Source organism: Rhinolophus sinicus, chromosome 7 (assembly GCF_057876585.1).
Source record: "Rhinolophus sinicus isolate RSI-liver-muscle chromosome 7, RSI-T2T, whole genome shotgun sequence".
NCBI lineage: Eukaryota > Metazoa > Chordata > Mammalia > Chiroptera > Rhinolophidae > Rhinolophus > Rhinolophus sinicus.
In genome coordinates, this window is record NC_142507.1 from 7,650,680 (window position 1) to 7,722,768 (window position 72,089).

A 72,089-nucleotide genomic window follows, 5' to 3' on the forward strand; every position below is an offset into this window, starting at 1 on the left:
ACGTAGGTTTTCTTTTCTTCGTGTGTGTGTGTGTGTGTGTGTGTGTGTGTGTGTGTGTGCACGCTTTGTATTACAATATGAAAATCTTAAGGTATCAGGCTGTCAGGGAAAAATAATCACAACAGAGCTACTTCTCCTTGAAATTCACTTGAAGAAAGACCTTGCTAGGTAGGTGTATTAGCTAAGGTTTTAGAGGTACAAATTAAAACTGATTTATGGCAGCCTTTCAACATGAAAAGAGACTGGGAAACTTCATAGTTTGATTTCATAGTATCTGCAGAATCTCTGTGTACCCTGAGTATTTGATAAGCATATTTTACTTAGGTGAGTATATCACAGAAACAATGCTAGAGAGAGTCAGATGTTCCTACAAAATCCAGTTGATTAAAGGTTTGAACACTGGCGCTGATCTGTTTGAAAACAATGAAGTGTCATTGTTTTCATTTAATCAAGGATACAAGAGTGCCATCTAGTGCTTAAGTTGCATGAACTGCAGACACATGGCCCCTAGAAACGTAGTAAATGATGGAGCAGGCATGTAACAGACTCATACGCGGTATCAGAAAACAGGACAACTTCTCATTTTTATATGATTTCCTTATAGAGTATATAATCTGTGTGGCATACTTAAGGGATTTTTGATCAGATGGATTGTTATGTCCCCGTGCATTCCTGTAAGTTTTTCTGAGATTTGTTTGTGTATCTTAATAAAACACCATTAACATCTGGTCAAATCTGGGCAAACTGCAGGTAAGACACCAATAACAGGAAAAAGAAATTTCTATAGTAAATCATCACAATAATGACTAATTATGTGAGGTGCTCACTCCATGTCGACCTGCTGTGCTCTTTACTCCATTATCTCCAATACTCAGGAATTCTATAAGTGAAGTGTCATATCTATTTCACAGATGTAATTACAGCATAAAGAGAGTACGTGTGCAATGCTGCCTTGCTGCTAAGTGTGGGACACACTACGCTCAGTGCCGTCCTCAGACGAGACACTGGGCTGGATCACATACTACCGGACTCTATAGTGTTTCAAGGAGGCCAACCATCAAACTGAAGCGTAACAATGACCACGGACTGAAAGCAACGAAATATGACATTCGCCTACTTGTGACCTAATAACTAAACCACCTCAAATGCCTCTGTCATACAATTGTAGCTATAACAGGACTAATATAAAAATCAGATAATCAGGTTATCTACATATATGTTTTGCTCGTGAAAGGATATTCATTACTTAAAAAAAAAAATACTGCATTAATGAAGAATAAAAGTATTGGTATAGCTCTTTCACTCTAGACCAGAGTTTCTCAGCACTGGGCTTTTATGTCAGGAACTGTGCTTTGCATGCGGGAGGAATATGGTCCCAAGCACACGTGCCCAGGATCAGTGATGAAATTAGTGTGGTGTTCCTTGAGGGGGGCCTTCTGCTAATAGATCTCACCTCCTTAATTTTATAGAGACTCATTCCAAAATAATGTTGAAAATAATGGACTCTTCCAGGCAGTGGGGGCAGAGCAAATGTGAAAAAGAGCAAGCCTCTATTGTATTGTGTTTAATGTCTAAAGGGAGTGGAATAATGCTTCTTTTCAAAGTTTAAGTGTTACCTCACCACAGAAAATAATTGCAAAATTGTATCTCTGTCAGTTACAGGCTCTGGTAGAACCTTTTCTGCAAAGGCCTGTTCCAGAGAGTCTTCCATTTGCAAAAGCTAATCATTGTACATGGTGAGAGGACTAGAGCCTTCCCGTAATTTTGTGGTTTATCTTTTCTTTATTAAGTGTATTGGGGTGACACTGGTTAATTATACAGGTTTCAAGTGTACAATTCTATAACATATCATCTATGTACTGTACTGTGTGCTCACCAGTTTTGTGGCTTATCTTAATTTGGTTTTAGAAAATTGATACCTAATTCTATGTGGGACATTTTAATGAACTGACAACAAAAAATAAACAACTAGTTCCTTACCACCTCAACATAAGCAGTTCTCTCTCTCTCTCTCTTTCCATATATGTGTGTGTGTGTGTGTGTGTGTGTGTGTGTGTGTGTGTATAATGTAGTAGAAAAGCTAATAGAACAAAAGGGTTGAAGAATGAGCTAAGATAATCTAAATTGAGATGGTAAAAGTATGGAAGCTAAATGGCATAGTAAGGAGAGCTTGACTGATATTTCAGAGTTAATTTTAGTATAAATTAAAATTTCACATTATTTTTAACTAGTTGTAGGACTATGTGAAAGGCTTCATAAATATATTTTTGAAAAATGAAAAGATGAATAACTGACAAACTGTTAGAGTCTCTCTTTCCTTCTATAGAAAGAAAAAGATTAGATACACTCTTCACATCACTCAAGAAACTTACAAAGAGTACGTGAACTAAAAAGCTTAGCAGTTTAGTGTGTTCATTGATTCTATTTTTTAGATTCTGCATATAAGTGAGATCATATAGTATTTGTCTTTCTCTGTCTGACTTATTTCACTTGGTGTAATGTCCTCTAGGTCCATCTATATCGTTGCAAATGGTAAGATTTCATTCTTCTTTAAGGTCGAGTAATACTCCATTGTACAAATGTACCACAGTTTCTTAATCTAGTCATCTACTGATGGGCATTTCGGTTGTTTCCATGTCTTGGCTATTGTGAATAGTGCTGCAATAAACATAGGGGTGCACAAATTTTTTCGAATTAGTGTTTCGGATTTCTCTGGATACCTAGGAGTGGAATTGCTGGGTCACAAGGTAGTTTCATTTCCAGTTGATTTCCATACTGATTTCCATAGTGGCTGCACCAATCTGCAATCCCACCAGCAGTGCACGAGGGATTGAGATATAGAGAAAAAAATGAGGGTTGCTAGATGGGAGTGGGGAAGGGGATGAGGGAGAAGGTGAGGAGATTAGAAAACACAATCGGTAACCACAAAATTGCCACAGGGATACGAAAGTCAGTTTGGGGAATATAATCAATAATGTAGTAAAGATTTTGTAGGGTATTCGATGGACACTTGTCTTATAATGGATGGTGTAGATGCCTGATAATTGCGCTGTAGACCGGAAGCTGAAGCTGAACAATAATGAATGTCAACTATTATTATATATATGTCACAAGAAGTGGAGTACAGCATAAGGAATAGAGACAGTGGAAATGTAATGTCTCTGTGCGATGTCAGAGGGGTAGTAGATTGGGGAAGAGGGTTATCACCTTGTGAGGGATGTAAATGATAAATGTTTATTATGTTGTTTTGTACACCGGAAACTAATATATATATATTTTAAGTTTAGCAGTAGTTTATTTGTAATGATCAAATAAGATCCGTTTTATGTAAATTCTATCATATCCCCATTAAAATATATGTAAGTGTACAAAAAGACAACAACTGGTAATACCACTGCAAGAAAATATTAAGCCATAACCAGGGCAAGATTTCAACTAAATGCCTAAACATTCCTCTTCACTTTTTCCAAATTATTTTAACAATACTTACTAAACACGTGGCTCAATATTTCTATTTGCAGATTCCTTTACCAGTGTCACTTTTGGTTTTTGCATTTGATATTCCCTCGGTAATGTCAACAACAGTTGTTACAAAATTCAGTACGTACTCTTTAGCAGCTAGAAATTATACGATCTTTGGATTTTCTTTGAATAAAGTAACTCATAATTCTTTTACATTTGCATCTGTGACTTTTCTTCATCTTCGTGAATAACAAAAGCAGGCACAAAGGAAATGGAATGCATTGCATGCAGAATTAACTTGGTGGGCAGATGTAATTTTGCCTGCAAACACTGACTCAATCAATGTTACACTATAGGAAAAGAATTACATGATGCAAAGATATGTTATCAAGTCCTAGGAAGCTATGTATAAATCCAGAACTATTAAGTTTAATAAAATTTCTCCAAGTAATACAAGAATGCTTCCTAAGGAAGCAACCAAAGGAACAAGGCTTACATAAGTCGACTTTACTGATGCCTTATGATTTATATACAGGTGACAAGCTGTCTGATATTTATTCTTTGTTCAATTTTGGGGGGTAAAAATCATATCTACGCAAAAAATCGTATCTAAGCAAAAAAAAAAAAAAAGTACCAAGCACTCAAATAATAAAATAGGTATGGATGAATTTTATACAAACTTTTAAATGCACAAGGGTGAACCAACTATCAAGAGGAACATTGTGGAGTATTCTTTTAGAAAATGAAGTTACTTCTGTCAAGTAAAAATTCACCTCATTTCAACTGCTTTGTATGTTCATGTTCTGGCATGCTGGGTTTTCTTCAAGAGAAGCACTAATTTACTTTGTAGTGTGGAGAAACTTTCTATTAGTATTTACAAGCTCAATGCTGCCTTGTCCTGTGAAACATGTTATTAACTGTTAATCCACACAACACCCCTTGTTAAATAGGTCATTATTATTATCTTCACTTTCCAGCTGAAGAAACACACCAAGAGAGGTCATGGAATGAGTCAAGGCCAGGATTAGCAATGAAAAGCACCCAGTTGTCAGTGCTTTCCTTGGTCCACCCGGCCACGCTAAATAGGTGAGATGGCTTGCCTGGATAGCCACAGAGAATGGGAGCGGACCCAGAACTTGCATAACCAAACTCCTAATAAAGACAGCCTGTGTAGTCCTTGCCTCTGGACCTCATACAAGTTACCCTAAATTTGAATTGGTGGGGCTCTCACTAATATGCTTGACCTAGATCCTGAACGCTTTGCCCTTACTATTCGTCACCTCATGTTACCATCCCTACTGAAACCCTATGAGTTTACCTGTGGTTTGCTCTACGCTGAACCCATTTCTAAGGAAAGAAAGGTAAATAGTGTTAAGGGGATTTTACAACCTAGGGTGATATTTCTGGAGGGACTGGAATATGTGTTCATTTTCTTGAAAAAAAATGGACCAAATGTATAACCTATGTGCGTTGTTTTTTTTAAATCTAAATGTTTGAGAAAAAAAATAAATGCACATGCAGTAAAAATTATCTTAAATTCTACACAGTGCCTAGTGTATAGGCAATAGATACAGTATAAGTATATTTTATGGTATATTGATAGAAAATGAAGCCATGAATTTTATAAACAATTCAACTTTCAACTGTTAAGATGCCTTCCGTGGTAGCATACACTTTAAACTTAAAAAGAAGTATGATCAAGAAAATAGAAAAGAGCTCTTAAAACCATCTAATAGCAAACAAAAATATTGGGCTTTGTTAGAATTATGTAGCTCTTACAGTTTTTGATATGAGGAGGGTTACCAATAATATTAATCAAAAACATTTTATTCTAATTAATTTACTATCTCACTGGGAAATAGGCATTTGATCAAAGTAGCATAAAAAAGTTCACCAATTGGTAAAACATCCTATAAATATTATATAATACTTAATATATTTCATGCAATTGATGAAATTTGTAAAAAATATTTGTTTTGTATAATGAAATATGGTCCTAGTTATTTTATCTTTAATTTGAATGAAATGGAAAAACATTCCCCAGAGGGAAAATAATGATAAAATATATCAAAGTTTACAGGAAAAAGAAACAGACATTTAGATTATCCCATTATCTACTAAAATAATTGAGTTATTAAAATTTTTCACTAAAAACAAAACAAAACAAAACAAAAACCTGGCTCTAATGGCTTCACAATTGAATTCTTCCACACATTTAAGAAAAAATAATAATTCCACAGAACATTCAAAAGAGAAAAACATGGAAAAATCCCAGTTCGCCTTATAGGGTGATCATAGCCTTTACCCTAAAATTTACAAAGAATGTTATGAAAAAGGAAAATTACAGACACTTTCTCTCAAGAACATAGTTGAAAATGTGAGTAAATAAAATCATAAAACAGATAATATTAGGTTGGTACAAAAGTTATTGTGGTTTAACAGGTTAAAAATAATCGAAAAAAACCACAATTACTTTTGCACCAACTTAATACAACATTAAGTAGGGTTTATTTTAGTTCTGTAAGGGAAATTTAAGATTCAGAAAGCAATCACTCTAATTCATCACATTGAGCAAGAAAAAAAGGGAAAATAACATAATTATCACAGTAGATGCAGGAAAAGCTTCTTATAAAATTCAATATTCTTTCATGATAAACACTTTTAGCAAACTAGGAATAGAGGACAATCTTCTTAATTATATTAAGGATATCTACAAAAATCTATAGCAAACATTATATTTAATAAAGATATAACAAAAATTTCCTATCAAGACTGGGAACAACACAACGGGATTTATAGATGATGCAATACAGAATTGTATACCTGAAATCTATGTAATTTCACTAACAGTTGTCACCCCAATAAACATAAAAAAAAAAAAAGACTGGGAACAAGATAAAAAGTCTAATACAATTATTTCTACTCAACTTTGTACTGGGTGCCCTAGCCTATGCAATAATATTATTTAAAAAAAATAAAAATCTTAAGTTTGGAAAGGAATAAATGAGTGGATATTGTCTGAAAATGACATGATGCAAAAGTATTTGCAATGCGTGCAGACAAAAGATGCGAAAGCATTTGTTTAGAATCAGTAAGTACATGTAGCATGACTGCTAGATAAAAACAATCAGAAAATAAAAATTTTAAAACAAAGCACTCATTTTAGCATCAAGCATATCCAATTCCTAGATATGCATCTAATAATAAATTGTGTAAAATATTTGTACATAAAATTATGAAATATTACTGAGAAAAATTAAAGAGCTAAGTAAAAAAAGAATTTCCTTAAGATTGTAAACATATCATTTCTTTCCCCAAATTACATCTAGATTCAATGCAATCCCAATTAAAGACACAGCGTTATTTTCATAGACATTGATAAGTGTATTTTAAAATCCGTATGGAAATGCAAAAATGTCAACATGAGGCGAAGCAATCTTAAATTACAACAAAGTCAGAATATTTACATCCCCAGATAGCTAAACTTAAAAAAACAATCACAATAATTAAGAATTTGTGATAATGACACAGGAATAGGAAAAAAACCTACTAACGATGTACAGTAGAGTCCAGAAACAGAGTCACACTATGTACAGCCATCAACTTAATGATAGTGGATTGCAGTGGGGAAAAAGGTTAATTAATCTTAATTCTCTCATCCTCAATACACCCAAATTGATTCCAGATGGAGTGCAAATCTGAATGTAAACTGTAAAACAATACATGTTTTAGATGATAATACACATATTCAATATTCATAAAGATGAATATCAGTATTCGTAAGGATGAATACCTTTAGACTATACAGCAAAGATTTGCAAAGAGGAAACAAAAAGCACATGCGTTAGGAAATATACATATATTACATACAAAAAACCAACAGAATATATAGAAAATTTCAAGAAAAAGAAATGATCGATGACCCAGTAGAAAAAAGTAGGCAAAACAATTAGACAGGCATTTCACAAAAATGATATCCAAATGGTTAATAAACACATATAAAAGTGATCTATACCATTAGCCATCAAGTACCTACAAATTAAAACCATGACGTGACACACATATATAAGATATATATGAGGAAAACTATACATTTCTGATGAATGAAATCAAATACAGACCAAATAAATGGAGAGATATTCTATGTTCATGGATAGGAGGATTCAGTATTGCCCAGATGTCAGTTCTTCCCAACTTGATCTATAGATTCAATGCAATGCCAGTCAAAATCTCAGCAGCTTATTTTGTGGATATTGAAAACCTGAGTCTAAAGTGCAGAGGGAGAAGCAAAAGACTCAAAATAGCCAAAATAATATTGAAGGAGAAGAACAAAGTCAGGAGACTCATACTAACTGACTCACTGTAAAGCAACAGTAATCAACACAATGTAATGTTGGCCAAAAAAGGGGGGGCAGTATATCAATGGAATAGAGTAGTTAGCCCAAAATACTGATTTTTGATCAAAGGAGCAAAGGAAATACAATGGAGCAAAGATAGTCTTTTCAATAAATGTTGCTGGAAAAACTAGACACACATATGTTGATCAATGATGAATCGAGACTCATCAAAAAAATGAAACTAGACACAGACCTGACTCCCTTCACAAAAAATTAACTTAAACTGGTTCTAAGACCTAAATGTAAAACGCAAAACTATGAAACTCCTACAAGATAACATAGAACAAACCCTGGATGACCTTGAGTATGGCGATAACTTTTTAGATACAAGAGCAGAGGCACAATCAATGAAAGAAATAATTGATAAGCTGGACTTCATTAAAATTAAAACTTCTTTGAAAAACAACTGTGAAGGGAATATTTTTTGTGTACAAAAAATTAAGAGTATCATTATTCGATGCAGTGAAAACCTATAAAATACCCAAATATCCATGAATAGAAGAATGTAGATAATTTTAGAATATTGATACAATGAAATAGTGCATGACAACAGATATAACAAGTAAGCTACTTCAGCTTGCAACAACATCAAAAGGCTTATAGATGTAGCACTGGGTGAAAGAAGCCAGGCAAAAAAGTACTATGTGATTGCATCTATATAAATGTCCCCAGCAAGCAAAAATCATCTGTGCGATGGAAGTCAAAACAGTTATTCTCTTAAGGGGTGTGGGGAAAGTGAAGCTAAGACAGTACAAGGAAAGCTGCTAGTAATAGCGTACATCTTGATCTGGGTGGTGGGCACAAGAGTGTGACTAGTATATAAAAATAATTAAGCTGAACACTTAAGATTTTATATACATATAAATAGATTTGTTAGGCATTGTACCTCAATAGAAAAATTAAAGAAAACGCAGAGATTACTTCAACGACAAAGGGCATACAACATTTTCTCCTTTTCGTCATTGTACAATGACTCTAAATTCAAGTAACAAATCCAAACTAAGTAGATCAAGGTGAAGCTAAGAGGAAGAACCATTGCTTGATGCTTCGATCAAAATTCAACAATGTCTATTACTTGCCAACAGCTACTTTCTTGTGAATCGGCCATTACTGATAGATGCCAATTGTTTTCAGATGAGATTAACAAGTCTTTCCACAGGTAGATGCTGCTTTTCTTAAATCCAGGCACGGCTTCACAAAAAATTCCCAAGTCATACAGGAGATCAACTCAGCCAACATACCACCACTGTTAAAAATAAAAATAAATAATAAACAAATCCAAAGTACACGTTTCTCTTGCCCAATTCAAAGTGTTCAGGTTATCTACAGTGAGGCCTCAGTGAGTTTTATTCCTTTCTTCATTCAAAACATCGGAGGGGCCTTCCTGCCAGCTGGTTGCAGCAGAAGCCAAACGCAGAAATGAAACAGCAAGCTATTTGAAAGCCACCAGTGCTGCCTCCCACTGAAACAGCCTGCCCTGTTATCAAATGTCATCCTGTCCCTCATTCCAGCACGCCCCCCTCCCCCTCGCCTTGGTTGGCAACCTAGCATTTCACTTCGGGCAACCTATCCCATCATAATAATAAAATAAACCAAGTTTTCTGAATCTACTTCCGAGATGCAGGCACAGACATTCTTGAGCTTTGCACACTGTTGCCCATGTCCTGACCTAACTTTACGATGGTCACTCTAATTATTGATGATTTCCTGGCTAATCGGTGTCGTTGGGGCCCCTCCCTAGACAATGCCATGCCGAAGCACGTTTAGCCACAGTCCCCTAACCCCTACCCCATTCCTTTACCAAAGTGGGACGAAAGACAAGCAAATCGGGTCCTCTGGGGCATCATTGCTGCCCACTGCTCTGAGCACCCTGGGACCTGGGTCACAGGCCCCATGACAGCTTCATTCTCATGAGTTAAAGAAGTTCTATTTGCGCCTAAGAGAATCACATTCACTCATTTTTTTTTTTTTTTCGGTTGGAATTAGAGCATCAGCAACTTCCCTTTTCCTTCAGTTTAGTATTTGATATTGTTGAGGCATAATATATAAGCAAGACCTGCTCGGGCCCATATATTGTCTGTGTCTATCAAAAACACAGACAATAAATAAACACACTAATGCAAAACATTTAACGCAAAAAATAAATATAATTTTATATTATATTAGCAATGTACGACCTCTTAGCACTGAGCAGGATATAAATCGCATGATGAAAGAAATATATAGATGCAGACCCGAGGACTAAAAGAGATCCTTGCTGAAGATCACAGCACTGTTTGGCTGGTACTAAGTACGCAATCTGCCCGTGTGTTGTTAGTGTGTAATAGTGTGTTCTTAGTGTGTCATAGTGTGTTCTTAGTGTGTAATAGAGGTAGACAGAGAAACAAATGGAGTAATTTTCTAGATTCCGGAAAAAAATCATCAGTAGAAAATTCCCAAAAATACTTTACGAACGAGGGACCGCAGTAACAATTCTTGAGACAATTGAATCGGCCCACCCTTCTTTTCCAGCATGGGGTTTAGTAGAACATATGTCATTTATATGTATGTATTACATATGTACATGTGTTGCATACATTCAGCCCTCCATGTCCGTAGTTCCGCATCCACAGATTCCCCCAACCACGGATGGATAATATTTGAACAGAAAAAACACTACAGTGTTGCTGACACGTGCTACGTGGTCAGGCCTACGATGGTGGCGTCTGCACTGAATGTGTACAGATTTATTTTTCTTGCCACCATTCCCTAAACAAGACAGTATAACAACTACTTACATAGCATTTACATTGTATTAGGTATCACAAGTAATCTAGAGATGGTTTAAAATACCCAGGAGGATGTGTGGAGGTCACGTGCAAATGCTGCCCTTTGCCTTTCAAAGAAAATACACTGCCCACCACTTTTGTGCAGGTGTTAGGAGACAATGACAGGGCTGGAAGGGCATTCCAAGTGACACTTATCAGGAGCTGGGTTTCCAAAACCAGCCCCACACCCCACTAAACTTTTATCACTCTAATGTAACATGTAATTTTCTTTTCTAAAAAGACGTTACATTAAAACCATGCTGCCCTGTAAACTTTTCAACACACGCTCTCCCACAGCTCGACGTTTATTTTAGGACTCCGTACAGTAATCAAGACTCTGTGATGTGTGTGCCAAAGACAACACGGCATCTGTGGAAGGGTTAACACTGCATCGCAGAGACTACACAATGTCCCTCACACTTCCTGTGACAGTTCCCATGGTTAGGAGAACTGACGGTCACCAATTCTAGGAGAACTGATGGTCACCAATTCTAGGAGAACTGACGGTCACCTATTCTAGGAGAACTGACAGTCACCTATTCTAGGAGGACTGACGGTCACCTATTCTAGGAGAACTGATGGTCACCTATTCTAGGAGAACTGACGGTCACCTATTCTAGGAGGACTGATGGTCACCTATTCTAGGAGGACTGACGGTCACCTATTCTAGGAGAACTGACGGTCACCTATTCTTTACTCGCTGTGAAGAACCAGTATGGTTGCCTCTTATTCCTGAAACTGACAGATCAATGAACCCTTCTCAGGCTAAAACCGTAATATACCTCCCTGAAAGGGTAGCCAACCATTGGTTTAATGAATATTGTACTGAATTCTGCTGTTCTGGTTACCCTCTCGGTGAGCTTTCTTTTCTTTCTTTTATGAAGTAAAATACACCTATAGAAAAGATGCCACCACAGTAGGGACAGCTCAAGGAATTAAGTAAGCAATTGTAAGACATGCATTAACTTTCTAAGTTCACACAATGTCTTGGAAGATTTCAAATCAAGCAAGATAACAAAGCAAATAGTGAAACTCAATGCACTGCATATGTCCTCAGAGGATCTATTGAGGGAGCTACAAAGAAGGAGACTGAAACTTTATCAGGGATATCCATATCCTAAAGTTGTGGAAAACTAGCCATAATAGCCAGATTATATGATAATATACAATTGCCTTTCATTGCAAGCTGTATGTGTTATCTATTGCTGTAAATAAACCACCCCAAAACGTGGTGACTTAAAAAGCAATCATTTTATTTGCTTATGATTTGGGCTAGGCCCAGCTTGCTAGTTCCCTGGCTGGTCTGGCCTGCGGTCACTCAGGTGGCTACAATCAGCTGGTAGGTGGGCTGGGGTCTCAGCTGGGAAGGCGCATGCCTGGTCCACGTGGTCTTGTCCTCAAGGGGACAAGCCCAGGCTTCTATGTGGCAATGGTGTTCCCAAGAGCAAGACAGCCTGAGTCCCACTTCAGAACACTTTTCATGTGTCTGCCAGCATCTCATCTGCTAACGTTCATTGGCCCAAGCAAGTCATATGGGCAAGCCCAGTTCAGAGAAAGAGGGACGCCACAGGTGTAGGGTTATCCAGTGGGGGCCATCAGTGCAACAACCCACCAGATAAGCCACCTAAATTCACTAAGGTGGCGTGATTAGGGGGAACCTGGACAAAACTGAGCCATCTACAGAGCAGGTTTAAACCTATGGCTCCACTACTCACTCACTGTGTAACTTCGGAAAGGCCACTCTGCGTGTCTCAGATTCCTCTTAGGTAAAATGACATAGGGATGGAGATAGTGAGGACAAGATGAGACAGTTCTGTGTTAGCACACACAGAAACTATTATCAATTGTATAGTTAATATAATAAAAATAAACTATTAAATTCTTGTGCTTCAGGCTGGAAGTTCCACTGAATTGTCTAATTGTTTTATACATTGTTTACAACTGTAAAATGGACACATTGTCTATACCACCTAAAATACAAATGAGAAATGTAATGTACTATCTTTTTAAAACTTGGGTTATACTGCAAACACCCTATTCAGAGAATTTTATCTTTTCTTATAATATCATCATGGAATAGAAGCCATAATTTTGGTTCAGAGTATGTGCCCTTAAAATTTGCCTCAGGACTGCTCTTGATATAAACACACTACGTTTTACTCGGAGGGCTTTTTATGGAATGTAAATACGCACATCTTTTCAATTTCAACAAGTGAACAGATAACCGTTACCCCATTAAGCCAGTTTACCAAATGGAGCCCCCCCTCCCTGCCGTATTTAACTATCCCTCCAAATTCTTAAACTGTAGTGTGGTAGGTAGGGAGAAGGGTATGCTGCAGTAACAAAAAGACCTGCAAGTTAAATTTTAAATAAGTTAGCTGACGTTTTTCTCAGTGAAAGATGAGAATTTCTGGTTCTGGCTCCAGAAATTCAGCAAAACCCATCCTGAAAAACCAGCCTCCCCTGGTTGTTCCAGAAGCCAACACGTTCAGTCATTGGGAGGGACAGAGAAAGAGTCAGTACGCTGCCAGGGCCTTCTGTTACGTGAGGCAGACGTTGAGCAATTTCCATTTATACCCTACCAGTTAGAACTTAGCCTCATGGCCACACTTGGCCACGCCTAGTGATAAGAGAAGCTGGCGAGTGCAGTCTGGCTGAGTAGCCATTTCCTTGGGAAAAACAGGGGAACACATTGAGGAGAGGCCAGGATTCTTCCCCCTGTGTTAACACAAGAGTGTTGAAACACTTCCTATAAATGGGGTTTAAGTGTATTAGGGCTTTATGAATTTCTCTAGACACGGAACCCCTAAACTATATATTTTTTTAAATTCTGGATTATCAAAAAGTATAGATTCTTAGGTTTGAAAGTAAGAAGCAGCTTGGTGTAAGAATCCCCTCAACGATTTTTCTGCAAGGTGGCGATTCAGGTGTCGAATGGATAATTCCATTGACAGAAAACTCATATTGCAGGATGTCACCCAGTTCAAAAATCCCCATGCCAACAATCCTACACCAAAATCTGCCTCCTCGTAATTTCTATTCATTTATATTAGTTCTGCTCATGGGACAACACAATCTATTCTCTCTTCTCTATGGTATCCTAGGTCTATTTGAAGACCTTTTTTCTCCTTAATCCTCTCTTCCTCACGTTAAATACCCCCTCTAGGTGGAAGAATTTTTGGTACAAATCAGAGGCGGTCTAGGAATCTTTCCATACTCTACTTGGATAAATACACTTTGTGAGAAACAATGCAGCTGTTTGAAAATGTTGAAGCAGTAACATTTCCCCCCAAATTACTAAATATTCATTTTTAAATGATAGTTTATTTCCCAACAGTTGCCTCACTGTTTAAGATAGCGGTGACCCAAGTGTGGTCCCCAGACCAGTAGCGCCAGCAACAACTGGGTACTTTTTGGAAGAGCGGAATGCAAATGCCCGGGTCCAAACTCAAGTTTACCAGATCAGGTTCTCGAGGGCCAGGTCCTGCAATCTCTGCTTTATCACATGTTAAATGGAGAAACATGCGACGGAGGACACAGAGATAATCTCAGTACACTGCCTGGTTTTGATGTAGGGAGACTACTTAACGTACTAGTGATATGGTTTTGTATTCGCCGCAAAATAGTAATGAATTCTTGATTTACTAAGTAAGCCATGCTTTGGTAAATGAGTATGCACTTCAGAATGTCTTGCGTCTTAAGCAATGATGGCAGTAATCACATCTTCCGGATTCAATGAGTGGTCACCAGAGCTTCTGGGAGGTTTCCTGAAGATAATTTCCCTTGCTTGAATTGGTCTGTAAATAGCATGGCTGGAATGAGGGAGCAGAGAGAGAAGCCAGCAGAACGCAGCCCTGGTTTTGATACTCTGCTTTCCCCATTCCCATTTGCTTGGCTTTATTTTCCAATCGGAAATAGTGAGGTCCTCAGTATTTTGTGAAAGACAGAAACCATGTTGATACGACCTACATAATTTACATGGCAGATTCCACTCATGAGTGATGACAGTTTGACTTCAGAAACGATATTATCTTCCTATATTTTCAATTCAGAAAAGCCACCTTTACATGTAACTAAAGACAACAGACTATTGAGAGTGTTAATGGATTATTTTAAGATAATGATTAATTGCATGTATTGATTTAAATAATGATTCATGTGAAGTTTCAGTAAGCCTTGTCTGCTCTGTACCAGGAACTGACTCACGCCATCAGTGAAACCAGAGAACCTTTCTCCCTTTCTCTGTAGACTATAAGTTTGACCGTTGTGTGGTTCTCATTACCTTTCAAACAGATTTGGATGTGTATGAATTTCCAGAGACATGGGAGGTATGAGAAGAGATAATACTGGGCATTGCAACCCAGGAAAATCAGCAGAGAAGAAAGTAGTTTGACCTAAAAGAAAATGAGCAGACCAAGATGAATTTTCCAGAAAACGTTTACTTCATGAATGTTGGGCTTCTGAGTTGAGGCTCATATTTTCACATAATTGCTAGGTTTAGTATGAGTCATTACTAAACATTATAGAGAAGAGAAACCCTACAACACCTGGATTCCAATAAGCACAGTGGTGTGACAGACACCATGTGGTAACTCGTCTTAAAATACATAGAATGGATGGCAGAGTATAAAGGGCATACGCCTCGCTTTTGGATTGACACTGAGCGCGGTTGAGTCCAAAGTCAACCCAAGCATACAACTCGGGATAGTTGAACCTAACCGGTTAGAATTCCAAATTCAACTTTTATTTATAGTACCTCTGACAAGTTCATTGTTCTCTTGGAACGGTGTCCTCATCTGTAAGATGATTATTAAACTGTCTACCGCATGGAGTTTTTGTAAGTAGCAAACGTGATTGTATAAGAACAGCAGAACAGAATCCCTGTGCTACGTTCCCTTCACTTTATCTTCAATCCTAGTTGGCCGCAGTGATGCTATGAGAGATGATCACTATTGGCAAGAAAGAGGTAAACCGTCCACGTGGTAGACTCCCATTTTCCTGCCGTAATGAAGAGATTATTTTCCCTGTATCAGATACAAAGGCAATCAGTCCACTTCCCTGCTCTGTCACAATGGATATCTAGGTGCCCATCTTGGCATCAAGTAGGTCTGAAGGAAATCTTATTGGAACAGTAACAAAATTCGAAGGCTTTCGCTGGACTCCAAATGTCTTCCCGATAAGCTAGATGGTTGCCTTCTGTCCGATACAGTATTACACTTGCACACCCATTCAGATGAGGTGGGGACACATGTCAAGAAACCACATGGCAACAGAGTACAAATCACAATGTAAACTTTCAATGAAGTAGGAGGTCGTGGTGTAGCGGATGTTACAGACTCAGGGGCTGACCTGACAGAAAGAGGGGGCAGTACTGTTCCCAAACATGCATCTTCCTCAAGGACTGGGTACAGTGCCTGGGTGAGCACAGGATAAGGAGAGTGGATGTAGAGACAGAAGTCGCTCTCCAGATATCTGATCAGCCCCTTACCACAGGGCAGACCGCAGGGACCTTCTGACCACAGGCAAAAGTTAGGAGAGCTCACTTGATAGCATTTTGTGCTGAAAGTGTTCACACTTCAGAATTATTATTACTTTGCATTTATGCCCTGACAAAGGCATGAACAAAAATCCATAATTGAGAATAATAAAGAGAACAAAACCCACTTTATAACATCACAGAAAGGAAAATACGTGATTTTTAAACAAAAGAATCCTGCTCTTTTGATTCTGTCTTCCAATAGGGTGGCATACTTTTTACGTCCCTAACAGAACCTGGAAGAGAAGGACACCATTTCTAAGAATTTAATTATTTTAAGTAAAGGCTATAATTTCAATGCATCTGGAAATGCTTCATGCTGATAAAGTGTGGAGAAACAAAGGGAGGTGCTCTTTGTTTTAGAAAGTCCCTAAAAGAGTTTTTGGGTGTACAAAAGAGCCCTTGAAATACTTTGGAGTAGAGACTTAAAAACTTAAATGTTTTTATACCACCTACTTCAACCTCTAGTGTTACAGCATAAAACCAAAGACAAATTGATTTAAGAATAACCCTATAAGGACACACAAGCTCTAAAAATAAGACCACTGGCTGTTTCGGCATATCTCTTAGTTTGTAAGATCTTTCTTCTTAACTTCTGCCTTACCACCATCCAAAGCCCTGTAAGAACCCTTCCCTTACTCTCACCTTCTGAGGTACTTCTTCCAAATGACTCTTTGTTCAGGGAGTTTCACATCAGACTGCATTCCCTACAGGTGGTTGTAAAGAGAGTGTTGGCAAACTCTAGATGAGAGAAAACAATTTTGGAATGGACAGTGGCAGACTAGCAAAGGAGGAGGGAATCTAGGAAGACGCAGACGCCATGACGTGAGGAGTGGGAGCGGAGGCCCAGAAAAAAATTCCCAAGGTTGGAAACAAGCAAAGGCATTTTCCAATCAGCAAGCTAATATTAAATATTTAATACAGAGCTGGCTTGTAACATCAACCGACTCTGTTTACTCTAATGTAAGGGAAAGTTCTGCTATGCACAGCACCTCATGTTATTATAACTAAATTTACTTCCTGGAGAGCACAAATAGATAGTGATTAGGAACAAACGGGGGTCTGTGTCCACACTGATTTTGACCTGGCGCAGAGAGCAAAGAACTGTAGCCACAGGGGGTGAAATTTCCCTCCCAGTTTTACAGAGATATAATTACCATGTAACATTGTGTAAGTTTGAGGTGTGATTTAATGATTTGATACATGTATATACTGGGAAATGATTACCACAATTAGGTTAGTTAACACATCCATCACCTCACATAGTTACCATTATTGTGTGTGGTGATACAATTAAGACCGACTCTCTTAGCAATTCACGTGTATAATATAGTTTTGTTAGCTATAGTCACCATGCTGCTCATTAGATCACCAGATCATATTCATTCTATAATTAGAAATTTACATCCTTTGACCAACATCTCCCCATTCCCTCACCCCCTAATAATAAAACCCACTCGCATCTAGCAACCACCATTCTACTCGGGGAGAGAAATTTTAGAGAGAAAATCAGTAATTCAGCAAAAACAAACAAACAAACAAAAACAGGCATTAAGTGCAAAAGATAATTAAACAAACAAATAAAAAGTTCCCCGATAACCCACAAGGATGTTGAAAGGAATGCTGTATTTTTTAAATTACCAGGATTGTATTCTGTAGCCAATCCATTTCACATATCAAATGAAAGAGTAATTCCAGAAGGTCCCTAAAGTTTTAGGGACACCCAGGCTGTTGACATCTGTGTCACTGCCATAAGTGGGATAACACAAGCAAAGAAAGAAAACTAAATGTTCGCTATTACTGAAAATATCAATCAATACCTATCAAGTGCCAATGTACTTGAGTAGATTAGTGTAGGGAGGAGTACGGTGAAAAATAAGAAAATGAAAGTGAGGAGGTGTATCTGTTTCCTGTTGCTGCTGTAACAAATGACCACAAACTTACTGGCTTAAAGCCCTACAGATTTATAACGTAACAGTTCTAGAGGTGAGAAGTCCAAGACCAGTTTTCCTGGGCGCAAGTCCAGAACTGTGCTCCTCCCGGAGACTCTGGGGCAGAATCTTCTCTCCAGCATTTCAGCAGGCGTTAGAGGCTGCCTGCATCTTTCTGCAGCGGTCTCATCACTGCTTCTGTCATCACCTCTCTTTCTCTGAGCCTGACCTCCAGCTTATAGGGACCATGAGGATTACATGGGCACCTCCTTGATAACCCAGGGTACACGTCCCTTCGCAAGAGCCTTACTCCCATCTCCCAAGTTCCTTTTGCCACGTCATGTAACACATCACAGGCTTTCGGGATTAGGATGCAGACATCGTTGGGTGGCTATTATGCTGCCTCCTCAGAGGTGTCTAAATGATGGCATGAAAGCGACAGGACTGAGTATAAAGGCCCAGACAGAAGCAGCAGGATGTGACGTGGATATCTGTGTGTACCCTGAGCAGGATGAAGGCAATGGAATTCTCGGTGCTAGACTCCTCATGCAGGACGCAGGGGAGAGTGGGAAGTGCATGGACTGGCAAGCATTGCTTTGAGTTTAAATCCTACCACACTCTGGCTTCGTGGTACTGAGCAAACCATGAACCCTCACTGGAAACTCAGAGGGGTGTTTCTTGAGTGCATGCCATGTGCAGCTACTGTCAACATAAGCACTTCACCTGCAGCCTCTCATTTACTCTTCATCACAACCCCACAGGTTGGTCCCATTGTGAAATGATGGAGCTGGAGCTCTAGGCTAATGCCATTGTCCAAAGTTACTGAAAACCAACCTGGTTAATAAATAAACATACTCCTGAAGATTTTTATCATTAAAATAAGGGTATAAGGAATGCCTACCTTATAGGATTGAGGTAAGAATTAGTTATGTTTCAGGAGCACTTTGTAAGCTGTTATAAAATTAAATGGTGATTTAAAAATTACAGTATTTAACTTCTTTGAGGATTAAATGAAGCAACACATGTAAAGTATCCTAGCTGGTGCCTGACACATAGTAAGGACTTAAATTTTTTCCTCGCCCTCATATTTCCGGTGTTCCGGAGTAGCAAACGAAACGATTTCCACTGCTCACTTTTCCTGCCTTTTAGGCATTTGTGTGTTCAGGAGAACATGCAAATGATCAGATCAGTATTTACACCAAATAGGCCAAGAGGTTTACAGTACAGAAATTTATTTACTAAAAATTCCAAGCAATGGAGAAGCACAAATGCCTTAAATTCTGCTTTGTACTTTTGCAACAGCATCATTACGTCCTTAATGGATGAAATAAGCTTTCATGGGTTAGCCGGGGAACTTAGCCTCTTTTGGCAATAATTCATCACCAACATCACATGTATCATTAGTTAGTAATTTACTGTGCCCCCAAAACAGAACCGGTGTTTTGTAAATATTTCATTTAAAAACCACAAAATAACTCTATGAGGTACCATTATCTCTAAATCCATGAGTAACATTCAAGCCAATTGTCTTAATCACCAAGGTTTACTCTCTGACATTTCTCTAGTGAGTTGAAAGCTGCTAAGGAAAAGTGGGCATATCATCATCTCAGGCCCCAAACGCATTAGTTTGGAATTCACTTGTTTTATTCTTCTCATTTGGGCACAGGCAACAGCATTCCTACTTGAGATTACATTTGTGTTTAGTTTTGAATCCTGTAACGTGGATAGAATAATGCAGTTTCCCTTTGAAAAAAAGCACTGGGCAGAAAGGATTTCACAATCAGTTCTTTTGTTTGTTTCTGGTGACATGGGAGTGGTTGTGGTTTGAAGTTTCTGTTTGAGAAAAGAAGGTTTCCAGGGAGGTAGACGAGGAAGAAAGTGTAGAGATTGCTGATAGATCTTGAGGTTCAGAAATGCGGAGCCCACCGCTGAGACTATTTCCACAATTGACACCCTGAGTGCAAATGTTCCGGGTCCAGGAATCAGAAGAAGGTCATGAGAAGAACCACAGAGAACAGTCTCATGGGAGTGGTGAAGAGAACTGAGTCCAGCTCTAGGGACAGAAGATAATTCACCTGGACAGGCTGGTCGCCCTAAACTTCTGTTGTAGAAGCAGCATCTTACCAGTGTGGCACTTAACTATTTGGCCACTCTGGGGGAAACCTTCCCTCTTCTCTGTATGCCTGGGCCCAGGGGGCGCCTCTGGACATCAAATGCGGAAAGGAGGATGGAAACTCTGTACGTACACTGGGGCTGAACTGAGACCTGCTAGGGAACCCTGAGCAGATAGGAGCAGAGCAGACACCAACACTTGTCATCACGTAGGAGATATTGGTTCTTTTGGCCTGGGGCCTCCATTTCCCCTCTCGCATTGACAGGAACCTCATTTGCTTTGGGGGATGACTCATTTGCTGGTTCACTGTCATACTGGGGAAGGTGACATATATATATATATATATATACACACACACTCATATATATGTACACATATATACATATATATATAGAAATATGTATATATATGAGTATTACAGATTGCTATCCCCCATAAACATAGAAAACAATAAAATTGTACCAAAATGAATCCAACAATATATAAAAAGTTTAATATATCATGACTAAGCAAAATTTATCCCAAGGATTCAGGTTGGCCTAATTTTCAAAATCTGTCAATGTAATTCAACATATTAATCATAATGTTTTAAAAAACCAGATGATCATTTTAGTAGATGGAAAAACAGCAGTTAACAAAATTCAACACCCATGTATGATAAAAAATTATCAACAAGCTAGAAATAGAAGGGAGCGTCCTTAACCTGATTAAGGCTATCTATTAAAAAAGCCTTAATGTCATAGGTACTGGTGAAATATTCAACTGTCTTTAATTAGGACAGAGAGCAGGATGTCCGCTCCTCCTGTGTGGGGATTCACACTGGACTGGGGGTACAACGGGAGAAGCCCCGACAATGTGTCCGCACAATCATGTGTTTCTTTTTTTGTAAAATTTGCAAAACTACGGTATTTTAACAATTGGTTCAGAGCACTGTCTTCCCAGTCTGACTTCTGCATCACACATCTTCTTCTGTCAGGTTGTGAGAGAGGGGCTGTATTTTCTAAATGCTCCTAAGGGAAATCTGAGTTGGAAAGACATTTAGTCTGGGTTTAGTGGGACACATGTGAAAGAAACGGAACTGAAGTTTCTCAAAGTTGACAACAATATTAAAATTTTTCCATAAAATTACTGAGAATGATTTGTGAGGCCCAAATAAACTTTTGTAAATTACCGATGATAATGTTTTAAAAATTGATCCACCAGACTAGAAGGAAAATAGAATTGTATATGTTTCTCATGCTGAGAATATTATAAAATAATTGTTATATAAAGAGGTGAACCCACAATGTGATATAGAGATGATGTATTGTAGAAATGTACACTTGAAACCTATATAATTTTACTAAGCAATGTCACCCCCAAAATTTAATAAAGATTTTAAAAAGTACATGCAGTTAAAAGTATAAGAAAAAATATTACAGAGGGATGTTATGCAATTAATTAATAAAATATTAGTTTTTGGATTTTGTAATGTTTGTGGCACTTGTAAGAATTAGGATTTATTTTAATATAATTTTTTCTAAATAAAACATTTACTCTTATATTTAACTTAACAGTCATATTTTTGCATCCTTTATCTTATAGAGGCAACCCAAATAGCATGAACTTCAGGCTCCACAAAGCCTAGGTTTGTCCCTAGCTAGCATTTAAAAATACTCAGTAAATATTGGCTGAATATTTTAATGAATAAATTAATTGTTAGTGTTTCTGTACTATGTACCCAGGACAGTCTATTTCAGGATTTTACATATAGAAGAATTGTATGGAAGCCAATAACTACTGAAAGAACTGGGCTTTTCCTTTTTCCACATTGGTACTTCACAAAGTAACTTTGCTTTCAAAAATTACTTAAGATTTAGGTCAAAGATGAAGTAACCACATTAGAAGCTCTGAAGGAAAAAAAAAATAGAGAAAATATCCAAATGTTTTCCGCTTATGTGGGTGGCAGAGGTAAGGCTAGTGTTCAGATTTTCCTTCTCAGGCTATTATCCAATGGCTAACTTTTGCTTAAAAAAAGAAAAAAATAATAATGTAATAGTTATGAAAGTAACAAAAAATTATCATGGTTTAGTGAAATCTGAATGATTGTTTGAAAAGCTTATTTAAGAAGTAAATGGAAAAGTAAAAAATAAAGATTTTGAATGAATCTAACAATTCTGTCACCATTATTTCTTTTTTTCCTAATCGTTGGTAACAACACCTCCAGCAACTTCCTAGGCTCTGAAATAGACTTGCTTCTGAAGAATGCTTACCCAGATCAGATAAAATGTACTTCCACTTCACTTGTTTGTGGTAAGAACACTTAACATGCGATCTACCCTCTTAGTAACTTTTAAGTACATAACACCTTATTGTTAACTATAGGCATTATCTTACATAGTGGGTCCCTGGAACTTATTTATCTTGTGTCAATGTAACTTTACACCCACTGAATAACTCCTCATATCCTCCGACTCTCCAACTTGATAATCATCATTCTACTATCTACTTCCACACCTCTGACTGTTTTACATGCCTTACATAAGAGGAATCATGCAGTATTTCTTCTTCTGTGACTGACTTTATTTACTTAGCATAATGTCTTCCAGGTCCACCAATAGATGAATGGATAAAGAAAATGTATTCTATACATACAGTAGAATATTACTAAGCCTTTGGTAGAAAGAGACCCTATTATTTGCCACAACATGGATGGACCTGTAAGAATACGTAATTTAAACATTTTTAAAAATCCTTGATGTGGTGAATCACAAGTGGGAGGGATATCACAACCACAGCCGCTCCCCCTGAAGAGCAAAGGGTCCGAGCCCCAGCCTGGGGGACCTCCATGAGGAAGAGGAGTCCCCACAACAAAGGGCTTTAAAAACCAGCAGGGCTTATGTCTGGATGAGCAAAAGGGCTGTAGGAAACCAAGGTGGCATTCTTTCTGAGTTACAGCACAGAGGTAGCAGTTTCAAAAGCACATGGGTCATATGTGAAGGTGATACATTGACTAATTTTAGGGTGTGTGCCAGAGTGGCAGGGATCTGTTGGAACTTTCTCTAGAGGTAGAAGTGCTGGTGGGAGCCATTTCCCCCCTTTTTTCACTTTCCTTCCACCTAGCTGTTCTGATGCTGACAGGCGCTATTTCTGACACTTGCATTAACCTTGCTAACATCATTCACCCCCCCCCCCACCCCGTGTTTCCCTGAGGATCCACCTAGGCTGGTTCCCCTCCAAAAAGGCGCCTGCCCTGCCACACAAGGTGCGTGGCCTTAGTTGGCACTAGCACACAGCAGTATATCTGCAACAGTCAAGGCTGGACCTCACAGCCAGCCTTGTCCATCAGAGGCCTGTCCTGCACACCACCACGCCAGCAGTACTTGCAGTAAAATCCACCAGCCAGCTGCCCCAGGGACTGCCACAGCAGCACACCTGAAACCATTGTGGCTAGGCTTCACAGACAGCTGGGCCAAGGACCAGCCTCCCCTGCCAGTGTACCCTTAGCAGTTGTGGCCAAACCATAAAAGGAGGCCACACTAGTTCATATAGGGAAGACGTCTGAAGCACCTGAATTTAGTGACAAGGGGGGATTGCACCACTGGGTCCCATGGGACACCTTCCAAACAAGGCCACTTTTTCAAGAACAGGAGACGTAGCTGATCTACCTAATACATAGAAACAAACAAGCAAAATGAGAAGACAAAAGCATATGTTCCTAAAAAAGAAAAAGATAGAAGCACAGAAAAGGAACTAAACAAAATGGAGGTAAGCTATCTACTAGATAAAGAGTTCAAAGTAATAAAGATGCTCATCAAACTGTGCAGAAAAAGTGAACAAACTCATTGAGAACTTCAATAAAAAGATTAAAAAAAAACCTGTAAAAAATAATCTATCAGAACTGAAGAATATGACAGCTGAAATGAAAAATATACTAGAGGAAATCAAGAACAGATCAGATGACACAGAAGAATGGATCAATGATCAGACAGACAGGAGAGTAGAAATCACCCAATTGGAAAGCAAAAAAAAAAAAAAAAAAAAAATGAAGACAGCATAAGAAATATCTGGGACAATATCAAGCATATTAACATTAACATTAAAATGACAGGGGTCCCAGAAGGAGAAGAGAGAGAAAAGGGACAGAAAACCTATTTGAAGAAATAATGGCTGAAAAGTTCTCTAATCTTGGGAAGGAAACAGACATCCAAGTCCAGGTAGCAAAGACCCAGACAAGGTGAACCCAAAGTTACCCACAGCAAAATGCATCACAATTAAAATGTCTAAAGATAAAGAGAGAGCCTTAAAAGCAGTAAGAGAAAAACAACTGGTTACATACAAAGGAAACCCCACGAGACTATAAGCTGATTTTTCATCAGAAACTGCAGTCGAGAAGGATGTGGCACAATATATTCAATGTGATAAAAGGAAGAAACCTACAACCAAGAATGTTCTACCCAGCAAGATTACCATTCAGAACTAAAGGAGAGATAGTCTCCCAAACAAACAAAAGCTACAGGAGTTCATCTCCACTATACAGGCATTACAAGGAATGTTAAAGGGACTTCTTTAAGCATAAAAGAAAAGGCCAAAACTAGAGCTAAGAAATATATAGAAAAAAAGAAAAAAAGAAGAATCTCACTAATAAAGGCAAACATATAGTAAAGACAGTAGACTAGCCATTTATAAAGCCAGTATGAAAACAATTAAAATGGCAATAAGTACACACCTATCAATAATTACTTTAAATGTAAATGGATTAAATGCTACATTCAAAAGACATAAGGTGGCTAAATTGATAAAAGAAAAAGAAAAAACCAAGACCTACACGTATGCTGCCTACAAAAGACTCACTTCAGATCTAAAGACACATACAGACTGAAACAGTGAATAGATGGAAAGATATTCCATACAAATGGAAATGAACAGAAAGCTGGGGTAGTAATACTTAGACAAAATAGACTGCAAAACAGACTGTTACAAAATATAAGGGTATGACATTATGATAAAGGGATCAATCCAACAAGAGGATATAACACTTGTAAACATCTATGCATTCAACATGGGAGCACCTAAATACACACAGCAAGTATTGATAGACTTAAAGGAGGAGATTGACAGTAATACAATAATAGTAGGGGACTTAAACACCCCACTTACATCAATGGATAGATCATCTAGACAATATCAACAGGGAAACACTGGCCGTAAGTAACACATGAGACTATATGTACGTAATAGATATATACAGAACACCTCATCCAAAAACAGCAGAATACACTTTTCTTTTTTAATGCACATAAACATTCTACAGGATAGATCACATGTTAGGACACAAAACAAGTCAATAAATTTTACAAGATTGAAATCATATAAAGCCTTGTTTCCAGTCACAATGGTATGAAATTAGAAATCAATTATAAGAGGAAAACTGGAAAAACATGTGGAGGCTGAACAACATGGTACTAAACAACCAATGGGTCAATGAAGAAATTGAAGAGGAAATAAAAAAAAAATTCCTTTAGACAAATAAAAATGGAAACTATATTACAAAGTCTATGAGACACAGCAAAAGTCATTATAAGGGGAAAGTTTATTGCAATACAGGCTTACCTCAAGAAACAAGAAAAATCTTCTTTATTCAATCATCTGTAGAAGGACTCTTTGGTTGTTTCCATGTCTTGACCACTGTAAATAATGATGCAATGAACATCAGTGTACATATATCTTTGTGGATAAACATTTTCAGATTTTTGGGGTAGATCCCCAGGAGATGGATTGCTGGGTCATGTGGTAATTCTATTCTTAAATTTTTGAGGTACCTCCATACTCTTTTCCATAGTGGCTATACTAATTGACATTCCCACCAGCAATGTATGAGAGTTCCTTTTTCTCCACAGCCTCTCCAACAGTGGGTGGGAGTAGTAGAAGACGGAAAAGGGGATGAAAAATATGGTGATGGATGGAGAACTGACTATGGGTGGTGAACACACAATATGGTATATAGATGATGTATTACAGAAATATACACTTGAAACCTATATAATTTTACTAACCATTGTCACCCCAATAAATTTAACAAAAAATAAAGAAAGAAACAAGAAAAATCTCAAGTAATCTAAACTTCCACCTACAGGAACTAGAAAAAGAAGAACAAACAAAACCCAAAGTTAATGGAAGGAAGGAAATAATAAAGACCAGAGCAGAAGTAAATGAAATTGAAGTTTGGAGACCTCACTCTCCCTGATTTCAAACTATGCTACAAACCAATAGTAATCAAAAGAGTATGGTACTGGCACAAAAACAGACACATAGATCAATGGAACAAAATGAGAGCCCAGAAATAAACTCATGCTTATTCAATCAATTAAATTCATGACAAAGAAGGGAAGAATGTACAATGGGAGAAAGTCTTCAATTAATGGTTTTGGAAAAACTGGACAGCTACAGGAAAAATAACTGGACCACTTTCCTATACCATATACAAAAATAAACTCAAAATGGATTAAAGATTTACATGTAAGACCTGAAACCATAAAACTCCTAGAAGAAAACATAGGCAGTAAACTCTGTGACACTTGTCTTAGAAACATTTTTTTGGATGTGTCTCCCTAAGTAATGCCAACAAAATAAAAAGTAAACAAATGGGACTATGTTAAACCAAAAGCTTTTGCACAGCACAGGAAACCATCAACAAAAAGAAAAGGCAATCTACTGAATGGAAGAAGATATTTGCAAATGTTATATTTGATAAGGGGTTAATATCCAAATTATATAAAGAACTTATACAACTCAGCATCAAAAAAATAATAACCCAATTAAAAAGTGGGCAGAAGACCTGAATAGACATATCTCCAAAGAAGACATACAGATGATGAACAGATACTTGAAAAGATGCTCAACATCACTAGTCATCAGGGGAATGCAAGTAAAAATCACAATGAGATATAATTTCACACCTGTTAAAATACATTTCATCAAAAACACAAGAAACAAGCGTTGGCGAGGATGGGGAGAAAAGGGAACCCCCATGCACTGTTGTTGGGACTGTAAATTGGTGCAGCCACTATGGAAAGCAGTACAAAAGTTCCACAAAATATTAAAAACAGATCTACCATACAATTCAGCAAGTTCAGTTCTGGGAATTTTTCTGAAGAAAACAAAAACACTAATTTAAAAGACATATGCACCCCTAAGTTCTCTGCATCATTATTTACGATAGGAACAATATGGAAGCGACCTCAGTATCTATTGATAGACGGATGGATAAAGAAGAGGTGGTACACGTATATAATGGAATATTACTCAGTCATAAGAAAGAATGACATCTTGCCATCTGCGACAACCTGGATAGAACTAGATGGTGTTATGCTGAGTGAAATAAGTCAGAGAAAGACAAATACTGCGTCATTTCACTTATATGTGGAATATAAACAAATGAAATGAACAAAACAAACAAAAAGAACAGACTCATAGATACAGAGAACAAACTGATAGTTGCCAGAGGGTTGGGTTGTGGGGGGGATGGGCAAAAAAGGTGAAGGGGATTAAGAGGCACAAACTTCTAGTTATAACATTAATAAGTCATGGGGATGTAATATACAGCATGGGCAACAGTGTCAATAGTACTGTAGTAACTTTGTACGGTGACAGGTGGTTCCTGGACTTCTCGTGGTGACCACTTCTTCTAAGGTACAGAAATGTCCAATCACTATGCTGTCCACCTGAAACTAATATCATATTGTATGTCAACTGCACTTTAGTTAAAGAGAACTGCACAGTCAAGAATGATAATTTGAAAAACATAAATACAAATCCCTGAATAACATTAACCTATTGACACCCTGAATATCAAGTAAAAATAAATTCAAGAAGCATGCCTTTAGTTCTAAATGATCAGAAACAAAACTAGTTTTATATATAATTACAGATTACATTTTGATATAGCTAGATGTTTCTATTTCTTCCCTTCCTTTTCTACAGTATTACCTGATATTGTCAACCTATGGATATAATTAACTTACTGTCAAAAATATGTACTGAAAAACAAGAGTAAACAAAATAAGGAGGCTAACATATTAGGGATTCTAATTGGATGAAGAAAATAAAAATAGGAATCTTACCTAAGAAACTTTAAGGTAGAATTTTCCTGTCATGAATTAATAAAAGAGACAAACCTAATGAATATTACAGATAATATTTTGTTCAAGTAACAATTCTCATTAACAGCTATAATTGGTTGAGAATATAAAATTTGATCAAAACTTCTTGTTAAATACAATCTGAATTTGGTGTTTTAAAGAAAACAACAAGGCTACCCCTTTAAAAATATATTTCATAAATATTATAAAAGCTCAAAGTGAAAGTAGAAACTTTCATTTAATATGTAAGACTTTATTTGGGGCATAATGTTTAAGCTCTGACTATTTAAAATGACTAAGTGAAAAGAAGAATTTATGAAAACTCATACATCCATGGACTCTCTTTTTTAAAAAATTCATTTAAGAAATGTATCTAGTGTGAACTGCAGTTTCTAATTTGACATTACGGAAACATAATGGACTCAAATGCTTCTTAAAACTGCAAGTGAAAAAATATATGTTGAATGACTTTTATCCTTCCATAAATTAGCAAAGTATAATTTAATTCAAGTTTGAGAGACATAATCATTTTCATAAAAGAAAGCAATCATCTCTGAACTGAGAACTATGGGATTTTGGTTGACAATTCAAAAGCTTAAAGACATCTATTAGGATTTATACACAAAAACTAAATCAACATGGTTTTTGCTAGCTTTCTAAAATTTTGAATTGAGACTTTTTCATTAAAAAAATTTTAAGTTACAGGAACTTATGCCTAAAATAATTCTTTGGAATAAAGTTTGGAAACCAGATTTAGCTGCTAGGTAAAAAGGAAAAAATGCTCTATGTTGCCAAATGAAATAGAAATGGTTATTAAAAAACAAAAAGCTAATGTTTAAAATTTTTCTTTCCTAATTAAACATTTGAATATGTCCCAGACCAAACCTCCAAATCTTCAGTGGATTATAGATATAAAAATTTGCATTTATTATTTCATGTTGAGCATTGTTCCTAGAGATAAATAGTCTGGATAACTTTTCATTCCGAGAAAAACATTTTACTTCAGCAAATCTTCAGTTGCGCAAATTTTTCCAACTTCTCTTTGAGGTATGATGTCCTGAGATACTTGAAGAAACTTTGTCTTAGTAAGTGTACATCTTTTGTCCATGTGAATATTGGAGCCCATGTATTTTCCTAATGTTAATATTTACCCAACGATAGATAACTAATGATGTTTTATTGTAAAGACAAAACGTGATCATGCATTTTTTTGTTTGATCTTAGTTTTCTCTGCACTGTTACATGTCAATCTAATGATCTGTAGAAGTACTAAGAAAAATGGCTCTTAACAAGAATGATTCCATGTTCTGAAATGGAAAGGCCATGTAAATAGGGTTAGTTTTGTTTAAACCTAGCCTGGTATTTGACAATGCTATGAACGCTACCATTAATCATTTGCTACATCTTTTACAAACTTTTTTTTTCCATTTAATCTCCACAAAATGATCTTTCAAAAAATATAGCTGTGAGGGGATGAGAGGTATAGGAGATTGATTATTGGCTAGAAGATGTAAGACTTGAAGAATGTTTTTTATGTTCCTTTTTTTAAGGAGACTTTTTTGTTTTTTAAAGGAATGGGTCTTAGGATGTCCCCGGACTTAGCACGTAAACAGCCACATGAGAATGCCCCCCCCCCCGCCCCACCATCTTAAGGGGGGAAAAAAGTGTATAGTCACCAAAATACTAATTTGGGGGCCTCTCAGAGGCCTGAGGTTACAAATCAACCAAGTGATACAAATTCCAAAGTATGGCGAGTCCCTCCATGGGGAGATGGGCATATAAACCACTTCACTTGAACGGAACATGGGAGAGAAATAGAGAACACAACCATTTAAAGTGAGAAGAAAAAAATAAAAGTTTAAATAGTTTGTTAAAGGCTGAGTGTTGGCACACATGATAGTTTAGAATCCCCGGGAGCCCAAGACCTAAGGGGAGTCCACACCCGCTGTCACCCAGTTCCCACAGCTCAGGAGGAAGACTGGGGACAAGACGACACACAGGAGAGTCAGTGGTGCAGGCAGGCAAGACCTGCCAAGGTTCAGGCAGGCAAGAGCTGCAGGAAGGTGAGCCAGGAGAAGCCCGTCCAGCCCTGGGCTGAGTTCCAGGGGCAGGTCAGAGGCCACTGGTCCACAGGCTTGAAAGCTGCCTGCACCGCAGCGTCTTCTTGGATACAAGGGAAAGCCGCCTGCTTTTGGAGGAAGAGCAAGAAACCCTCCCCGGCCTGACCTAATAGTGCTTTAAGAGAAGCGGCCTCTCCCACTTGCCCTCAATACCCAGCAAAACCCCACTGCCTCTGGGGAAGGAACCGGTAAAAACCTTCCCCCACCCCATCAGCCGGCACTGACACGGGGTAAAGCCATCTGCAGCACAGGACAGACACACACACACACACACACACACACACACACACACGTGCACAGGATCTTAAGCCTTACACCGAATAACAAGCAAGAGTTGGCTGTGGCTGGAGGAGGGGCAGGATGGCACAGACCCCGGTGGCACAGGTGGCAGAGTCTACGTAAAGGTGAGGGTGTGGCGGGAACACTGAGAAACAGGTTCCGCTCAGCACTTCAGGCCTCACACTGAGGGCAGGTGGCTTCCATCTACCTTGGAATTCCAGGCTTTCGGGTCGCCATGGGAACTAAATCAACAAAATACTCAGACCCAGCTCACCTATGGACTGGACTGACCAAAACATTAAAATCTGCTCCGTGAAAAACACTCTTAAGAAAATGAAAAGATAAACTACCAGCTGAGAGAAAATATTTGCTCAACACATATCTGATAGAGAATTTGTTTCCAGGATATATAAAGAACTATTAGAGCATGACAATAAAAAGACAAGCCAATTTTTAAAAAATGGACCATGGATTTGGACACTTCACAAAAAAAAAAAAAAAAAAAAAAAGAAAAAAAAAGAAAAGAAAAAGAAAAGGTTACAAATGGCCAGTAAGTACATGAAAAGGTAGAGAATACCAACAGGGAAACCGAAGTTTCCACTAAACTCACTAAAATGACAAAAATTAACAAGTGTTGCTCAGAATGCAGAGCAGCTGCAACTCTCATCTCTTGCTGGTGAAAACGCAAAATAGTATAGCCGACTTTTGGAAAAGTTTGGCATTTTCTAAAATGTGAAATATATACCTAGTATATATACCTAATATGTAAGCCACCCATTACTTTTCTAGGTACTTAACCATGAAATATTAAAACATATATTCACACAAAATACATGCAATTATTGACACCAACTTTTCCCATCAGAGTCAAAACATGAAATAAAACAAATGTCTATGGATTATTGAACGGATAAACAAATTGTGGTATGTCCATACAATATAAAACTACTCAATAATTAAAACAGAGGAAATACTAGAATAGTCAGCCATGAAAGAATCTTGAGGGCATTATGCTAAGTGAAAGAAGTGAGACACAAAAAGATTACACACTAGTTGATTCCAAAGATAAGAAATTCTAGAAATTGTAAACTATAATGACAGAAAGAAGATCAGTGTTTCCAGAGGTTAATGTAGGAGGAAGTTACCTGCAAAGGGACATGGTGTAATTCTTTGAGATGATGGAAATGAAATAGTCTACATTTTGACTGTGGAGTGGTTTCTACCCCTGTACACATTTGTCAAAATATAGAGGACTTATAAAATTGGCAAATTTTATCAAATGTAAATTACACTTCTTTCCATTAAATTATAATTTTGTCAAGTGTAAATTATCCTTTTTCTGGTCTGAGAACTATGCGTTGAGAACTACTGCCTTGCCACATTACCGGATATCACTGGAAATTTTAGTTTTCATTTTCATCATATCAGTTCATCATGGGACATTGAAAAGTTTCCTATATCGCAACTATGTCAACTATTTTTTTAACACAATGCTATCTAACAACAAACTGTTTCACATACTATTCCAACAAGTGTATTTTAAGCAACTACTGGCATATCCATATAAATTAAGCCAAGCACAGAGGCAAATACAAAAAGAATTACTCAGAAAAAAACAAAAAAACAACTTCAGTCTAGTTGTATATACTTGAAACAACATTACAACAAAACCGAGTTAAAAAAAGAGCTAGAGAATACTGTCCAAAGTAGAAATGAGACCATCGGACATGTCCTTACACAGTAGGCCACAAGACAGTTGCCAAAATGTAACCAAATTTCAGATTAAAGAAATTCTACAGTTCTGTAATTGTTTCCAAAAACAACTGTACCTGAACAACCACAGATGGTATTTCCAGCTTTTTGTTAACAGCTTAACTACATTGAGTCATTAAGTAAGAAGTCAGTGTTACCATCACGTGTTTTTCAATCTACCTCTAGAACTCCTTGAAAATTGTTGAAAATGGGTTTGTTGAAGCTGAGAAACAATGAATGAGATTAGTATACCCAGGTTTGGTATGTCAGAAAACTGAAAATATGTATCTGATTCTTATACTAGAGCATCATTTCAGTCACAGAGCCATGGTAAAGAGCCTCAGTTTCTAAGAAACACTAAAAGAAGGAGCAACCAGCACGTTAAAATAAGAGACTGAGAAAATAAATAGAACTAAAAATAGCAACTGGCTATAAAAACAGCAACTAAAGTGAAACGAAAACATGTGTGTGTTTTTTTCTTACATGTAATATCATTTCAATGGTTGAAACTATCAGGCAATATCACATATGTGATATAGACATAACTTTTGAATGGAATAATTTTATATAGGCCAATAACAAAATAATGATTTTACGTTTAAAGGCAGTCACATTAGCTAGCCTTTCCCTGGTTTGAATTGCTACATTATTTTTAGCACGTCCCTCCCAACAGTCCCCATTTCTATTTGAATATTTTTATTCTGACGTTCAATTTTCTTGAATCTTATGATTTTAATTTTCATGTAGCAAATCTAACAAAACTCTTTTTTTTTTTTAACGTAGTGATCATTTCGTGGCCTACAGACACAAAATGCAGAACTCTTGAATGTTAACTTTTCATTGTCAATGACCCTGTAAGATCTTAGATAAACAACTTGAGTTAAAAGTAACTGTATATATGTAGACACAGAGTAAAAGAAAATTCAAAAGCCATGCTCAGGTCCAATAATGACCCATATGTTTGATAGTATATATTTCTTGAAATTAAATCGATTCCAATTTCTTTGTACACAAAACTATAGCTTTAACATTCTAAGATTACAATATAGTCTTTATACCTAACCTATGATTTGCCTCTGTAATTAATTAACATCATATTAGGAGTTTTCTCAAAGAGGTAAGATCGCTTGCATAATCCTTCTCATGTTTAATTTTGTAGGTACATTTCTATTCCCCTTTCAAGAATTCTCTGTCCAAGAACTCAGCATCACCTAAAGTTTAGAGCAAAATTGCAACAAATACTTCCCCGTGCTTTTCCTCTCCTGTATTGACTAACCAGTGCTATATAGTTATCTGGGACTTGTTCTCAGGAGACCTGCATTTTAAGTACCTTGAAATCACCAAATATTTAAGTGGTTTTGGGCATACTATTTATTTATTCAAAAAAATAATTATTGAGTGGCTCAGTGCTAGACACAGGGAATACCACAATTAAAGACCAAGTCTGCCCTCCAGTTGTTTCCTGCCTGATAAGCAAGACAATCACATTAGAGTTGGTAAATACCAGATAAGGCTAATTGTAGGTTCTCTGAGTAGCTCCAATAGGACCTCTGGTCAGGTTTATCTCAGCAGACTTCCTAACTTGACATGCAAAGGCAAACTGCACATCTTAGATTGGGCTGCCTGGAAACAGTCTTTGAGATGGAGAGTTGCATGAGAAAATGTATCAATGAGTACCGCCGAAGAGAACATCTGGAAGGAGCACCAGTGTATCCATACTCTACTGGGTGTGTGTGTGTGTGTGTGTGTGTGTGTGTGTGTGTGTGTGTTAGAAATGATAAAGAAGAAAAAACTAGGGATATGACAAGCAAATAGAATGGAAAGCTCAGGAGACAGAGACAGAGAGAGGGTGCAGACGTACTTGTTCAGGGATTCACAGGTGCCCCAGTGAGGTGGGAACATGGTAAGAGACGAGTTATGAATTTAGGAGTAAGAGTCCAGATCTCGAAGAGCCACATACTTTAAACGTGCTTTAAAATGTATGAGTGGGGCATACGTAGGACAATGGGAGGTTTTAAGCAGAGGGAAATAATGCTTCACTCTGTCTACAGTGTTAGCAATGGACTAAATAAGGGGAAGACTAAAGGCAGAATCAGAAAATGGTTTTATACTAGTTTATGGAAGAAAAAAATGGCATCCTACCCTAAAGGCATTGATGGAATGGAAACAGTGGAAAGACTTGAAAGGTGGGTGGGTGGGGAGAATTGATAGGCTTTGGTGATTGATTGGATATGGGGACTGAGAGACAAGGAAGGCCAATGGAATAATAATTTCTTTTTCTTTAAGATTAATAATGACTTTATTTAGCTAAAAGCTTAGGGCAGAACCAGCTACAAAGCCAAGACTCCTAGGACTACTGATCCTATCAATTCATTTCCCCCAAAGCATAAGCGTGCATTCCTTTAGTCTTTCCAGGGATCACTGTGCTTTTCCTGCCTGTCTTTCCCAGCCCCACCCCCACCCAATTGAAATTTCTTAGTTTCTGACTTGAAGAAGTGAATTCATGATGTTGCCACTGATAGAGACGAAAACCCTGGAGGAAAAGTTTATAGCACATCCAGATAAATATGCCCAATAAAGAGTTCAATATGTAAATCTCCATACTAAGGAAAATGATTTGGATACGTGATTTATTTTAAAAAATGGAAACAATTACAATAGATGAAAACAATTTGGGAATGATGTAGAAAACCAAAAAAGAAGATACTATAATTTAACGTCGCACTAAATAAAAAGAACCTGTGAAGGAGATTATGAAGAAATCATCAGTTTCTTAATTTGTATAAAGGACCTGTAAAAACTGTAAGAACTGGCACCTTGCTTCTGTTGTGTTCAATCGGAGAAGCAAATGAAATTTCTGATAAGAAAATTCTTTGGAAAAAAAGTGAATTGCTATACAAACATTGTTATGTTGTTTAAGTGATTATTTTATTTCTTCTCTCACCATTCCTTCTTCGTCTCTTTCATGTTTCTTTTTCTGCCAGAAACTTAACCTCAGTTGTACCTCAAGATCATTCCTGGTTCACTATTCTTGTTCCTTAGTCCCATTTCTTGGCTATGTTTTTCTCCTCTCAAGATTTGGACTGCCATTTATATACTTGGAGGTCTGAAACACTTCCAGCTCTGCCATACTTTCTGAGGTTCAGCATCACATCTTGAGCTATCTAAGGAATATAGTCAATGGTGTGTCCTCCAAAGTCCCAAATTGATTTCTCACCTTCCTCAAAACCTTTACTCCTATATTCTTGAATAAAGTTAGGAGTGCCAGAGTCTATGCAGCTTCCAGGCCAGAAACCTGAGAACAATAGACTCTTCCCTTCTCCTCACACTCCATAGCCAACCTATCACCACATTCTTAGGATTGCATTTCTCTCTTTTTAATTAATAAGCTTTTATTTTTAGGGCAGTTTCAGGTTCATAGAAAAACTAAGTGGGAAGTACAGAGAGTTCCCATTACCCTGTCCCCCCAGCTCATACCCACAATCCCCCCCACTATCGACCTTCTGCCCTATAGTGGAACATTTGTTACAATCCATGAAACTCCTTGACACATCTTTATAACCCAATTTATAGCTTATATTAAGGTTCACTCTTGGTCTTGTAAATTCTATGGGTGTTGACAAACGTATATTTATCATTTTATCATTGTCGTATCATACAGAATAGTTCCACTGTCCCCCATTCTTCTGAACTATGACTGTTCATTTCTCCCTCCCCACTCATCCCAGGAAACCACTGAGCTTCGTACTGTCTCCACCGTTTTGCATTTTCCAAAATGACATATAGTTGGAATCATACAGTGTGAAAGCTTTCCAGGTTGGCTTCTTTCACTTAGTAATGTGCATTGAAAGTTCCTCCATGTCTTTTCATGGCCCCATAGTCCATTTCTCTATAATATTACACTGTCTGCATGTACCATAGTTTGTTTACTCATTCACCAACTAAAGGAAGTATTGACTGCTTCCAAGTATTGGCAATTATGAGGTAAGGTGTCCTAAACATCTGTGCAGGTATTTCTGTAGATGTAAGTTTCCAACTCCTCTGGGTAAATACCAGGGAGTACAACTGCTATAATAATATGTCTGGTAAGAATAAGTCAGTTTTATAAGAAACCACCGAAAGGTCTTCCAAAGCACCTGTACCATTTTGCATCCCCACCAGCAATGAGGGAAAGTTCCTGTTGCCACATCATCACCAGCAATTGGTGGTGTCAGTGTTCTGAATTTTGGCCATTCTAACAAGTGTGTGGTGGTACCTCACTGTTGTTTTAATTTGCATTCCCCTGATGACATATATATGGAACATCTTTTCATGCGCTTACTTGCCATCTGTATTTCTTCTTTGTTCAGATCTTTGGCCCATTTTTTAATCAGGTTGTTCATTTTCTTATTGTTGGATTTTAAGAGTTCTTTGTATGTTTTGGATAACAGTCCTTTATCAAATGTACCTTTTGCAAACACCTTCTCCCAATCTGTGGCTTATCTTCTCATTCTCTTGACATTGTCTTTCAGAGAGCACTGGTTTTTAATTTTAATAAAGCCCAGCTTTTCAATTCTCTCTCGTGGGTTGTACCTTTGCTGTTGTATCTAAAAAGTTATCTCCATATCCAGGATCACCAAGATTTCTCCTATGCTATCTTCCAGCAGTTTTATAGTTTTAGAGTTTACATGTAGGTAGGTCTATGATCCATCTGGGCTCAATTCTTGTGAAGAGTGTAGGTCTATGTCTAGATTCCTCGTATCTCTTTTAATCTATCTTCTCCTCACCATCTTGATTACAATTTTCTTAGTCATTGCCTCATCAGCTCTTCCTAGACTACTGCATTATCCACTTAATTGTGCCCCCTTTAAACTCATCGTTCACCCTACAACCAGGGTAATCTAACAAGCAAATTATACCACGTGACTCTTCCTACCTCTGGCTCCCATTCCTAAAAGGATTTTAGCAATATCTTTAGCATATCATATAGTTTTTTTGAACTCTCTTTGTACCTCTCTAGTTCCACCTCTCCCAACTCCCTTCCTCTGCAGGCTCAGCTCATTCAACTATAATTCCTTGCATGACATTTGCAATTCATATCTCTTTGCATTCATGAATATATTCCTTTTACATGTGATTCCCTTCTGCCTTTTTCTTTGGTTAACACTAGAATCCTTCCATTTTCAATCCTAGCATCCTTCTACTAAGAGAGCATTCCCTGAACCCACAGTTTATTTAAAATTCTGACCACCTTCTGGGAGCTTCTATAACACTTTATACACTCCTTGATATTAACCCTGCATCGACTTTATTGGCAGGTATGTGTTTAGATGTCTGTCTCTCCTGATAGATTGTCATCTCCTCAAAGATAGGGACAACATCTAAATAATGTTTGCAGCTTTCATGCAGTTCCCAGGTAAATCTTCCAGGCACTCGTGTTGAACTGGGTTGAGTAAAGTGAATACTGCCAGAACTGTCATTCCTTCTGCATCACTCCACATTGTCCTTTGATTTAACCTTTCACGTTGTGTACTCATAACAGACTGTTGAGAACAGAAGAAGAGGTTAAAGAAAGGGAAAAATTAAATTCAAATTGAAGAGCACCTTCTGCTCTGGGCTTTATTTTCCTTTGTTGTTGTTGTTGTTGTTTGTGTGTTTGTTTTTGTTTCGTTTTATGTTTTTATTGTGGTATAATCGACATGTAACATTGTAGTAGTTTTGAGTGCGCAAACATTTCCTGTTAAAGCCTGTTGTTATAGGCTTGCTTTCTTAAGCAGCTAGCTTAACTGAAACAAATGAAGCCAGGATGGCTCATTTGCTCACCATCAGAAGGGACAGAAATTTGGCAATTGCACCAAGGACTTGGAGTGAGAAGGCCTGTCTACTATTCCTGGCTTTGACTCCAACTTGCCGAATGTCCTAGAATGATTTCCCTAACCTCCCCATTAGCTTGCATTCCCTGTACTATAAAAAATGTCTCTCGTATCCCCGTGGCAATCTTGTGGTTACCGATTGTGCTTTCTAATCGCCTCACCCTCTTCCTCACCCCCACCCTCCTCTCATCTAGTACCTCTGTTTTTCTCTGTGTCTCTGAGACTGTGTCTGACTAGCCTGCTCATTTATTCTGTTCTTTACATTCCACATATAAGTGAGGTCATATTGTATTTGTCTTTCTCTGTCTGACATTTCACTTAGCATAATGTCCTCTAGGTCCATCCATATTGTTGCAAATGGTAAGATTTCATTGTTCTTTATGGCCGAGTAACACTCCATTGTATAAATGTACCACAGTTTCTTAATCCAGTCATCTACTGATGGGCATTTCAGTTGTTTCCATGTCTTGGCTATTGTGAATAGTGCTGCAATAAACATATGTGTGCATAAATTTTTTTGAATTAGTGTTTTGGATTTCTCTGGATAGATACCTAAGAGTGGAATTGCTGGGTCATAAGGTAACTCCACTTCCAGTTTTTTGAGATACCTCCATACTCATTTCCATAGTGGCTGCACCCATCTGCAATCCCACCTAAAAGATTTTGTAGGGTATCCGATGGACTTTTGTCTTATTAGGGAGACCACTTCAGGGACGGTGTAGATGCCTGATCACTGCACTGTACCCCTGAAGCTGAAGCTTAAAAATAATGAATGTCAACTATAATTATATATATATATGGTCACAAGAAGTGGAGTACAGCATAAGGAATACAGAGAGTGGAAATGTAATGGTGTATGCGATGTCAGAGGGGTAGTGGATTGGGGAAGAGGGTTATCACTTTGTGAGGGGTATAAATGTCTAACTATGACATTGCTTGGTACACCTGAAACTAATATTTTTTTTAAATGCCTATGTATATTTCATAGGTGACGTGTGGAAATCCATGTTTGAAAGACAGTACAGAAATGTCCGTATTCACATCTCTTTGCAAGTAATGGAGTTATCAGCAAAAGGAAAGGCACCCTCCCGAGTTGCAGAGAAAACTTGAACTCGAGGGGGATGATGGATTGTAAAGCCTATTCTGCTTTTCAATACTACTAATGAGTTTATTACCCCAAACCCATGTAGATCAGTTCAAAACAAGATAGCTTTATTTTCCAGTCATGTAAGGCAGGCCAACCCGTGTGGCCACCCTACAAGCTAACAAAATATGTGTTTATACAGCAGCATGTATCCTACTTTCATGTTTATACAGTCATGTACAGTAAACTTGCATCAAAATGATTTTCCCTAAAAATGACAAGTTGCTGAAATTTACTCCTCCTTAATTATATACAGTCAATTGACTACATAAAATCTACTTTGACAAGATAGAGAGTGAGAGCAGGACAAAATTATAAGGATTTTGTGTATTAAAATTCAGAGGATTTTACTATTATTTGCTATCAATGGTACAAATCTAAGAAAGTAGTCCACACGACTTCTGATATAAGTGCTATAAAATATACCTATTTGTGAGGTTTTGAAGTCTTGTTTTAATTTGGTTTGGTTTGGTGTTTTGGGTTGCTGCTATCAAAGGACAAAACAGAGCTCTCAAGACACGCTATTATTTGTTAGAAAATACGAAGGTTGTGACTGACAGCCTAAATCATGTATTGTTCTAGACTCTGATTCAGGTACAAATTCAAGATACCCTTTCACTTCATAGCAAAGTGATTCAATGTTTCATGTTGCTTATCAATAATCCTGCGGATGAAGACCAGCCCTTCATCCCCAGTAGCTTCTTGTTTCTACTGTCCCATGAATAAAAGTAGGGTTATTTTAAGATAGGAAAAACTTTCTTAACTTGACTTAGAGGGTTAAACCCATCGCTTCTACTCGACATATTCAGGCTTTGTCCTTAAGAACTCTTAGCCCTGTGTCCCCCTTCGCACTGTCACCAGAGTTAGCTTTGGAAAACCATCAATGATAACGTCCACATGGTGACCAAATAACTTAGATGATTATCCACTGTGAAAAACAAACTCTACGTGCAGTCTAACAACTGAATCATTTATAACTAGTTCCTAATCTGACATCCTTGACATGCTTTTTTTTAATCTCTCAAGGAAGTCATTTTCTCTACTAGTGAACATTTTCACACTGTGATCTTATTTCAAGATCCATATCAAAGCCCATTATTTCTATCCTCCTAGGCCTTTCTTTTCTCCATAGCCTGCTGTTTAATTCCTACTATAGTACTTATCAGAACCCAATTTAATGAGAACTACTCATAAATTATGTGAGTATAATTCTGACAATGTGTAATATTCATTCACGATGCATAGAAAGCAACAATTCTATCTAATTGGAGATTATGTCTGAAAAATTTAGTGTTTTAAAGTTGCTGACATTAGACTCCGTGTTAGGGGGTGTGTCACTCAACCAGCCAATCACTGCTTATTGAGCACTGACTGAATAGTTAGAACTTTCTAAATTAACAGTGGTCCACACCCATGAGTTAGTTCAGCAAATTTCTGTGTAAGACTACACAGTTATTTTATATAATCAAAGATAGCTAGAGGCAATTTAAATTGTCTTTAACAGCAATTTATTTTTAATGAAAATACTCATTGCTGATGACAGTGTGGTTAAGCAGATATTCTCATGCACTATTTTGAGGGCATAAATTGATACAATATTTTTGGACATATACTTTGTTGCATGTATTAGGAGCCTTAAAATATTGTTGCATTCTGCTGCAATAACATTACTTGGAATGATTTATATTTAGGTAATCATCTAAAATAGAATTTAAAAGTTTATGTCACAAAATACATACATGCATGCACACATTCTAAATCTTTGGAAATAAATTAAATTCCCCAATAACGGGAAAACAGATAATTATGATAAAGCTTTAAATTAGAACATATGTAGCAAGTAATTTCCTCCTTCCATTTTAGCGATGAAGAAATGAAGACTTACTCTATTCAACAAATACTGAGCATGCCTACATGACAGGATGCTCATGGCATTCTGTTACAGCGTTTAATCAGAAAGATGAAAATCTCCGTTCTCAAGAAATTCATATTATCATGGGGAAAAAACAAAAGTAGATTCTAAAGTATCTACACTATGCCATGCTGTTTATTAGGCAATCTTTCCCTCTATTTTACGTACACTCAGAACAACATTGGGAGGTGAAAACTGAGGCTCAGAGAAGGTAAGTAATTTGTCCAAAATCACACAGCCAAGAAGTAGCAGGGCTAAAATTCAAACCTCCTTTTTTTCTTATTTTAAAGCCAACATTTTTTTTTCCCCAATCAGATTTGTGAACTTTAGGGCATATTTCAATTTTCTTTTTTGTTAAACTCACCTTAGGGTACCAATCCAATCCCAAGGTGCTATAAGATTGATGGTTTTAATTAATGATTTTTGGAGGATGGGGGGAGTGTCATTTTATCTTTTTAATATGTTTTCAAAGGTGTAAAATTGACCTTAAAGCCTGATCCTAGGGATAGAGATGCCAAGCATTGGAAAGGTTGCCTTGGAATCAAGTAAAGCGTTTCCCTAATGGAGCTGTAGTGCTACAGCTTAATGAGAACATTTATATAAGCTTTTGGAGTGAACTCAGGGCTCACTGGAACTCTACTGTATTCAGTTTTTGCTTTTAATACACACTAATAACTCAGAGTCCTCCTAGGAGAGCTTGGGAATTTGGTGATAAATAAATAATATGGAAGTTGTTTCCCTGGATTCATTCCTGATTGTCACAGTTAACAAATTATTGATCCTAAGAATTATTTATCAAAGGTCAAGTTGGCAGAAAAAAGTAAAAATATGCCATCATTCAAAATTTAATGATGTAAACAGCGAGATTTACTCCAGTCTCACCAGGCTAACTTGCCAGTTCAAGGCCTGGGCCAATCATAATAAGCAAGGCTGAGCTCAGGCCAAGATGCTGGATTAGAAGGCGCGCGCTGTTACAAGGTTTCCATTCTATAATTTCGTATTAGGTTGCTCCACTCTTTTCCCCATGTAAACAAATGGATTTTTTCACATATGAGGTGTATTAAGTTCAGAGACTGAACTGGATAAGCAGTCGGCTTAGCCTGTACAACTGTTTATGTTCTGAGAATAGACAAGTGAAAGCCTGGAGTGCTCTTTTGAAAGGTAGTGATTAAGTTTTTTCATCTAAAAGTGTTTCACTGACAACACTATAGGCTAAGATGTGGGCATTACCTTTCCGAAATTTTATAAGAGAGAGCCTCATTGCGAATTCACCAACCTCACTACAGACACATGGAAAGAAAGAGTTCATCGTTAATAACTGGCCTTTTGAACTTTCAAATTTTGGTAGAAATCTTTCTATAAGAAAAACACTGTATCTCAGGACGCCAAGAGAGGATATCTTATTAGCCTCTTCCAATTCTGTTTCTCTGAGTAATTTTGTCTCAGGCAGCTAACCACTACTCTAGGACCTGTTCATCAGCTTGGTAGATGCTGTCTCTTCTTCCAAATAAGACAACACAGCTCAGGTGATTAGATATGTGTATGTGCCCTTTTATTAGGATACTCATGATATGACAGAATTTTAATTCCCTCATTTATAATATCACACTAATGATCAGAATACTTATTACTACAGTGAAAGATAGCCTTTCCCAGCATTAATTAAATACCTAAGAGACAAAATGAGTAAACTTCAGGCTACTTGTTGACTACACAATTCGAACAAACGAGATTGAATGCGCTTGGGGAGTGCTTTACCCTTTCCGGGTAAATGCTCTTTAATCCACCCTACAGTACAGCATTTTCATGTTAAGCATCCTGTATCTTCCACATGGTACCCCATATCGTTGTATTGTGATGAGTAAATACTGGCATATTTTAATATGAAATATTTTAATTAGGAATCCATTTCAAAATGGGGAAAATACTGCTTTCTCTACATTTACTAATCGACACATTTCCTTTCCAAAAATGAATTGGCAAGGAGCTGAAATGTTTCATCACCTATTCCAGAAAGAAACAGGTTCTGTGTGGTGAATGATCTCAACCGAGATTTCAAAATCTGGGCCAAAGGCAAATATTTAATTAATAGTATCAGAATAGCTCCTAAACTCATCCAAGAAAAGTTGTGTATTTCTTAATTTCACTCATGTGACCAGCAAATATTAACAGCTCGATTCATTTCAATTCAGTTCAATAAATATTTGTTGAACATCCCCTGTATGCCAAGCATTGTGCTAGCCACTGGGTGTGAAAGCATAAAGATGGATCGTGCCAGCCAGTAACAAACGACTTACAGTGGGAACAGAGTTAAGGTTAAACACTTCAAAAAGTGCAGATTTCTCTGTGATATTTTATTATCATAAGAAAAAGTATGTCTTCTAGAATGCTTTTGTTTTAAGAAGAGAAAATATATTTAAAAAATAAAATGAAACTTCCAAGTGGAATGATTATGCATTCCCTAAAAATGCTTTTTTTTTTTTTTCCAAATAAACCAAAATTAGAGAACAAAACCAAAATAGTGAGCGGGAAAGACATTCATGGTGTTCAACTATCATTGTCACTCAAGCTGGAGGACAAAAATCTCAAAAATGTAATCTAGGTTAAAAATCACGTAAATAATGAACAAAGAGTATGTCTGTAAGTCAAATGGTCCTTTTTTCTAAACATTCCATAAATAAAGAAAACATGTTCTATACATTCAAAAAGAATCGAATAAGAAAAGTTTGATTTCAGTGTGAACATGTGGGGTTAGGGGCCACCTATGCATTTTCCCAGCCCCCTCATGTCTCGCCAGGAACCTCTAATGGATCGTGGACCCTGCTTCAGGCATTAACTGTAGCACTCACCGTGCCACAAGATTACAACCTGATAACTCTTGGCACACTTTTTTAATATTTCCGTTTCAATTGATTCTGGGTCTTTATATGGTGCAATTGCAAAGCCTGAGTTTACTTTCCATTATTTGATTAATATTTTCCATATTCTTATAATTTGGGGCTTTCTCTTTTTTTCTAGTGCAATTTAAATTGTGTTGAAAAGTAATCACCAATTGCCTATAATGGCTGGAATGAAATAAACAATACAGCCACGCCTCACATGATGAGTTTTCAGTCAACAATACATTTGCATGTCTGATGGTGGTCCCGTAAGATTATCATGGAGCTGAAAAATTCCTGTCACCTAGTGATATCGTAGCCATCCTAACATCATAGCACAACACACTACTCACGTGTTTGTGGAGATGCTGGTATAATCACCCCTACCGCGCTGCCAGTTGTATAAAAATACAGCATCTACAACTATGTACAGTACACAATACTTGAAAAGTGACAACTATGTTACTGATTTATGTATCTACTGTATTATACTTTTCATTATTATTGTAGTGAACTCTTTCTACGTATAAAAAGAAAAGAGTTTGCTGTAATACAGTATGCCATGCTATGCTGGCAGCAGCCTCGTACATCTCCTGCTTACCAAGTCTCTCGATTGCATCACAGCTTTTTTTTTGCTTGATTTAAACTTGTGTTGTTTCCCAAGTGTAGGGTCGCCTAAGTGTGCAGTGTTTGTAAAGACGACAGTAGTGTCCAGTCACGTCCAAGCTCTTCACACCCACTCTCCCTCACTCACTGACTCACCCAGAGCAACTTCCAGTCCCACCAGCTCCATTCATGGTAAGTGTCCTATGAAAGTGTACCATTTTTAATCTTTTTTTATTTATTTAATTTAATTTTTTAAATTTATTTTTTAAATTTATTGGGGTGACAATTGTTAGTAAAATATACTACATTTTTACTGTATCTTTCCTATACCTAGATATGCTTACCATTGTGTGACAATTGCCTATAGAATTCAGCACGGTAACATGCTGTGCAGGCTTGTGGCCCAGGAGCAATGGGCTACACCACACAGCCCAGGTGTGCAGTGGGCTGGACCATCTAGCTCTTGTAAGTGCCTCTGTGATGTTTCACAACAAAGACGTCACTTAAGGACACATTTCTCAGAACATACCCTCGTTGTTAAGTGGCACGTGACTACAGTAAATTAGCTTATACTAGATTTTTGCATAAATAGAACTCCTGAACTGCCTTTTCCTTATTCTAAATACAAAATTTCCCGTTTGGAGGGATAACACATATGTAGTAGACCACGGTAGCTTTGTTTCATCTGTCTAGGATTCCATATCTTTCTCCTTTTACTGAAAATCGCGTCTTTCTTTTGGGGACCTCCTCCCCCAGTCCATGAGATGTAAGTAGAGCTGTCAAACACAGTGACACTCCCCCCCCACCCCCTAACCCTACTCCCCAGCAACCATGGCAATGGGCAGGTTACCTAAGTTTGGCCAATCAGGGTCTGCCCTGTTCAGGAATGACCATTGACCCAAGTCTATTCAAACAGTGATCCTTTCAGGAAATTTCTGTTACAGATAGCAGGGAACGCGCTCTTTCTCACGGGGCCAACATGCTGAAAGGAAGAGGCCTTGAGACATTTGCTGACCTCTCACCCAGCTATCAGATAGTAAGAAGAAATGAGGCCACTTTACAAAGAGTTTCACAGACAAGTGAAAATGAGACATGGATGGAAAGAGTGATGGAAAGCATCATTTGAGTCTCTAGAAACAGTGCTGGAATCAACATACGGTTAAGAGTAAAATGTCTGGTTTGAATTTAACTGTAATGGAATTCAACAAAGGTCTACGTGCCAAAAACTGTTATCTGTTTGTGTGAGGAAGACTGCAATTGAATTGGTTTTAAGAGCCTGGTGCCCGTATGCACCCAAAGCAGGCACGTTTCCTTTCCAAGCTTCCAGGCAAGACACAAACGTTAAGTGAAGGTTCATCGGCCACTCTTTCTGAGAAGGCTGCTATAAACTCACTCAGTGCCTGTCTAGGACACTGACCTTCCTACAGTCATTGGTTCCCAACAGTGGGTCTCAAGTGGCTTCTAGATTTGGAGGAAATTCATATTCTCCACGCCCATGTCCACATTCCACTGCCCACAGTGCACACACAGATGTGTAGACAAAGAACTCCATCACTGTGGAGAAAGGACCCTTTCCTATCAACAGCACAGCTGTTTCATCCTCCTAGCCTTGTCTTACTGTCCCTCTCCATCTAATATGCCCCCATTTAATCGCAGTGAGTGTTTCTACCGCATACAACTTCTCCATGAGCCCTAAAATACAGACAGTTAATCAAAACTCAAGCAAAATATAGGTTACTCAGGATTATTGTTGTAAAATGAGCAGGGGTGGGGCAACCACCATTATAATAAACACACCGACTGGCTAAGGCCAATAGGAAGACATCTAGGGGGAAGGTACCACCTGACCCTCTTTGCATGGCCCATCTCTTTGCATTGCCCATATAATCTGACCAGTGAGAAGCAGAAGAATGGCTCCCAGAGCTTTTTCCATTATCCTGGAGGTCACCCTCCCATTGTTCAGACTTTTCCAACCTCCATCTAAGGGAATCCACTAGACATTTCAACTCTGCCTTTTACTCTCAGCCCACACAGACCCCACTCCTCATTCTGAACATCAGTACCCTTTCCTGGAGGTCAGCTTGAGGGAACTTCTGTAAAACATCCTACGAGTCCACGGCTGACCTACTGCCTGTCCCCTTAGAACGGGCCTGGCCCAGGGAAGCAATGGTGAAAACAGGCTCCTGCCTTGAGACTGATGCTAAATATATCAAAAGCATGCATTAATGTGAAGAAACCTGACCTCACACCATTCATGAGAACGCTCTGCACTGCCAGAGTATTCCTAAGACCTTCCTCTCGATTCAAGAAGACACCCCGACAACCTAAAAACCTGACCCTGAGGCTGTGCCCGTGTCTCAGACCATCTCCTTTTGCATATCCTGTTTTGGGCCCCAGGGTCATGTACACTCTGCCTTTTCTGATCGAGGACATTTCATTTTATCTTTTTTGGGGTCCCTTGTGCTCGTGCCATATAGGTCAATGTCACTCTATGTCCACACTCTAGACAAGGAAAGACCACTGGACCCTTTATTTGCCCCAGAGAAGAGAAATGTATGTTAAAAAGAAATCTCCTTTAACATTTCAAATTTCTTTTAACATATCTTGGGTGTAACTGAACTAAATGATTTCAAAGAGAGATTTTTCTACCGATGACTTCTTGCAGGGCATGAATACGGTCATGTCCCTGTTTCTTTGATTGAAAAATAAGTTCATAAAACAAAGTTCACAAGATTAGAAGTAGAATTGGTAAAGCAGACCTGGAGAAAGCAAGTGCTGCCAGATGGTTTCCAGAGATGGCCTGTCACTATTGCCCATTCTCTTCTCATATCCAAAAAAAAAAAAAAAGTCAGAATTACCTCACACTCACAGAGAAAATATCTATATTTCCCAAGCACATGTGGAGGTTGAGTCAACTGATATATTTCAATACAAAAATATTCCTAATATCTAATAGGTTAAGAATAAATATTCTGGTCAGCCTAATTATGCATATACCAAAATGGAGACACTCACACCAAATGTGGACAGATAAATACGCACAAAGAGAAAGAATTGACTCTGGGTTCACTCGAAGTCAGTATTGTCTTTCTTGCATCTAAGTCTTGCACATGAATTAAATTTGAGATCAGTGGTTTTAGAGACACACATCTTACCAGCAACCAGAGGGTGAAAGTGAATATGTCACTGGGGGAAGGAAGGAGAACATTTAATTAGGTGTTCTAGGCAAATCAAGCCACCCACGAGTGTATTTTCTGGACATGGTGGTGTTTTGACTGGCATGGCATAGCTACATGATGTTATTTTCCTAACTTAAGAATTTTTTTTTTTTTTTTAACAAAAGTTTGACCAAAGCAGTTGGCAAAATTTTGTTTCTTTAGTTGTGGGGGAGAGGTGGTTCAGAGGAGGTATCACTTTGGAGGTGTCATGGATGAATGGCTGTAGGTTTGTAATATTGGCTAAAATGGCGCTACGAGAGTAGTATTAAGAATTCTTGAGTGAAAATAAAATACAAATCTGGTGAAATCGGAAGAGCTATCCAGGAAAACTGACAATCTGTTTCATAGCCAGTCCATTACTATTAATGATTAGCTCATTTTCCTAAGGAGTGAGGGGAAAGAAAATGTTCCACTGGCCAGTGATGAAAATGAACTATCACTAACATTACATATATTAGACAACATGTCAATAAGGTAGTTAGCACAGTGTAAGCACCATCAATAGTACACAAGAATTATAAGCTGTGATCACTATCAACAAACTTACAAGCCAAATTGGAGAAGGCTACGAGATGTAGCAAAGAATACCAGACGGGTAACCTGAACAGGAACGTTCTTTCCCACCATTTTTGCCCAGCCAGTTCTTACTCATCTTTCTAAGATTCATTTTGCACGTGTGTCTTCTGGGAAGCACGGAGCCACCTGCCACACCTTCCGTGACCCAGCCCCACAATGTACCAGTGGTATTTTAATGCACGTCATGCTTATCTCTAACATGGCAGAGGTCACTCTGTATCATCGGTCTCCCCAGCCGGCAGTGAGCTATTGAGGGCCGCGTGCCTTCACCTTTGCCTTCCCAATACTCGGCATCACTGGCAGTGAGTAGGAGCTCAGTTAAGTGTCGGACAGGTTCGTGTTGAATGCCATCAGTGGGCACGGAGGATAACGAGGGCTAAAGAAGAAAAAGCTATACGGTGGGTGTGGATTTGAATTCCCACCAATCGCACAGTTATAGTGGACAACTGCCCCTTTTCTTCCCTGCACCCCTCTTTCCAGAGCAGACTTTCCCTCACCCCATGTGATTCTGGGATGCCTCCCCTTAACCACAGCCACATGACCCAAGCTGTGCACAGAAATCAGTTAAAGAATTGGACACATAACTCCACTATAGCTGATCAGAAACTTTTCTTGAAATGTACCACCTACACACAGGGTGAGAGAGGGTCTTTCTTCCTTTGAGCTCTCGAGCTGGAAGCCTGTCAGCTGCTACCTTGTCTCTGCATGGGGAGCGCGTATGTGAGACAGCAGAACACAGACAAGAAGAGAGGCCAGACCTACCAAGAAAGAGCGTCAAGGCATGTGTCACATCCAGATGTGACGCGTTGCGACTTGCAATGAATATTCTGTTTTGGGTCAGGATCTAACGTGTCCCACCACTTGGAACCGGGAGCGCTCCAACTAATGCATGGAACCTACATTAAAATGTATAGTAAACCAAATTCTCTCACATTCATTATCGCTCTCAAATCCCCAAATTATATCCCTTGACTGGCATTATTATTGCTGTGATTTTAAAGATGAAGAAATTGAAGAGAAATTTCAAAGAGAAAATACCCTGCTTAACATTTCACAGGGAAAAACGTGGCAACTCTACCTAAATGCTCTGATGTCAAGTTATGCTCCTCATCGCATTACACAATGTTGCTTAAGGATGGAGTTAAGACTCCAGCTCACATTTGCAGAACCACAAAACGTGCTATTGTACTACCGTACAGCAGGGTGGCCAAGTCTAAGCCTACCCTGAGAATGAGGGTGGGTGAACAGCAACTGTCCTCACGTTTGTGCAGAGGACAGGATGGCTTCTGCTCGGGGGAGAGGATTTTCGTGGCCCCAAATGTGCAGGGTTTTGTTATGAATATATTTCTGGGACACCTCAGAAATGTTGTGATGGGTGTGGACAACTTAGATGCTGTGTAAACAGAGGGGATAAGAAACAAGGAGATGTTGTGTACAGAGGCTCACGTGTCCCCACAGCTTGGTGAAATTCAAGCCTGTTCACGTAAAATTTGTCTTCCTCAAATAATCGGTTTGAGTTTTAGGAATTAAGCAGAGATGGAATTATACTTGCATTTATTCAAAAATGTCTCTCATCTGATTTTTCTGTATGGATTAGAAAATAAGATATTGGCTAGGAAGGGCTGTACACCTGGAAAGATCACTTGTTGGCATGAGACTGTTATGTAGAGACAGGAGAACTTGGTTGAACTTCAAAATGCAAGATAAACTGGCTGTTTGAACTTGCGCAACCGCCCTAAATTTCAGTTTCCTCACTTGTGAAGTAACTATACTAATAATTACCCTCAAGATATTTGCAAATATTTCATATATATAAACATGCATAATAAATATTAGAACAATACAAATATTAGCTGTTTAATCTTGCTTGTGATAACACGTTCAATATGATTTTCCTTATAACACTCTTCATTTTGGAAGATTTTTTTTTCCAGGTTACACAAAATAAATATTTATTTTACTTCTTCAGACAGAAACAACTTTGCCTAGAGACAAGTTCCTTTGGGTGAATTGATATTTTAACACACGTCTATATGTGTGACACATATACAGACGTATACAATCTGAATTAAATAAAAGACAGCTTTAAGGAAGATCTTTCATCTCATATGTTCTACTATTATGTATATTATAGTGAAAACATACCCACTTAGTCACCGGCTAACCTCCCTTTGCATTTAGGAAACAATCCGGCTGTATGTGTAGGCCTCTATTTTCTCATTTTGTCCAAATATATGAATTAAAGTTCTTCAATTTGCAGGCAAAGCTCCCCTCAGGACATAAACCAACATAATCCCGCCTGCCAATGCAAAGGTACTTGCGTGCGCTCCAACAGGTGAGGTCTGGTACCGAGCTCTACTACCTGGCAAGCGGGGGTGGCTCCCTGACCTGGATTTTCCTTCCAGGACTGCAGTCCTCCAAATTCTCTATCCCCACACCTCTCGGTGTTGGTCCAAATCTTTGGACTGTTCTGCCCTGTGAGGTTGGAGGCCTGCCCTAAACCCATGATTCGCACTGATAGAGAGGCTGAGGGAAAGAAGGGAAGGTCGGGAGAACAATGCTACCTGTCATCGCCATAGTCTCTATCATTTCCCCATTTCACCTTTGCTGTCCTCGTCCCCTCCGACTGCCTGTCCCTCCTCTGAGTCACGGGTTTGGGTCCTGTTTTCACCCCGAGAGACTTGGCTGGAGGACGCATTGTGCTAAGTGTGATTATCAGCATCACAGCAACCCCTCTCCCCTAAACAAAAGGAGGAACGTGAGCCTACCCATCTCGGCTGTGTTCACACAGTGGTTTGCCACCGTCCTATGCGTATTACGATTTGAACTTTGTGCCAGGTCTATGGGAGTCAACGCTACACCAAGTGAGTGGCCTCCTGCACTAGGGAAACAGATGATTTTCCCTATTTTTGTTGGCCTACTGTAAAACCCCTGCAGGACGCAAAGCCAAGAACACACAAACTTTGAAAACATCCACACTAAATAGAATACCTGAAAATAACTTGTTGCTTTCATCAGTAAATAAGCTTTGATGTTCCTATTCTCTATTGCTCCCATAGTATAGAAAAAAGGGGAAATCCTTTTAAAAGGTCTGTGTTTTCTAATGAAAAAGTAATCATGGTTCTGGGATAGAAAGTGTAAAAAATACAGAAGAATCTAAAGAAAGGAAAAAATACGAATTACATTCATCATGCATACAAATGTACTCATTATATCCAGTTGAGAGAATATAAATTTTCATGTGAACACACATGGACATTACACGGGATACATAATAAATCACAGTGTATCTACTTATGGATTGGTTCGGTCCTCATGTTGTTTGACCCTCAACAAGCCTCTATTAAAAAAAAAAAAAAGTTGATGGGCACATCACATGTGTGTGCCAAAGAGCCTGGAATAGGAAGGCAGAAAATCTAGCTTTAGTCCCTATTCCGTTGCCTTAATTTGCTGTGCAAACTTGGAACACTTACTTGCCTTTGCTGGACTTAATTCACGAGCAATCCAAGGGAACTGACCTTAGTGCCCTCTAAGCTCTGTGTACATCTAAGAGCTAAGATGCTGGCGGTCTGTGACTTTCTGAAATATTAATGTTAAAACGCTAAAGAAAAGTTTTAGCTGAGGCAGAACAGATGCCATGCAACACGGAATTATGAGACAAAGCAGCCTGTTAAAAACAAAGTGTGTCAAGCGAGTAGAATTGCCATTTGTTTTCCTAACATTCAAGAATTTTTTCTTTTCTTTTCAGGGGCATGAAAGGTGTCAAGAAGACTGGGAAATAATACAAGAAAATAAATCGTGCCATAATATGAGAAAGCTTAATTGCTAGGATGAAAATATGTTATTCATTTTGATGTATATTAACTAGTCACTGACATTTTTGACAAGCATATGAATGTAACTGAAGTTGTACTTAAGGAAGAAAAAGCTCAATTTCTCTTTCAACTGCATTCCTTTGTAGCAGATGCATTTTATTTGTTTTTGTTGTGGAACATGGAAGTGCACAGGGATTGTGTTAACTGTGTGATTATTATGACTTTGTTACTTTTTAAGGACAGTGTGTCCTTTTTGTGTGCGTGCATGTGGGTATTGGACCCTAAGAATCTTTATTCCTAAAACTGCCATAAGGGGCTGTGTTTATTTCAATGCTTTCACTACACAAATCCAAGATCAGTGTTATAATCAGGAATCCAGTATAACTCCCTGTTACCATTAAAATTTGCTTTGTTGACTTTTCATTACCTCTCTTGTTCTGCCTCGTATTTTTAAAATTCCAATCAGAATTTAATTCAACTAATTTGGTAGCCATAGGACACACTATGTATTTACTTAACATAAGGTTCCATGAAATGGTTAATAATTTAAATGTATTTTCCTCAAATTTTATATTGCCTGCCACAATTATAAACGTATAGTTTTTATGCTGTTTTTTTTGCCAGTTAATAAGATGATTTCCTCTTTTCATTCATTCTTATCTTTAATCCGTTGCTAATAATTTTCTCTTTGAATCCTAGACTGGAAAACATAGATTTCATATATATTTCTTTTTAGTTCCTTGCCTTGTTCTAGTTCAATGGATTTTATTTTATTTTTTATTTTTTTTGGCCACGGGTCTTTCAGCAGCTCCGTATGAAGTCAGTCATAGAACCCAATGTTACATGCTGCTTCAGCATCAAGCATACTCCACCCTTAAGAGTTCACATTTCATGAGTGACGTGATTTGTGTGTGTAGGGTTGTGGGATGGGAAGGTAAGGAAAAGAAGGAAAGACTATGTATATATTCACATAAGGAACTGGGCTTCCTTTGGGTTGAAACACGGTATAAACACATTATTGTTAGTAAAATTGAAGACCTGGCTAAACTGGAAAACCAGAGGGAAGAAAGACTTTTTGTTTTTAAATATGGAAACAGAAGAAGCCATAACTGAAAATAAAGTAGGGTTCCTGGATAGTCAGTCTTCTGTGTTTCTGGTTGGGGAAAGTCAACGGCATCCTTTCATGGCCAGCAAAAGTTGGCTACGGGGGCAGCTGACATTGGAAAACAGCACAGAGCTCATGTTTTCTGGAGTTTATTGACTGCTTCCCAAACAGAAGAAATAAACAGAGGACTGGGTTTTTAATTTTAGGATCTATTTGCACCCTATTAAATTAGAGAACCCAAATGACGTCTGCCTGGAGGAACTCCTGGCAGTCCCAGTGCTTTTTTTCCTGGCTTGACAAAAGATGATTCAGCTCTGAGTAGGCACGTATCACTCCCTGGGCCAGAAGCACCAACTGCTGGGATGAAACACAAATGAGGTGGCCATTGTGTCTGTGATAATGTCACACCTTAGCTCTGCCAGGTACCTCGTTTCAATTCAGTTTTAAGAAGTATATGCAGAAAACAAGTTACGTATTGAACATCACTAACCACCAAGCTTACTAACTGTGGTTTGAATTAGGGGGATCCACAGCTTCGCCCTCAAATGAGACCGAGTGAACTTTGTTTTTAAACACTTATCAAACACTTTCCATATATATTATTTTCTTTTTATCTAGTTTGGATATTTTGTAAATATATTTACTGTTTGTCTTCTATCATTAGAATAAGAGTTCCAAGAGAGTAAGGAACTTTTCTGTATTTATAGGGACTAGGATACTGCCTACTTACATCGTAATTAGACAATAAATACTTTGGTAAAAGAGAAGTGACACACACACTTGTGAAAGCTGGTGTGTTTGACGTTTTAGCAACAGATTTGCTCTCTGCATTGTCCTATGCCTTCCATGAAATTAATTAACTTAATACAAAGATATATATATAACATGATATCTGAAGCAGTAGGAAGAAATATAGTTTTGTTTTGTTTCTTCCCTTAGCAGAGCAGCTGATTTATATATGATTTCATGGAGTTTTACAGACAAACACTTCCAGATCATTTGAACACTGCCTTAAATATCTGACTTACCTAACTATAAATAAATCTTAATCAGAGGACAGCTAATGACGCCTGGATTTCTTAGATAAATGTTTCCATTAATGTATTGTTGAAACAATAACGTTGATGTTTCACTATCATTTTCTTTTACTTATGTGGCAACATAAAAGTTAAAAAAATTAAAAATCAGGGTTTTATTGTTAGAAAAAAAAATTAGGCAAAGACATTGACTTAAGTTTGGAGTCCAACATTCCAGTGCAAAAAAAACAATCTTTGGATCTCAGTGTCTTTATCTGAAAAACAGGAATAATATTATCTATTCTATCTACCCCACAAAGTCTATGTAAAGATTAAGCAGAACTAATCTGAATCAGAGTGTTTCTAGAACACTAGAGTACTATATAGATAAAATATATGATTGTATTCAGTAATGCAATTACATAGCCACTAAACTCAAACTTCAGGATAGTTTTAACAAACAAAACTCTTTCAGAAAAATGCAGCAACTAGCCAAACTGTAATTTAATTAAAACCCTTATTGACTGCCTCTGTACACCATATGATAGATATTCAAGCACTAGAAATATGGTGAACAAAACACAGAACAACCTGTCTTCAGGGATCTTACCATCTTGTTGAGCAGTGTGTCAGAGGGTATGTACTTACAGAGTAAGGTATATGTTTAAAGGTAGGTAGACAGGAAAGAGATGGTTACTTTAAATTCTCAATGTACCGTTTCTCTTCTGGCGTCTATAAGAGCTAGCCTATGTAATTCATAGCAAATGGAATATGTAGGTCTAGACTTCAAAACACAGAGATTTGTTGGAGGTATGAAAAATATGAGTCTAAACTTCAAAACCTCTAAGTCCATTCTGTGTCACTAAATTAACTCATAGAAAGCCATTTTGAGTCAAGAATTATGTGGAGATTGCTTTACATTCTGAAGTGAGAGGATTTGAGTCCCCTGATACAATAGAAAGGAAAGAATAGAAAGGAGAAGAAGGCAAGACTATGTATACATTCTTTCATAGTCTTAGAGGAGTTGGAAGGGTAACAGGCAGAAGAGTGTAAGTCAACACAGCTGGTGTTGGAGTCCATGGGGAAAAGATACACATATTGAAAGTTCAAGTTCTGGGATGCGTGTTAGACTATAAGTAACAGGAATTCATAATCAATTCCGGATCATTTTTGTCATTTCAAATTAAAGGCTCCATTTTCTAGACTAAGATAAAGTCTGCTATACACACTTTTTTTTTTTTTTTTTTTTTTTTTAGGTTTTTAGGAAACTCAAGGAAAATGATTTTGTTTTCTACATCTGTACTGGTATGGAGCCAAGAGAACAGTCCCAAGAAGTGAGACATGAGTGAAACTGAGCATTCAATAGGCCAGGCTGGGGTCCAGAGTCACCGTGAAAAATAAGACGCTTGAATGCATATGCATAGCAACCTAAGTAAAAGCTCTGAAATACTGCCCCCTGACCTTACACATAACAGAAACAGAACATAGCAGATCTGGGGGCTTGAGACAAGTTTATTCAAATATCATGTAAACTAAATGGACGACTTCAATTAATATTGTTTTGTTGTTGTTGTTGTTGTTGTTTAATTCCAATGGGAGAGACTTCCTAAAACCAATAAGCACGAGTTCCCAGGTGAAAAGCCTCATGCAAATTGCAGATATCTACAGGTACTTGGAAGTACTTGGACCATAAATTCTGAGGCCAGAGTGGTAAATGAGGAAGCTAATTACAGAGAAGAACCCATTTCATGGAGATGGAAAGATTTACATGGACTGAGAAGAACCATAGAACGCTCCACAGGCAATAGAGAGCCTTAGAATTCTGAGTAGGGAAGTGATATATCAGATTTATGACTTAGTAAAACCACTTGGCATTGTGGATAGCACGTCTATGAGGGGGAAGGTATACAGTTTATAAAGATCACTCACGAATCGGTTTTGTAACAGGATTAGCCAACCTCTAGTTATCTAATACCAGAGCAGTTTCATTCAAAATTTTCTTCAGAGGCCTAGCATCCTGCCCAGTGTAAAGTACTGAGGAATAAGAAACTGCTGCCTAGAAAAATGGAAAGTCAGATTCAACTTAAAAAAGACAAAACCACAGAAGGATGACTTTGGTATTTTCTTTGAACTAATGAAAACATCAGAAATTGCTCATACCCACCGTTTTCCAGGAAGAAAGAATTGCTTTGCATAGGGCTTTCCTGCCAAAGTTCTCTTCTCCCCCACTTTTTAAAAGAGAGCTTTTAGGGGCACCCTCTATTCTATGAATTCAGTATTTGAATAATTATTTCAGTTTTATAAATATTGTATAAAAAGTGAACTGCATTTTTTTTAAATGTTGCTGTAGGTTGACAAGAGAACCAGAAAATTAAGATAAAAAACAAAATGTAGTTCAATGTATTCAAAAGATAGAAAAGAGGATCTCTAAACTAAGATACACTGGAGGAGAAACATGAACATACAAGAATACTGTGAATGAAATCAAACACAGAATCACCTAAGATTAATTTTTAAAATTCCCTACAAAAAAAAAGTTTTTAAATCATATATGAATAAGAAAAACAAGACAAGAAAATGCCCTATGGTTCAAGAAGATCAAAAAGAAGGCAGATGTGTTTAAACACTACTTTCTTTTAATTGCTCTATCAGGGTATTTAGCGAAAAAATGATTAAGAGGAAATTGATTCTTCTGATCTACGAACACAGGATACCTTTCCATTTATTTGTGTCTTCTTAATTTCTTCCATCAATGTTTTATAGTTTTCAATGTACAGATGGTTCACCTCCAGGGTTAAATTTATTCCACAGTACTTTTGATGCTACTGTAAATGGCACTGTTTTCTAAATTTCCTTTCCAAATAGTTCATTGTTAGTGTACAGAAATGTGAGTGAGTTTTGTGCATAGATTTTGTATTTTACAACTTTACTGAATTCATTTATTAGTTCTCAGAGATTTTTGGTGGTGGTGTCTTTAAGGTGATATATATATATATATATATATATATATATATGGCATCATGTCATCTGTAAACAGGGACAATTTCACTTCTTCCTTTCTGATTTAAATGCCTTTTGTTTCTTTTTCTTGTCTGATTGCTCTGGTCAGGAATTCCAGTACTGTTACTGAACAGACGTGGTAAGCGTGAGCATACTTGTATTGTTTTTAATCTTAGAGGAAAAGCTTTTAGCTTTTCACCACTGAGTATGATGTTAGCTATGGTCTAGTCATATACGGTCTTTATTATGTTTAGATACATTTCTTCTATACCTGAGAGTTTTCAATTTGTTGAGAGTTTTTATCATAAATGGACATTTGTTGAGAGTTTTTATCATAAATGGACATTTGTTGAGAGTTTTTATCATAAATGGACATTTGTTGAGAGTTTTTATCATAAATGGACATTTGTTGAGAGTTTTTATCATAAATTTCTTTTTTGTCAAATGCCTCTCCTGCATCTATTGAGATGACCATATGATTTTTATCCTTTATTATAGCCAAAGCAATCTTGAGCAAAACAGAACCAAGCTGGAGGCATCACACTGTCTGATTTAAAAATATACTATAAAAAATGCTACAGTAATCAAAACAGCATGGCACTGACATAAAAACAGACATATAGACCAATAGAGGAGATAGAGAGCTCAGAAAAGAATTCACACATTTACAGTCAATTGATCCTCAACAGTGGTCCCAAGAACACACAATGGAGAAAGGACAGTCTTTTCGATAAATGGTGTTGAGAAAACTGGATATATACATTCAGAAAAAATGAAACCGGATCCTTATTTCCCTCCATATACAAAATCACTCAACATGGGTTAAAGATTTAAATGTAAGACCTAAAATGGTAAAACTACTAGAAGTAAACATAGGGAAAAAGCTTCTCGATGTTCTTGGCAATGATTTTTGGATATGACACCAAAGCACAGGAAATAAAAGTAAAATTGGATTACATCAAACTAAAAAGTTTCTGTACAGCAAAGAAAACAATCTTCAGAGTGAAGAGACCACCTATGGAATAGGAGAAAATATTTGCAAACCATAAATCTGATAAGGATTTAGTATCCAAAATATATAAGAAACTCAAACAATTCAAAAGCAAAACAATAACGATGCCAATTTTAAAAATGGGCAAAACCTGAATAGATATTTATTAAAAGAAGACGTATAAATGGCCTATAGGTGTATGAAAAGATGCTCAACATCACTAATAATCAGGGATATGAAAATCAAAACCACAATGAGACATCACTTCACACTTGTTCGAATGATTATTATCAAGAAAACAAGAGGTAACAACTGTTGGTAAGGATGTAGAGAAAAGGGAATCCTGCACTGTTGGTGGGAATGAAAACTAGTTCAGCCACTAAAGACAAGAGTGGAGATTTCTCAAAAAACTGAAAATAGAACTACCATAAGATCCAGCAATCCCATTTCTGGGTGTATACCCAAAAGAAATGAAATCAGCATCATTAAGAAATACCTGCAATTCCACGTTCATTGCATCATGATTTACAACAGCCAAGATACGAGTCAAGCTAAGTGTCCACCAAGGTATGAATAGATCAAGAAAATGCAGTATACACACACACGGAATATTATTTACCCCCCAAAAGAAGGAAATCCTGTCATTTGTGTCAACATACGTAAACCTGGATAACATTATGCTAAGTAAAATAAGCCAGGACAGAAAGAAAAATACTGTATGCTCTCACTTGTATGTGAAATCTTAAAAACTCAAACTCAGAGAAACAGAGATTAGAATGGTGGTTGCCAGAGACTGGGGCTGAGGGGAACAGAATGGGGAGATTTCAGTCAAAGGGTGCAGAATTTCAGTTATGCAAGATGAAGAATTTCTGGATACCTATCATACGTCAGGGTGACTATAGTTAATAGTACTATATGTTACACTTGAAATTTACTGATGGTAGATCTTAAATGTTCTCATTTCACATACAAAAAAACAATAACTATGTGAGGTGATGATTATGTTAATTAGCTAGATTGTGGTAATCATTTCAAAATGTGTACATATGCGAGGTCGGACAACTAAGTTCACGAACTCATCCTAGAAAAAGTGCTACATACCTCATTGCTGACTATCACTACGGTCACCTTCCAAGTACTCCCCTTGGGAAGCTATGCACTGATGCCAGCGCCTAGTCCACCCTTCAAAGCAAGTTTGGAACTCTTTTTCTGGAATGGCCATCAGAGCTGTCATCGTATTACCCTTGATGTCCTGAATGTCATTAAAATGTCATCCTTTCAATATTTCCTTTATCTTCAGGTAAAGAAAGAAGTCATTGGGGGCCAGATCAGGTGAGTAGAGAGAATGTTCCAATACAGTTATTTGTTTACTGATTAAAAATTCCCTCACAGACAGTGCCGTGTGAGCTGGTGCATTGTCGTGAAGCAAGAGCCATGAATTGTTGGCGGAAAGTTCAGGTCGGTTTCATCTAACTTTTTCACGCAGCCTTTTCAGCACTTCCAAATAGTAAACTTGGTAAACTGTTTGTCCAGTTGGTACAAATTCATCATGAATAATCCCTCTGATATCAAAAAAGGTTAGCAACATCGTTGCAACAAGTTCACAAACTTAGTTGTCAGACCTCGTGTGTGTGTGTGTGTGTGTGTGTGTGTGTGTGTGTGTGTGTGTGAGAAACATGTTGCATACAAAAAATAATACATACAACGTAAAGCGATAGACTGTTTTGAACACCTGGTTGAATACCTGGTGCCCCTGCCTAAGGGAAAGATTATATTTCCTCACATCCTTCAAAATAAACTTGGCCAGTGGCTCTGGCTAATGAAATGTGAGCAGAAGTAACATGAGTCACTTTGTAGGCACAAGTGTTAAGAGCCAAAGTATTTCACTGCATTCTCTCTTCCCTCAAGCAGAGTCGGCAGGTATGTTCCCGTCAGTGCTCTGGCAGTGTGGGTCCCAGAGTGAGGACCCCAATGACAATGGGTGCATCTCCCCATTTCCTTAGGTCTTTACTATACCCCAGCAATATTTTGTTGAGTGTCTCCTGCGTGTGTGATAAATAAGCTTATCCATTATATTAGCATAGTTTCAGAGTCCTTAAGACATTTTTTTAACACAGAAGATCATGACACCTGTGGACAGGATGGTTTTACTTCTTCCTTTCCAAATAAGATGACTTCTGTATCTTTTCCTCACCTTATTTTTATTCTAGAACGACATGCAGAAAAATGAAATTGGACCCTTGTATCACACCATACACAAAAATCAACTCAAAATGGATTAAAGACCTAAACCTAAGACCTAAAACTGTAAAACTACTAGAAGAAAACATAGCTTCTTCACATGGGTCTGAATCCTTGGCTATGACCCCCAAAGCATCAAACAGTATAAAGTTTAATGGAAGGGGTGAGAGCAGATGTCATTACCTTGCTCCTAACCGTAGGGGGGAAAGTGCATTTTTTAAATCAAATATAATTTTGGATTTCTGATTTTTCTTTACAATTCAATCCGTTTTAATTTCATGTATTTTGAAGCTTTGTCATTAGTTGACTACACATTTAGAATTTCTATATTGTCGTCATGAATTGGCCCCTTTCTAAGTATGAAATGTCTCTTTTATACTATATGAATACTGATAGTCCTTGTTCTAGGTCTACTTTATCTGATATTAATGTAGCCATTCTGACTATTGATTAGTGTTTACATGACGTATTATTTTCCAACTTTTTACCTTGAATGTATTTATTTTTTTTCCCTTTTATTTATTTAATTATTTATTTATTTATTTTTAATTTATTGGGGTGACAATTGTTAGTAAAATTACATAGATTTCAGGTATACAGTTCTGTATTACATCATCTATAAATCCCATTGTGTGTTCACCACCCAGAGTCAGTTCTCCTTCCATCACCATATATTTGACCCCCCCTTACCCTCATCTCCCACACCCCCACCCCCCTTACCCTCTGGTAACCACTAAACTATTGTCTGCGTCTATGGGTTTCTGTTTCTCATTTGTTTGTCTTGTTCTTTTGTTGTGTTTGGTTTGTATATTTATATTTAAGGTGGGTTTCGTGTAGAAGGTTGGAACTTACTTTTATACCCAACTCACAATGCATAATGTAAGGCATTTTTAGACTACTTGTTGCCCCACATCTATAATCTGCTTTGACCTTTTCCAAAACAAATGATTAAAGGTTGGAAAACGGGTTGGCTGAATAGCTAACACACACAATAACAGCAATGTAGCCAGGTATATAGCCTTTCAGGAAAAAAAGTTTCACTGCTCAGTTTCCATGAGTCTAGGGGCAACCAGGTGAGAAGATCCAGACTAACAGAATGCAAACAAAAGTCATGGGGAAAATGACCTGGTTATCATCATTTGAAAGACAGGTTGCTTATCCGCATCTTCGTTCTTTCCCCTTCAGATGGGCTGAAATGTGTCCATAGCAGTGACACAGATTTAACTGCACAAATGGGGAAATGTCCAAGAAGAGAGTGAAGCAACAAGGACACAACAGGTACCCTGGTACTTGAATGAAGTTGGGGAGCAGACCTACCTCCCTGCCCTCTACTGCCGCCTGCTATTAGTGAAAGCAGCACCAACATCAATATTGGTGAGACACTATATTTTTCTCTCTTTTAAAAAGCAAATGATTTCTAGTTATAGTGACTATAAATTGACATCATGATGCGAGAATCTAAGAACTTAATTGACTTGGCTCATTTACACTTTACGTTTTCAGAGCAAAATAAAAAACAACCTTTACAGTGTTTTAGCTCCCCAACCTCCAGGAATGGCAAATAGTTCCATACATACTGAATCAAAAGAGAAACTGAAATTCTGTGGCCTCTCTTATTTTGGAAATAGTTTCCATATGCTATAAATTATCTTTAATTTTCTTTTTTTTTCACCTGAAACCAAGCAACAAGCTCAGGTTACCACTGACCAGGTTTGTTCTGTACCAAACACTTACAGTATTCTTCCAACAAATATTTAACATTAATTTTCCATTTGTTGCACCCTGACAAAGAAGATACCTACCAAGAAGGGCTCCTGGTAGCTAAGTGGTCTCAAATTTAAAGAATAGAGCCTAGCAGCCATTTCTACACAGGGCGATCCTCACACAAACAGTGATTCAAGGAGATGCCTGAACTAAACTGACTGCCTCCTGCAGTGAACTGCCTGCCTGCACTGTTTTCCTGCCCTCTGAGTTCCTGAAATTGTATTTCAACCAACAGGACTGAGGCTTTCCCCATCCAATTAGAGCTGCAAACCTATATCTCCATCAGCATCTTCACTGACCAATCAGAGCAGCTCCATCCTGACCAATTAGGACAGTGCTTTTTGGACCAATCAAATTGTGAGGATTTGGAGTCCTCATTTACATAAGTATGGGCCAATTAGGGAGCAGGGGCAGGAGTGCACCTTTCCCTTTCCACCAAAGACTGAAGACTGTATTTCCCTGGCTAGAGTTGAAAGACCAAAAAAGTCTCACTGGATCTCCTCGCCCCAGAGCGACCTCACAGCCGTCCTATCCCACAGCCATGTTGCTTCATAATTGAGCTATAACACTATTGATCTGTCCCACATTCATGGTGTTCTCACAGCCATGCTGTATCACAACTAAGCTGTCTGCACTGAATAGTCTCCTTCTTCAATGCATCCCAAATTGGGGATTCCTGTGGCATTGAATTGGCACCAATGATCATCGGTTGATACATTAAAACAATATCAATGAATGAGCAGCAGTTGCATGTCTTACTGAGGTGAGGCGAAAGAGACAGAAAAAAGAAGAAAAGGTGAGTAAACACTCAACGGTAAACATGCAATGTCCCTGAATTCATGAGCTGTACCAAATTAAGGCAATCAACACCCCAACTCTGAAGAGACAAGTAGAAATCTGTTGGGGAGAATGGATAGGTAGAGTACACACATATGTATTTTGACCAAGTACTGCCAGACCGCTCTACAGAATGGTTGCAATAATCTTTGCACCAGCAAATATCCATATCCCCACTCACGCTCACACTCACTATTTTCCAGTTTTCTACTTTTTTTTTTCCAGTCCAATCAGTATAAAGTGATATCTCAGTATTCTTCTCATATGTATTTCTCACTTATGAGTCAGACTGTGTCTTCTGTAATTGTTGGCTTTTTGGATTTCCTCTTTGATAAATTATTTTGCTCTTTTGCCCATTTTTTCCATTGGGATTGTTCTACTTCAAATAATTTTTGTAGGGATTCACACATATTCTAGATATTAACCTCATATAAATTCTAGCCATCGAAAACAATTTCTCATTCTGATTGTTATGAATCCTTTTTCCCATAGCATTCCTTATTAAATAGAAAATGATAATTTGGATATAATTAAAATAATCAATTTGGTTTGTGATTTTAAAGTTTTCAGAAGTCCCTTTCCTTCTGGGTCCCAAAGATATGTTCTCTTCTTTAGTTTTATCATCTTTAGTATTTTACCTTTCACATTTAGGACATCTGACATTAATCTACATTTTGTGAATGTTAGGTTGGGTAGGAATACATTTTTAAATTTTCTTCATATAACAAACCAGCTCCCCTAAATGCCTTCTAAATGATTCTTTTTTTTTTTTCTCATTAATTTGTTAGCACTGAGTGATAGTTCATTGTCGGGATGTGTCACAGTTTATTTATCCATTCATCTATTAAAGAACATTTTCGTTGTTTCTAAGTTTGAGCAACTATAAATAAATCTGCTACAAACATCCATGTGCAGGTTTTTGTGTGGACCTAAGAAGTTTTTACTTGTTTGCATTTTGTTCTTCAACAATACTTTTATCTAAACACTTTTTTCATCATATTGTGTTGTTTTAAAAATCCATGAGAGCAATGGTTGGGTGGCTATAGATTATATATGAACATGTCTCACTTTGAGTCATCATTCTAAAATTTTTCTTTTTTTTTAATTTTTATGGAAAAGAATTCTCAAATCCTTTCTTGTGTTTTTCCCCCCTGAACTTTTCCATTTCTCCTCTTTCACCCTAGCCCATGTGTTCACATCTATATCTGTTCCTCCTTTCCAGTCAAGTGCTCCAACAAGGGGGCAAGAGTGCCAGGAAGCAAAGATTTACTCAGCGTGTGAGGACATGGAAGAGTATTTGGCTGGTGCATGCCCAGGCCAGCTTTCTCTGGCAGTGCTACACTGAAGACTACTGTCAAACACAACATCATACTGACCAAAAGAGCTGGGGAAGAGCCATTAGGATCAGCAGAAATTATCTGTGGGTTGGTCTAATTTTTTTTTTTTTTTTTTTTTTTTCTTACTGTGAAGAAACGTTCCTTTTTTTTCCTTTCAGAATTGTTCTATTTCTTCAACTGATGTAAGGAAAATGTTGAAATGTTTTAAACAAGATGTCTTGTATAAAGACGGGATGACAATTCAACATAGGCAAGACAGTTTATATTTAGCAATACCTGTTTGTGAAGAACATATGAAGGAGGTCCTCATTCATATCCCGGTGTTCAAATGTTTATAAAAGCCTCACATTTGCTGTGATCCATGCTGAATGCTCTAATTTAACACCTAATCATTTTGCGATACCATGTGTTCAGATAAAAAGAAATAATGCACATATAAGAAATAAATGACTTGTCCTGTGATCCTATAGAAATGGTTCTTACTATGCATGTGTATTTTTGTACATAGATCAAAAAATGTGCAAGTATTTACAGACACTATCCTATGAATAAAAACTATTTTTAAATGATTAAAATCTGGCAATAGTCAATTGCACCCTGATGTATAATGCAACAAGTTTCTTAAAGGCTGTAATACATTCAATATAGATCTTGCATTGCAATGGACTCATGTCCTCTTAGATAATCTTAGGTGATTCTACACCAGACCACATATAGTACCACCTTGTTATATAAAGCAGTTGGAAGGTCAGGCAGTTCCATTGATAGCACTGTTTCAACAAGGGAAGGTTTATAGTGTTAAACTCTCTTGGAGTAATATATACAGGAGATATATTAGCACACTTACCTTTGTGTGTTATCCTACACCAGCCTCCAAGGCTGCTGTGCTATACATTCCTCTTTGACATCACAGACAAATGAACTTATCCAGACTCTTAATCTCTTGTGCCTTCTTAATGCTTTTATTTTTCTATTATGTTTACCTTGCTTTATTAACTTTCGACTCCAGCCTAATTTCTAGACTTTCTGAATTCTAGACCCCAGCCTAATTGCTGAGTCAGAAACTTATTCCCACTATTTTTTTGATCCTCCAGATGTTGGATTCCCCCAATGATGTGAAACTATGAAAGTTCTCAACTCTTAGCTTGCTGTCAGCAAAACTTGATGACTCGCTGACTTGATCCTAAGGGTCTGTCCTACCTATGGGACTGCAGTAGCCCTGTGTTTCAGTTTGGCATCAACCAAATAAATGGATGATTATCCTCCAAGCATACATAGATGAGTATATAAAATAGTCTTTAACATAAATCTGTTCACTCTGAAAAAAAAAAAATGTACCAAGAGTCCTCTGTCTTCAATCATGCACTGGAATGTACAATTGTAATATTTTTATATGGCTTTGTGATTATTGATGGTTTATTCTTTTAATGAAAAAATTTCATAGGGCTTTAGATTGGGGGGAAATGTGATGTATTTGAACCTCCTGTGATAATAAAACATTCTGATATCAGTAATAAGTAAATAAAATTTGTATGTCACTAATTCAGTAGTTTCACTATTTCAATAAATACAGGAAGGGAGAAGTTCAGAATACCCTCCCTAAGGTCTTAATAAATTTTTAAACAAATTAATGCAATCATATTTAAAGCAAAAGTACCTTATTTTATTTTCAAATCATTTCAGAGTTCAGTGACTAAAGATTGAGTCTATCTAAAACCATTTAACATCTCTGCATTTTGCTTTTCTCAGTTGTAAAACGGGAATTCAAGCACCTGTTTCATGGAGTTTTGGTCAAACTTAAATTAGATACTATCTGGAAAAAAGTTTGTAAATTGTTAGACACTATTGGAAATTCAAAGATTATTATGTGACATTTTCATCAGAATGAAAAACATTGAGATAATTTTAATCTATTAAAAGATGCAAAAGAAACTAGTGTTAATATTAAATGAGCTTTATAGTGTTTATTGCTTCCATAAAATACAGGTTGGAATCATAACTTAAAACATATGTGATCAGCAAAGTTTTAGACTTTGTGTATATTCAGCACTGTATGAAGAATTACTATTTACAATGATGCAATGAAGACAAGGAGCTGGTAGAATGAGAGTTAGGAACTCAGCGAGAACAGTAAGTTCATCGCACAGCTCAATGTTGAAACACAGGTGAGATTACTGAAACGGATAAATGTATTTTTAAAGTAGCCTTTGGACTATGCAAGGAATATTTGTAAGAGAGATGGTGTGAGAGCTAGGAACTGAGAACACGGAGCAGATCAATGTTGAAACACACAATTTGTTGTGTTATTCTTAATGTTGTTGACTACACCTTGTTGCCTATACACAACAAGAACTTCTTTGAGATACGTTTTACACATTTATGTCATCTACGTCCTACTTAGATGAACTATAGTTGGTTTCTTATCAGAAGACAGAAGGAGAAAAGGATGACACCCCCCCCCCAGAGGGGCACTGTCAGAAGCCAAGGATATTTACAAGGGGAGTAGGGACATGCCACCACACCACAGAGCTCATATGACACAGGACCTCAAGTCACAGACATTGCAGATACCATTGATCCGCTTTAACAAGAAGTATGGAGATTATGGTAGCAGGAACTGTAATAATAACCAAAAGCATAAGGCATCTGATATAATAATACCTGTGTTTCTCCAAATGGACTATTTAATGGACAAAATAATGACTTTTCACACTTCTTACCAACATTTAAACATGTGAGACTAACTGGAATTTTTTTTAAATATGAATAGTAAACCACACCAAATATGAAAAATATTACAAAGCAAACTGATAAAACATGCTAGTACAGGCCAATACCTAGATCAATAGGTTAGAAGATAGAGCCAATAATCATATCAAATATGTATAGACATTTAGTTCAAATATGGCAGCATTTTCAAATTTATGTGGGAAAGATGAACATTCAAAAACATTGGAAAAAGATGGATACCCACTTGGAAAAATATTGTTGGATTTCTCCTTCCTCAGTCCTTACACCAAAATAAGTTTTGGATTAATCAAACATTTAAACGTGATAAATAAAAATCTTAAAGCGTGGTAAGAAAACATTAAAGATTCTTTTTTGAACATATGCTTGAAGTAAGAATGGCTCTTCTAAGCAGGGTGACACAAAATTCAGAAATCATTAAGGGAAAGATTTGAGAAATTTAACAACATACAAATATAAAGTTTAAAAATGAAGAGAAAGGATTGGCGAAGTGTTTTAAATTAATAAGGAAGTGATAATTTATTCATTAAAGTGGCACAATGGTTAAGAGTTTATATGCATGTATGCACAAATTCATAAATACATAAAAAGACATTCATATCTGTGATTATAAATGCACACAAAGCTTAGTTGAATTTATAAACAATAACTGGGGTTAAAGTAATACATTTTCACCATATATCTTTCAAGTTTCTGAAATTTTTAAATTGTTGTCATGGGTGGCATTATTTTTTGAATAAAATACAGTTTATAAAAAAAAAACAAATGTTTGGGCAAAGGAAACCAAAGAAAAAAGAAACAAATGGGACTATATCAACTAAAAAGCTTTTTCACAGCAAAAGAAACCATCAACAAAACAAAAAGACATCCTACTGAATAGGAAAAGATATTTTCCAATAGTACATCTGATAAGGGGTTAATATCCAACATTTATTAAAAAAACTCATAAAACACCAAAAATATAAACAAGCCAATTAAAAAATGAGCAGAGGACATGAATAGACATTTCTCCAAAGAGGACATACAGATGGCCAATAGACATATGAAAAGATGCTCAATGTCACTAATCGTAAGTGCAAATTAAAACCACAATGAGGTAACACCTCACTCCTCTTAGAATGGTTGTCATCAATAAATCAACAAACAACAAGTGTCGGCGTGGATGTGGAGAAAAGGGAACCCCCATGCACTGTTGGGATTGTAAATTGGTGCAGATACTATGGAAAACAGTAAGGAGATTCTTCAAAAAATTAAAATTAGAACTACTTTATGACCCAGCAATTCCACTCCTAGGTATTTATCTAAAGAAACCCAAAACACTAATTTGAAAAAAATATATACACGCTTATGTTTACTGCAGCACTATTCACAATAGCCAAGATACGAAAGCAACCCAAGTGCCCATCAATAGATGATTGGATAAAGAAATTTTGTTACATAAATACAAGGGAATATTATGCTGCCATAAAGAAGAATGAAATCTTACCATTTGCTACAACGTGAATTGACCTAGAGGATATTATGCTAAGTGAAATAAGTCAGATTGAGAAAGACAAATGGCACATGATCTCACTTATATGTGGAATCTAAAAAACAGAATAAACAAGCAAACAAAACAGAAAGAGACTCATAGATACAGAGAAAAAAACTGAGGGTTGCTAGATGGGAGGGGGGTAGGGGGATGGGAGAAAAGGTGAAGGGATTAGAAAGTACAAATTACTAGTCACCAAATAGTCACAGGGATGTGAAATACAGTATGGGGGATATAATTAATGTTATAAAGACTATGTAGAGTGTCAGATGGGTACTGGACTTATGGGGGGGCATCATTTCATAGATAACATAAATGCCTAATCCTGCGCTGTACACCTGAAACTAATATAAAATAATATTGAATGTCAACTACAACTAAACATATATATAGTTATATACATATAAATTATATATACATATGTATATATACAGAGAGAGAGAGAGAGAGAGAGAGAGAGAGAGAGAGAGAATGAGTTATGGGTTGTAAAGTACAACATAGGGAATACAGTCAACGGTATTGTAACAGCTATGTACGACATCAGATGGGTAGTAGATATGGGAGGGGTTATCACTTTGTGAAGGGTGTATATGTCTAATCATTATGTTGTTTCATACACCTGAAACTACTAAAAAAAGAATATTTCACATCAGGGACTCATAAAAAAATAAATAAATGTAATGGGTTGCATTACATTTTCTGAATAAAATACAGTTTATAAAAATAAACATTTGTCTGGTTCCAGCCACAGTCAAAGAGCTTGCTTTGGACTAACTCTCCAGCACAAAACAACTGAAAAGCCGGAAACTTTTATAAAATATGGACTTAAAAGTTTTGGAAAGCATCGATATAGGCAGGGCTTGAAGGGCTAAAATCCTTGAGTGAAAGGAAGTCTATAACGTGAGATTCACATTCTTTCTGGCCTTTACACTTAAGTCATTTTCCAAATATCAGACCAGGGAAATAGAGCATCAAAGTGTACATCTTACTGTACTGAGAAGACTGAGGCCAGATTTGGGGACTGCCATACTGGCTGGGATTTGAAGGGCAAACATCAGGAATGGAGGAAACATCAGAGTAGGAATTCATAAATTAGTACACAACTCACCCCTAACTCATCAGCGGACTATTATTCTAAACTGTGCACTGACAGGATAAGAGTCAAATTAAAAAAAAAAAAGCTTAGTAGATACAGCAAGTGGGAGGTTAGAATGCTAAAGCAGAAATGACGACAGCCACATGGGGTTAGGAGAATGGTTAGAGATCAACCCTGCCAAGGTGGGGTAGCTTTGGTAAGTGCCCAAGGCTTTAATTCAAGACCCCTGAAGGACTATGCTCTAACAGTAAGGGCCACACCTTGGAAATAAAGACAGAAATAAAATAAGTTGCCCTATGAAAGGCTGAAAACAAGCTCTCATAGGAGCAGGTGATCCACTAGTGCTCTGTTTTCCAAAAGAAAATTTAGCCCACCTGGAGGAAGACAACATCATTTAGAATTTCTACCATTTTCATCCAATCCAAACATATGAGGCATGCAAAAAGAAAACAAACAAACAAAAAACCCACAAACAACAACAAAAAACACTAACAACCAAAAATCAAAGAAAAATAAGAAAAAAAGAGAAAAATCTACAGGTGATTTAGATAATTTATATGCCTCTTGTCGCCACTCAAGCTGACAAAAAAAAAAAAAAAAACAGAGAAAGACATTTTTAAGAAGAGCCAAAGAAAATCACACTTTACTTTCAAAGGAGCAAAAATAAAAAAGCTTAAGTGTCATCATTACTATGGGAGGCAGAAGACAATGGAATATCTTTAAAGTGATCAAATAGAAAAGATAATTCACCTAGAATTCTCTCTCTAGCAAAAATATCCTTCAAAAATTACGGTGAAGCCAAAAGGTATCAGATGAAAGCTGAGCTAATACACGATCAACAGGCCTGCACTACTGGATATTATAAGACAGTTCCTCATATTAAATAAATATGACACTAGATGGAAACACAGAACTTCAGAAATACAGACAAATACTGGAAAAGGTAAATATCAAGGAATACTGACTGCTGCAATGAACAATAATGTCTTATAAGGCAGATCACCAATGTAAAGTAAAATGTGTAACAACAGGAGCACAAAACGCGGGAGTGCAATAAATGGAGTTCAACTCGTTGAAGGTGCTTGCACTGAGACATGACAAATGTGCTAATTTAAAGTAGACAGTAATATATTTTTAAAAATGCACATCAGAGTTTCTAGAAATTACCACTGTAAGAATAGTAAAAAAATACAAAGCTAAAAAATGACTGGAGAAGGAAAAATGGAATAATTAAATATACCCGATTCATCGAAATAAGACAGGAAAGGAGGAATAAAGACATTTGCAAAACAGATGGGCAAATAGAAAACATACTAAGTGCAGGGAGGGGGCTCAAGGAATTGCAGAGCTGATCAAGGAAAACTATATAACCACAAGATGGCAGGGGCACACACGAGCTTCACTGGGCAACACTTGGTTGGACAGGTTTGCATGGGGGCAAGGACCTTCATAACATGAGACAGATCAGAGGCTAAGGGGTGGGGAAAAAAGATGAGGAAATATAACCAAGACGCCTGGATATCAATAGGGGACTTAGGATATTCTAGGTGATGTCCCTTAGGAGCCTGGCGGGGAGCTTGTCTCCCTGGTTACGGGAAGCCTCCTCTGAGTAGATGACTTCTTTCCAGGCATTTGCTTCTGACAAAAAGATGTTCACACTTTGTACCAATTCTGAAAAGTACGTTTACATACAGAGGTCAGGCTATCTATATACCCACCAAAAAAGATGCCAGCTGTGGAAGGGTAAATACAAATAGCACAGAATCTAGAGCCATATTTTAAGAGTTTAAATCCTAGCTCCAGGATTTATTTTCTAGGTAATTCCGAGGAAGTTACCGTATTCCTCTTATTATCTATAAAACGAACAGGGTAATACCTGTACTCTTCTCACTGGACTATAGTGT